This window comes from Rhamphochromis longiceps, linkage group LG22, assembly GCF_057381845.1.
Source record: "Rhamphochromis longiceps isolate RC_006_pf linkage group LG22, R_longiceps_female_GT1.1, whole genome shotgun sequence".
Taxonomy (NCBI): Eukaryota; Metazoa; Chordata; class Actinopteri; order Cichliformes; family Cichlidae; genus Rhamphochromis; species Rhamphochromis longiceps.
The window spans coordinates 27,273,144-27,345,232 of NC_140577.1; the positions used below are offsets into that span (position 1 = coordinate 27,273,144).

A 72,089-nucleotide genomic window follows, 5' to 3' on the forward strand; every position below is an offset into this window, starting at 1 on the left:
GGCGTGGCTCAGGGTCAGGTTAACGAGTCAGCACAGAGGGCTGACATCATGGGTGTCCCCTATCATCAAGTAGATAGCCATCAAGCTCTCCTGTATTTATAACTGGATACATTTTAAGATTGTTTTAAGAATGGAAAGAAAATATAATATATTGAATTTACATTTGCAAATCTGTTGCTCAAGCTACACTCCTGATACATTTGATCATCATGCACTAGGCCAGGCCAATTGGCTTCAATATTTGTGATTAGATCTGCTGCATAACAAACAATTTTAGCAGTACAGACAATAAGAGAAATTAGATGCATATTTAATGTCATGTATTTTAATATATTGTCTCTCACACTGTATGTTGCAAGTTAATTGTGCTTTTCACACCGACTGGCTTAAAAAGGATGGACACACCATGTCCAACCAGGCTCAACAGTCTGAGCACTCTGCCTTCTATTGTAGTTTTGGAAGCGCCATCAGGATAATAGGGTACTTTGAGGCAGCCTTTTTGAGATACAATAGGGATAGATCATTCAGGATTTTGGATGAGGGGAGAGGGCTTTGAAATTAAATTCTGGGGGCCAATATAGAGTAGCCAATATATTAAAGTTGTGATCTTTTTTTTCCCTCACTCTCATCTCGTTATACCACACCCATCAGTTTTACACTTTTTAGTGGAAAACTATGAATTCTTCACATATCTTTAGTCTTGTATAGCACCAATTTAAAACTCACTTTTACACTACATTGAGGGACAAGGTATGTGAGGTAGTGAATCTTCAATATCTCAAGTGAAATTTTTACAGTGTACACAGCCTTATATTAGCTTACAGAATTGCTACTACGCTGTTGACTTTGAGGTTTTATATTGATAAAATAAATATTACTGTTGGTAAAATGAGTCATTTATCACTCTTCCTAATTCAAAGGAAACTATTATACATCTCTAAACATAACCATTACAAATGTAAATGATGATCTAGTTGAGTTAGAGTGTATATTGTAGAGAAAAGATCCTTTATGTCCTCATGGACACACTTTTTAAAAAGGTCCCAGTTTATTATGTTATTATTTAAATAATAATTACTTATTTTAGCTGCCTAATATATTTCTCTCAAAACACAGTTACAGTGGTAATCATAAATAAACAGGATTGTTCATCAAGTTCAGGAGTCTTTATTCTGACAGTAGAATGGCAGAAGGCTATCCTGCATGTCAGAATACTCTTTTGAATACTTAGGTCAGGGATTTGAGCCGTCCCCTTGCTTGTTAAAGCGGTCAGCCCTTGGCTAATCACCAGGGAGGTGTCTCTGTTGTTGTGGGTAATTGATGAGTGGCTGCTACAGAAGGAAAAAGTCATCATTAAATTGAAACTCTTCAGCTCTTTCACTAGAGTATTCTTTGGCTGAGGTGACTGTCAGTCTCCATGGCAACTGCAAGCTGCTGACATGTATTTGCAAAGTTGGGTGTTTAATTTCCTGCTGGCGGTGAGCAGCACACTCTGGGACTCTGAAGAGCCTTGGGTCACCTCTTGTGTGTTTATCCATGCACCCGTGGAAATGCACTTTGCCACGACTGACCAAAGAGAAGCACTCTTAGCTGTTAACCTCAATCATGTTCATGCAAGATGGATTGTTCCATTATGAAACAAATCAGTTTAAAGGAAATATTATGCCCTCTCTTTTCCTCATTACCAGGAAACCAAAACAAAAAACAAACAAACAAAAAAAACCCCAAAAGGTCACAAAGTTCACTGAAAGCTTTATTTTGTTTTCTTCACTTTTGCCTACAATTGAAGTTACGGTAGAAACACAGTAGCTGCAAGATAAATGTTTTAAACAACATTTGCACCAAAAAGCCAAGAAATATGTTAACACTGCAAAAGAAGCAGTATAGTGTTAAATATGATTAGCCTTGCATTTGATATTGCAGTCAGTGGTTATCAACAGATTAGCATATAACACAAATCTACATCTATTAAATTCACAAAGGCTGCTTTAATATTCTGTTTACAGTGTTAAGCTGTAGTGTATCAATGTCAAAAGTGTCAAAGTAGCTAACAATACTGATACAATGTAAATGACAGGCGTGCAAAAAATTTATAGAACCTGACAGAAGAGTAAGAAATGAATCAGATGAACTGTTCTGAACAATAAATCAGTAATAGCATTTACTAATATTTCACATCTTACAAGGCTCCCTATTGATTATCTTCTGTATCAGGAGTGAACTGCTAATGCATTTAATTATGAGTTATTATTAATCTCTGGCTCTCTTCCACAGCGCATCTTTTATCCTGTCTTCCTCTCATCTCCCTCTCCCTCATCCTGCTTCTGCCAGAGGTTTCTTCCTGGTAAAAGGGAGTTTTTCTTTCCCACTGTTGCCAAATGCTTGCTCAAACGACGTTGTTTATTGTTTTTACAATATAAAGCGCCTTTAGGCTACTGTTGTTGTTGAACTGATCATTGCAATTTAACCAGTTAAGCTGGAATTATTAAATTGCCCATGATAAATTACTATGACAACATAGATCGTACTACCGAAAGTCACAGAAGTAACCGTGAAGCTTAAAAACTTTAGATTGCTGCATAGCCGTGATCATCATAGTGTATTTATGTATATATGTCTGTATCTCCTTAACACGGTGCCAATCTGAGCGAATCTTTGCATGGACTTTATCACACATATTGTGATCACTAACAGCAATATAATTTTACAAAAGATTGAAGATTAAATGGTGATTTAGATTGCATGTATTATGTTAATTTCATATTCCAACAGTGAAAGCACACTGCGTCACATTCTCAGTTTGCTTTAGTTTCATGTGTCACAACACTGTATGTAACTTAATGATTACTAAAATTTGTATTTGCAAGGGAATTTTGTTCGAGAATCAAACTTTAAAAAAAAAAAATGTTGGAGATGTGGAAATATCCATATGTAATGGGCATTTCCACGCAGTTTCCGTATAATACCAAAGTAAACCAATGGATCAAAGACAGTGCACTGAACATAAAAGTCTGACAAGTCTGTTTTCTGTGGTTAAAGTTCTGAAAGTTGATTAATCAATGTAAAAATACTCTTAGTGTAGTCTTTTTTGCTGATTTTAATCAGTAGCCCAGCAGGTTATATGAGAATAACTTAGAGGCAGGGATCGCTTACCCTTTTGTCATCTTTGAAATTACATCTTTGGCCACACAGCTTTTCTGTATTAAAATTTACATTTGGGAATACCAAATTCCACATACCAAAGAAGCTGTGTAGCCAACCCTATTTCATCTAACACAGGACACACTTCTGTGTAATTCCTCTCTGGAGAATTTAGGCTTCCTTTTGACTATTAACAGGATATTGTTTCAGTGCCTTCCATTACAAAAAAGACTCATAATTTTCTGGAATCATAGCCCGGCACGACCTATCATGTTCAAGTTTTGGAGTCCTGAAGCTCCAGGAGGCGTGGTTTAGGACAGAAATGTTTCTTTTTGTGCCAAAATAAGGATTTAATGTTTCTGACTTAATCTTCCAAAAATAAAAGTAGTATTTATTCTGAAAGGCAACAAATAATAAATATTGCTTTGCACCTAAAATAGACTAAGTTGATTGGTTTACAGGGCTAATGGCAAAGAGATTAATGGGTTAGCAAACCGTGTGGAGCTTGAGGTCAGTGTTTTCTGTGTTACAATGTTCCTATTATTCACAGCATATTGCTAGTGTTATATAGCTATACGATTCCAGCTGTAGCAATATGGTTTATATTTGTAACTTCTTGTATATATGCAGCTAAAACCCCTGAATGAAACCCTGCTGTTCCTCTTATTTTGCACATATTCTTCTTGTTTGTTATTTATTCCTGTTGTGTCACTACTTATATGTCCTGCACAGTTGATGTGGAGCACCCACAGTGCCATTGTACATGTACAATGACAATTCTATTCTATTCAAGATACAAACTGTGTCGTATTGTCAGTTGGTGATGCAAAAACTCTACAAAGGTTTTTATCCTTGGCTCTAATCTGCTGCTGTTTTATTTGACTTTTACACTGCTGGAGTTGTAGCTACTAAAACACAGATTAGAACATTAAAAAGAGCTTTTGTTATAACTAAGATGACCTATTAAATCAACAAAAGTAAATACTGTGAACTAAACCAAAGTAATTTCCATGTCTACTTATAGTAGGCTATGGAACAGTAACATTTAATGTTCAGATGTATCGATTTTAAAGAGCTCTAATGTGCAGTTGTGACATTAGAAATTACCTGCAGTGTAAACATAATTAACAAATACGCTACTACTCTTGAGCTAAACCCCAATATTTTTAATAATTTTAATAATTTTCAGCTGCATTAGAACTTGAGTTATATTTGGACTTGGGTTGCATTGTGCTGTTATATTTTGTATACTAATTAAGGAGTTTTATCACCATTTTATCATCATTATTTAATAATGTCTCTTACTGGAGTAAGTTGGGACTTTGTGCAGAAAAACAGTCACATGTTCTGTGATGGCCCTTTCACATAGAAAGCGCCATGCACTGCAGTGACTGTTGGTTGAGCGAATGACCCCAAATTTGCTCAGTAGACACAGGTCTCTGCGAATACCACGTCATTTTTTGCGACTGTGTATGCTTATGTGTACTATATGCTCCCAGTCTCTGTCATTCCACAATTCTACTGGTATGCCCTTGACACGCCCCTTTTTATGAGAGTGTGCACAGACCCTGAAGGTTGGCTTATCAAAGAAAGTTGATAGCCGCTTTTGTGATAGCCGGTATTTTAAGCTTTTAAAGGTATTTTTTCAGGCCAGCTAAGACAAAAAAAGCCTGGCTCTATGCCTTCATGGTTTATCAAAGTGGTCAGATGTTCAGCTCAACTGCCTGAGCACCATTTCCCTGGTAAAGCTTTAAGCCTCCACATCCATTGAAGCAATATTAGATGACTAGAATGGACAAATAAAGATGGTGGTAGTATATTACTTATTTTTCAGGTTTGGACTCACACAGAGAAAATACAATTCCTTTTGTAGCTCTCTGTATCGAGCTATGGAAAGTATCTGAGTGTAAAAGAATGACAAAGCCTCATAAGCAGGGCTAATCCTGGTTGTACAGTGTAAATCATGCACATACATTTTACTTATTCATACCCTGAATTCACATGATTCATGCTTTGCTTTTTGTAGTAATTGCTAATTTAGTCAAAAAAGAAATTTACACACTCTTGTCATCCTTTGGGATAGCTACGTCTGTACATTCCAGCCAGATATCGTTTGATTTTGCAAAGATAACAGCAGCTCAGATGTATTCTGCACACCTGACAGATTTGGCACTTAGAGCTAAGCAGAGCAGGTATATACACCACATTACACTTTATATCACACATTATCACTGTAAGAAAACATACACTACAAAAAGTATCAATATCCTGCTGCAAACAGATTTTTTGTTTGTATGTTTGTTTTTCTCTTCTGACCATATCTCTGTGGGGAAGTCCACAGCCAGTCCAAAGGGAAATTGCTGAATCTGTAAACGGAACACAAACTCATATCCAAACAAACTGTAAACACTTATTTTGCTTCTCTTTCTTTTTTGCTTTTTTTTCTTAAATATTTTAGAGCCACATAGATCAAAAGCAAGGTGATGAAATATCAAGAATTATCAAATGTCAATATAAGCAAAGCGTAAAGGAAAAATACAGAACCACAGACGTACCTTGTGGTCATTTTATCTGTGACTGAAGCCAAATGTGTTGTAATGTAAAAGCTAAACATTATGTACAAATTTACATTTTTGATTCATTTTCTACCATCTTTTCATTCACAGTCTGCTCCGATGTGTTTTTACTGCTACATTAACCTCATTTAGTCAACTATGCATTTCAGCACTCACCAGTGTGACCGTGACTGTCTCGGAAATATTTCCACATGAGAGCAAATTCATATAAACTCAGATTATTATCTCTAACACAACTCTTTGTGTATGCAAAGCTGAAATGATCATTACCTTCACACTGACGGAGTTTGATTCATGTCGAGTCCCGTCATAGCACATAAATCACCACGAATGATTTAGCTCTGGCTAATGCCATCTTACTTGTCTTAAATGTGCTACAGATATTCAGTGTAACAGTTTTCTAATTTAAAAATGATCAATAATCTTAATAACCCTTGGAGCAGTTAGTTTGACATCAGGATGGAAGTCTAGAAAATGAGATAAAGCCAGTCTCAGTCAGAACAATAGACCAATACAATGAGTGAAGTGTTGTGGCTGCCGACAGTGTTCTTCCACTGGCAGGTTTATCCTCCTTTAGTGATTCTGCTCAGAGGCTTTCTGTGCGCTTGACACCACTACAGAAAGTCAAGTAGGTAAGCAGAGAAGAAGCCCATGGAAATCCAAACACAAGTGGTTTGATGCTATTCTGTCTTTTTCTAAGCACAAACCCCATAGAGTGGGCTCCATTCTGATTCTACATCTGTTATGACAGACCTTTTTCAAATCCACTGAGTCCAAAATTGTCTTTCAGCACACACCACGTGTCTCTTTTTAAAACAAAGAAAAATACAAAAAAATACCCAAAGGGTGGTTGAATCACACGGAATACCAAACAAGAATTCCCTGCTTCTCCATGTAGAGAGTTGCTGCCATTGTGCAACAAACTACACTGTAATTCATCATCCAGCTGTCGGTGGGCAAGAGTTGTGTGATTCTCCTCTGTAAGGCTCACTTATTATGAGATGATGTTAAATGTACAAATGGAAAGAGTTAATCTCCAAAATTCTTACTTTTCAGTTTTTTAATCCACATCAGATGTCTCTGATGAAATGGCAAAGTCGGATTTGAAAAGGCCATTGTTTTAAACTTTTGGCTTTTTGTACATCAGTCATTCTCTGCTCGATTATAGTACCAAGATAAATGCCATATGAATGACATTTTTTGAGACAGACTCCTTCAGGGATTTCTTTGCCCTTTTTGCGTCATCAGAAAGTTCAGCTTTCGATCCCTAAATTATGAACTGTTTCATTATCTTGATAAAACATTTTAGGCCATCAATATCATTCTACTCTCAGTGCCTCTGTAAGGCATCACTTTGAGGGGGGACAGTAAGAACTTTAATAGAAAGTGGAACTTGTTTTCCATTACCTTTAATTATTCATTTGAATGTCTCGTTTGACAGCCAAATTAGAGAGAATAAAACAAGATTTGCCTATGTCAACTCTTCCTTTGAAAATATCTCTTAAAACTCTGTTGTGGAGATCTGGGTGACTTCTGATTGGAGATCTTGCTGGATCCTCCTTGAACGAGAGCAATGGGGGACCCGGTCCATGCCTAGTCATGCCGGCTTCTTTCCTGCTTCTGTTGGAGCACAGATGGACACTGGCTCCCTGGTGGTGTTGTGGCCTCTGGTCAGACTGTTTTGCTCCACACGGGTCCGACAGGGGAGGCAGAAATCCCTGAAGCATCGCTTGAAATTTTCATCCAAAAATGCATAGAGGACAGGATTGAGGCTACTGTTGGTATACCCCAAAGCGATGCACAGATGCCAGCTAGCTATCACAAAGGGATTCCTGCTGTCAATTTCTATCATGGTCTTCACAATGATGAATATGTGAATGGGGGTCCAGCAGATGATAAAGGCCGCCACCACCACCAGGACCATGCGGGTAATGCGGCGCATGTTGCGGTCTTTCTCCTTGGAGCCTGAGAGCAGACGAACACTCCTCAGACGCAGGATCATCAGACCATAGCATATGGTGATGACCATCACAGGCCCCACAAAAGCAAAGATGAAGACGCAGATCTTTGTCACCGTGTCCCAATACCAGTCAGGCTCAGGAAACTTTAACATGCAAGTGGTTTTACCTGAAAAAAAAAAAGAACAGTTACATTTTGATGGCGTTAGACAAAATAGGGCTGATGTTAATTAACATCTGTGAAAGATCAGAGCAAAAACCACAGGATTCAAATCCAAAAAACTGCAGTGAAGGCTGTGGTACAAGATCAAGAACCTTTCGTGTGTAGTGCAGACTTTTAAATTCAGACAGTCTGTCATGGAAGGTTTCATAATGTTGCACTCAACTGTTCACACAATAAGAGATAAAAAGTCCCCTAAAGTGCTGAAGAAGAGAGAATAAAGCAAAAGCTAATAACTTTTCAAAAGTTATAGAAGCAATTACACATGTAGTGACATGTAATTTACGTGTAACTTTAGGCACACACTTATAGAAAATAAGGTTAGGTAAACTTACAGCTGGATTTTACTTGTGCGGGCAACTCAAACTTTAATATCATCCCAGTACAGACCTGCATCACTGAATTTATACACACATTTTATGCATGTGCACCCAGTTATTTTTATAGTTTGTCTTTTCAACCATCACAATGAATACACTACTGTACAATCCCTTCACTCTTTATATTTAAATTTTTTGAAAGATTAGTCACTACTTGCACATTTCACGTTTCCTTGCTGTTAGGCTGATCACTGCACTTTTGCATCCCCGGAGAGGGAACAGGACTGAACATATCGATCGACTGACTGATTGAGTTGAAGTCTCTGTTCTCTCAGCCTCATGTTCACATTCTGCAGCATCTTCCTCTTTTTGTTCTTTTAACCCGTTTTTGTCTGAACAGAATAGAACATTGCACACACGAGGGAGACTGTGGCCAAAAACTCCTTATGTTTCTGCTCCACTGTTCAACAGTTTTTCAGTTTCTCCCTGGAGCAGGATGGAAAATAATCTGAAAGGGAGTTTAGTTGTAGTCTTGCAATCAGCGACCCTGCAAAGAGCCCCCATCTTTGAGAAATCTAATAGGTTATATCTGAAAACATTGACTGATAATAACATATTGTTTTTAGCTGTAAGAGGGTGGCAGACTTTCGCAATCTTTTCAAAGTTTTCTGGCATGGTAGTCTTCAGTTGATCTTTGTCAAGAGCAGTGTATAGAATAGGTTTTAAGTCAGGATCAACCAAATTTAAGCCTAGACTCAACTATTTCCAGTTTTATTCATTGGCATGCATGTCTGATTTGCAGCAACACTGAATCAAAATAAAAACAAAGGGGAATTTAAATTATATTAAATTATGAAAATCAATAAAGCTGTACCGTCAACACCTTCACGGTCAAGCAGTCTAATTATGTATTAACAAAGTGAAAAGAGGTCTTCAACAAAGCAAAGAAAGGTATTTCTTTGAAAATGAGAGCAATGCTCACGTTGCTAGGTTTTTTGTGAAGATTCAACTACTTTTAAATGATCTCGCCACTCGCGACGCTGACCATGGTAAACACAAACTGTACATCCAATGGCAGCGGTAGACATTTCCTCCTAATCAGAGACAAAATCTCCCAATCAACTCCTCACTGCTGTGTACGCTCAGCTGCTTGCAAAGCGTCTGCTCAATTTAAACCCTTTAAATGACACGAGACGCTGTCTTCAGCGTTAGAAGCTGTACAGGAATGTCCAAGTGAAACGAAGGCTTAAGCTGAAATGGCACAACTTTGTTACAGCTGGTGCATTTGTTACAATGTTTGTCTTTGTGCAGCACTAATAGCTATGTGTTGACTGTCTGCTGCGTGGTTTGAAGGATCAGCAGTGACTTTATATGACTTTAGCACACAACAAGGTGAGCCTTGAGCTGCTAACTCTGTAGCTACAGACTGTGAGAAACCCAATAACACATACAGGAGCCTAAATAAAATAAGATGTGAACCCAAGGATAAAGTCTGGATTTGCTGTAACTCTGTTTCACCCCTCTGAGTCTTTCACAGAAACATCAGCTAGGGTGCAGAGATACAGCAGTTTCTCCAAACTGTCTGATAAAAAGATCACCTCATTATCACTCTATTGCACATCATAGTGGGACATACCTCATAATGGCCAACAGCTATACTCTAACAATACAACTGATTGAGCTGTAATTTTATGTACTGATTTTCAGGCAGCTCGTTGCAAGACTGAGTGTTAGATGAGAGAGGAAGCGTCTCCTCCACCCACATTTTGTATTGACTTTATAGGGCTATAAAATGTGTTATGCTTCATCCCTAATTGTCCTTACTTTTTGGCACTGAGGACAATCTTTGGCAAAGCAGAGACTGATCTTCAGAGAATTCACAGACATTATCATATTGTCTATAAGCCATCAAGAGCGAACTGAACAAATACCAAATTAGCTTCAGACAGAAAAGAAAAATTCCAATTAATACTAGTATAATCAATTTAGCTGATTCTGTGGGAGAATAAACTGTTTTGGTGGTAATTATTAGATATTACAAAATCACAAGTTAGAATCATTAATGATATTTTCTATGCTTTTCTTGCTTTAGTTTGGGTTAGCAAGGTGCATATTTGGAGTAGCTCATTCACTCTATGTAAATGTAACTTCCTCATATGGAAAGTGGAAGTGTTTTATTTTTCAGTGCCAATTCTTAATGCTTGGTCAGGACCAGTGCTCTTCACTTTATATAAAATGGGCTCTGAACACCTCAGGAACACACTATTCGGTCTATAATTGATGAATCCTGCTTCAGGGCCCAAACTACTCTGCATTTAATAAGGCTGTTGTGTTTTTAACATGTTTTAATGATTTGTATCTTGTTCTATTTAATCTCAACAAGCCCCTAAAAACAGGCAGTGATCACTGTCGGCCTCTCTCGGTGTTTATTGTCACTGTTCATTTTAACGCTCAGTTTTTAAAATCTTACGATGTAACTACGGCCCAGCCCATGCAGCAGTATATTAATGACTAACCTCGTATTGTGGATGGATTATCTCAGTTGTTCTCCCACCCTCACGTTAACATTTATTGAGTGGAAAAAAGTTAGCATTCATCCTCCACCTTTACTGTTTATATTAAGCTAACATAGCTGTGTCGCTAGCGATCACGTAGCACATCGTTATATATCAGCTAGCCAAACTAAAGTAACCCTACAAACGCCACTGCTGTTTACTTTCCTGTCTTCATTTATGTCGGAAGTGATAGCAGAGCTGTACGTCTTAATTTGTTTTAGAAATTTCTCAGTCAGGACGGGCTATATTATATTTAGATGGAAATTAGTGACCTAACTCCTTGCTAACTTCTAACTCCGTTAAGTTTAATAAATTCCGTTTTCATGGATGTCTGGATGCTAAACTTAATTGTTACATCTGGTAGAGCAGCCACAATGATTATTTTATTACAGATGAAAGAATTTAAACAGTTTTTAACTCTCAGTGATGCCGCAGTGATCGTTTGGCTTATGGACCTGCAGCGGAGTTTGGGCCCAGACACGGCTAATGACGTCACACTTAAAACACCTTAAACTACCTTAAACTTATCACTTCAATGCATCCTGTCAGACACAACTTCTCAGCTGTCACTGCTAAATGTCTGTTAGATTACTTTTTAAAATTTTAATTGCCTTGGGCAGCAGATATGTGATTTTTGGAACACACTGTGAAGTCTCTAGTAGGATTACACAACTGAGGATTACACACTTTGCTAAATAAAGGGCACACTACCTCCTATACCGGCAACTATATTTCGGCAATAGTATTTCAGCGATACATAGTTGTTTTTTTTCTACATTATGTTCCTTCAAAGATTTGCTAAAGGTTATCAGAGAAGGCTGTGACTTCATTACCAAATACATTTATTTGGAAAAATGAGTAATCCTCATGCAATCTTGTACTTACTTTGTGGCACCAAACAAAAGAAGACATCTGGAAAAGCAGTTCAAAAGGACCTACCCTCAACTACAGAATCTGTCTCCTGGAACATATTACCTTAGGTTTCATTAGACAGTTTTTGTATCAAGTAGTGTAGATGCTTCAGAGGCTCTTCTCCTTGCTCTTAGAATACACAATGAACAGTTCAGAGTATTGATTCAGAATCAGTTGCCGCTATTGTTGCATTTCCTTGTGTACAGTTTCATTTCCAACTAAAGGACCACAAGGTTTGCCTGATAGATGCAAATTATTCAAATGAATGCAGAATTACCTTTGTTCTCCACTACGACAACCAGCACTCAGTAACCATACATATTCAGCCTTATTTTTGAAACAATATAATTAATTCAGAAATCATCTTAAAATATTACCAAGAGGTAAAGAACATGGACTTGCAGTCTTACCATTGTCTGCCACTTTGGTCACAGCCATGATCATGACAGGCACACCAATTGCCGAGGACAGGACCCAGATGAGTATGTTGATCAACTTGGCCTTGACAGGCGTCCGAAACTCCAGCGCCCTGACTGGGTGGCACACGGCGATGTAGCGATCTACACTCATCATTGTGAGGGTGAAGATACTTGTGAACATGTTGTAGTAGTCGATGGCAATAATGAGCTTGCAGAGGACATCCCCAAATGGCCAGGTGTTCATGAGGTATTTGGCGCTCTGGAAGGGCAGCGTGCTGGTGGCCAAGGCATCGGCAAGAGCTAGATTGAAGATGTAGATATTTGTGGCAGTGTTCATCTTGGTGTATCTGGTTGTGGTCACAAAGTAGACAGAAGGTGTAGTAAAAGTTAAAAAGAAACTGATATTTTTTAACGATTTTTTTCCCCAGTCAAAAACAGGTTATTTCAGATCATCTCACAGTTGCCTCCCTGGTCCAGTCTACTTGCAGCTGCTGTTGAACTGAAAATCATATAGTTATTTGGGTATAATTTATTAGCTTGTTGGAGAGAGAAATAGTGTATGTAGAGAATAGATGACATAAAGGCCCATGAATTGAGATTTGAATAGAAAAAAATTGTCATTTGTGTTACTGGTGCATTTTTGTCCTTTCTTAATAATAATAATAATAATAATAATAATAATAATAATAATAATAATAATGTATACTTTATTCATCCTCGTGGGGAAATTACTTTCTCTGCATTTGACCCATTCACTCAGTGAAGCAGTGGGCAGCCACTAAGCAGGCGCCCGGGGAGCAGTGTGTAGGGACGGTACCTTGCTCAGGGGTACCTCAGGGTAGCCGTTCAGTGGATTTGAACATCCAAACTTCCGATCATGGGGTGACCATTCTACCAACTGAGCTTCATCAGGGAAAACGGATATTTCAATTATTCTGTTACCTACTTTAGATCCATTTTACCTCTAGTCATTTTCATAAAGTTATTATAGAAATAATTAGATATAATTCCATGTTGGAATTGATTACAAACAAAGGCTTAGTTTAATTTATGACTGCACTGCCTTGCTAATTTCCAGATTACCAAATCCCAAAAATAAACTACAAGTTAATTGCTTTTCTCCTCAGATCCAAAGTTAAAATACAGTGGGGCAAAAAAGTATTTAGTCATCCACCGATTGTGCAAGTTCCCCCACCTAAAATGATGACAGAGGTCAGTAATTTGCACCAGAGGTACACTTCAACTGTGAGAGACAGAATATGAAAGAAAAATCCATGAATTCACATGGTAGGATTTGTAAAGAATTTATTCGTAAATTAGGGTGGAAAATAAGTATTTGGTCACCTCAAACAAAGAAAATCTCTGGCCCTCACAGACCTGTAACGTCTCCTGTAAGAAGCTTTTCTGTCCCCCACTCGTTACCTGTATGAATGGCACCTGTTTGAACTCATCATCTGTATAAAAGACACCTGTCCACAGCCTCAAACAGTCAGACTCCAAACTCCGCCATGGCCAAGACCAAAGAGCTTTCGAAGGACACCAGGAAAAGTATTGTAGACCTGCACCAGACTGGGAAGAGTGAATCTACAATAGGCAAGCAGCTTGGTGTGAAAAAATCAACTGTGGGAGCAATCATCAGAAAATGGAAGACATACAAGACCACTGATAATCTCCCTCCATCTGGGGCTCCACGCAAGATCTCATCCCGTGGGGTCAAAATGATCATGAGAACGGTGAGCAAAGATCCCAGAACCACACGGGGGGACCTGGTGAATGACCTGCAGAGAGCTGGGACCAAAGTAACAAAGGTCACCATCAGTAACACACTACAACGGCAGGGAATCAAATCCCGCAGTGCCAGACGTGTTCCGCTGCTGAAGCCAGTGCATGTCCAGGCCCGTCTGAAGTTTGCCAGAGAGCACATGGATGATACAGCAGAGGATTGGGAGAATGTCATGTGGTCAGATGAAACCAAAGTAGAACTTTTTGGTATAAACTCAACTCGTCGTGTTTGGAGGAAGAAGAATACTGAGTTGCATCCCAAGAACACCATACCTACTGTGAAGCATGGGGGTGGAAACATCATGCTATGGGGCTGTTTTTCTGCCAAGGGGACAGGACGACTGATCCGTGTTAAGGACAGAATGAATGGGGCCATGTATCGTGAGATTTTGAGCCAAAACCTCCTTCCATCAGTGAGAACTTTGAAGATGAAACGAGGCTGGGTCTTCCAACATGACAATGATCCAAAACACACCGCCCGGGCAACAAAGGAGTGGCTCCGTAAGAAGCATTTGAAAGTCCTGGAGTGGCCTAGCCAGTCTCCAGACCTCAACCCCATAGAAAATCTGTGGCGGGAGTTGAAAGTCCGTGTTGCTCGGCGACAGCCCCAAAACATCACTGCTCTCGAGAAGATCTGCATGGAGGAATGGACCAAAATACCAGCTACTGTGTGTGCAAACCTGGTAAAGACCTATAGTAAACGTTTGACCTCTGTTATTGCCAACAAAGGTTATGTTACAAAGTATTGAGTTGTATTTTTGTTATTGACCAAATACTTATTTTCCACCCTGATTTACGAATAAATTCTTTACAAATCCTACCATGTGAATTCATGGATTTTTCTTTCACATTCTGTCTCTCACAGTTGAAGTGTACCTCTGGTGCAAATTACTGACCTCTGTCATCATTTTAGGTGGGGGAACTTGCACAATCGGTGGCTGACTAAATACTTTTTTGCCCCACTGTAAGAACTGAAACCAAGGATTCAAAGCCAACACTAGAACAGCAACTCATTCAAACTCCATAAACCCAAAACAGTCACTGCAACTCAAACACAACAAGTAACAAGTGTCTGGAATATTAATGACATTTAATTAGGGGTCAAAACCTCATCATTAACAATAATTAAAGGCTAGGAGCGTAATTAATAATAATAATAATTAATAAGTTATTATTTCAGATCTCATAGAAACTCAAAGGTTTTGGGATTAAAATCCAGGACGGTGACAGTTTTATTAACCCAAATTCACACTGGCGTGCTCATAGTACAAAAGAGATTCAAGTCACATGCTTCATTTGTAGCTCATTTCCAGCATATTTTCTTTGTAGTCTATAATTTTAACAAGAAAAAAATGTTGCTTTTCCCCCCCCCATTTCTATCTTTAACTTTTTAACATTGGAGATATTGACATTTCATTTTATAGCAGAAAAAGATAACAATATTATTGTAAAGCCTAAACCATGCTCAAGCAGAACATCAGCTAGTGGAAGCCAACCTCATTTGTACCTGTCCATGATTCTATAGTGGAATCACTGTGGCTTTTTATTTGTGTTGATATGTAAAAAATGTAAAAATAAATGTATGAGAGGCTAAGCCATAAAAGGTTAACTAGAGACAATGCATCTCAGGACATGTTAAAGTCGTTTAAGTACTTTCTGCAGGGAGTAATTATTGTATTACTTTTTCAAAAGCTTATAGGTAATATGTAACAGATTACTTAATACAGATTACTTAATACACTGTTATTTCTGCATGAGGGTTCCCCTCATGCAGAAATAATTGTGTAGGAAATGCAGATCAATAGTGCAAAATATACTGTAGATACATTTAATGTGGGTTTCACTATTTGCACTATTTACAAGCTCCTACAGCTTGTAAATAGACTGCAAACTGCTGTTGTGACCCATTGTAGAGCCAAAGCAGTAGATAGGTCATCATACTCTCAAATGTTTTAGTGAGTCTTTTTTCAAGCCACAACATGTAGTGAGAGCTCAATAAATTAGAGGGGTTTGTATCCAATAACTCAATCACAGTCGTTTATATTTTAAAATCTAATTCTATTGAATCAATAGATCTTTTTTCTGTGTTCTTTTAGATACACTAACAACCATGACTGAATCACTTTGATACAAAAAAAAATCTACTTTAATGCCGGCATTTCATTTTTTTTTCATTAACTGGATCTAGATTATTATGAGATAAATCATAATTAGGCCATGTCATTTTTTTAAGTTGTAGAACAGTTGCAGCGTGTCATATTAGGTCAGGCCTTAAGAGTTAAATCATCTTTGGGAGTTTTTCCACTACAAGTATATTAATGAAAGAACTCTGTAGTCTGATAGAAAAGATTTCTTAAAGTAATAAATTAGTCTAAAGCGAATGTCGGCTTAATCAGGAATTTATAATTACAAATGCTGTCAAAACGTCTCAACAGCTGCTCTATTATTCACTCTCAGCATCAGCTTTAGTCTCTAAATGACATCAATGTTTCATTTCAATCTGTTTCTTTTTTTCAGCTGAAGGTAAAACTGACACAGACCATTAACAAATTAGTAATTATTTATAAGAGCAACGGGCTTTATCATAATTCATAAAAGGAAAACTACTGGTGTAATTAATTAGAGGCTGCATTTAAATCTTGTGTTCCATGTCAAAGAAGCTGCTAGTTTTTTTGTTCCATGCAAGTGGCTATCTTATCTTTTACACCTCTTACTAATTATGGAGGGAAAATTGCCATCAAATATGAAATGTTAATCATTCAGGAGGCTATGCAGAGACTGAATAACTAGCAGTAGCACACAGAAGATTTTGCAGAAATTACCTACAGTAATTCAGTGCAGCAACACAGAAAAGTCAAACTTATGATAGAGTTAGTTTTGAATTTCAAAAGGACAATGGTGGAATGGAAAGGCCAGAAATATAATGCATCCAAATGACTTTGCACACATCAGAGACATATTGAACACTGTGGGAGTGCCTGAAAAAACAGTTAGCTGTGAGGTACCACCAGTTAGAGCTACAGCATTCTTCTTCCCTGAATGTCTAATCATTCTGCAAACTTTCTAAAATGATATAACTGCACCTTGTCATCTATTTTTTTTTCCTGCTGCACCAATTTAATTCTCCTTCCTCATTCCTGCCTTTATCATCCCTCTTTCTCTTTCTTTTTCTTTGGCCATGAAGAGTCAACCAAACACTTATCCGCAGACTTTGCCAATTGCTCTCAGAAGAACTGAAGAAGCTTCTCGGATGAGAAGTGATACATCTTCAAGGAACCTTAAAGAAGTACAGACGCTTGTACTTGCAACTTGTAGGGGATTCTCAGTGATATAACACCCACTCTGATATGACATAATAGTGGAAATGACACGGTAGTAGGATTGTTCAAATTTGAGTATATAAATCAGCTTTTGGCTGTAGACTATTTCGCTGACATTTTAGTCCCTCAAACCATGTAATACAACAAGCCTCATTCACTCGTTCATACAAGCAGCTCATCTATACTTAAGTGCTTTTTATCTAGCATTCACACACACATTCCTACTCCGATGGATGCGGTCAGAGAACAACTTGGGGTTAGTTGACCCAAGGATATTTGGCATGCAGACTAGAGCAACCAGGGATTGAAACACCTGGTCAGAACAACCTTCTGATTAAGAGATGCCCTGCTGTAGCTCCTGAGGTATAGCCACTGCCAAGCTGTGTCAGATCCATGCTAGTATGCACTAGCTTGGCTGGATTGTAAGAAATCAAAAAACAAAATGTCACGAAGAAGGGAAAAGCGCCTGCATGGAAGGCTCTGTTTTAGTATTATTGCTTTGGTCTGGACTGCACAGTATGCATGCTCTCAGCAGGCAACAAGCAAAAGACACATTGACATTCAACATAAATTTTACACCAGACACTGACAGGTTGTTATGCAGAAGTATTTTTCTGATAGGCACTAATACAAGTGGTCCTGAGGTTCAGTCACAGTCAGCTTTCAGCATATAAAGGTGACAGGCGGAAAATCTTGTTCCTGTAGTTTAATCACATTTTTGTTTGTTTGCTTGTTTTGGGTTAAAACCACGGGCATCATGCTAAGTGGCTGTCACAGCTATCCAATCATTTCCTCTTCAACAGTAATGAAACACAGAATGAAAAAAGAAGTCTCAGAGCAGTGGGCTGCAGCGGGGGTCCCTGACCTTCACTTCTAAGCAAACGATGATGCACACTGAGAGTGTCTTAGTAATGCTATCCATCCTGTTTCCTGGGCTCTGAAGGTAATTTCTGCTTGTTCACCTTGTCAGCACACCAGTGATCCCAACAAGTGATCCCTTAGCTTACCTAGATCCCTTAATCAAATATTGACAGCTCAGAATTATATAAATCCCAACAAACCAGGAAGGATGTAGAAACACAGAGTCAGACACTGATAAAAATTAAATATCTTTTTTTTTGGATCATGAAGAATCCATTGCACACAGCCTTATACTTTTAACCATTAAAGAAAGACATGTTATGAAATAATTATCATGATTTCTTGGGCTTCTAATTTCTTTTTTTCACTTTTTTAAGATCTTTATACCATTTTTGCCTGCATATATCATTTTTTTTCTCATGCTTAGAAATGTATGATGATGACATCCCTACAAGCATGTACCTGTACAGGTGCCTATACTATGACTCAGTTTCAACATACCCTGGATATATTTACTTAATCTGCCTTCATTTATCTTAATATCAGCAATCAGGCTAAGTGGCATATGAAGGTTGTAATTAAGTTGAAAAGTCAACCCAGGGATTCCCAATCTGGGTACAAGCGTATTCATATGAAATTGGTGGGACTGGCAGCATCTGAACAGTCACAAGCATGGGTAGGTCTGCTTGCAGCAGAGCGAGCGATTTCACGAAGGCACGGTGTGTTGCTATTTGATTTCTTTTAGCCTATTTCACAGGTGCTGTTCAAGTAATTTTTTATTCAACAGCTTTGGCAATAATCAGGCCTTGGTGTGGGTAGTGAAATTGAGCTCAGCTTTAATAAAAGATGTGGTTAATCACATTTAATTCATGATTTAACAAGGTGGAAGGACAATTACTTTTTATTACTTTAGGGCCAAGTTGATTCGGATAGTTTTCTTTTTTTAAAAAAATAAATAAAACCCTTAAAAACTTTGTGTTTACTTTGTATTTACTACTTGTTTCTGCACTGTATTGTGATGCATAGAACACTAAAATTGTAGTTGTGGCCAGCTAACAGAAAAATAAGAAAAAAAGAAAATTAAGGAGTACAGTACTATTTTCTATATTCCTTACTGATGTACATCAGGGGATGACAAAGACTTACTAGCCAGTAAAAAACTGTGGAGCCTTGTACTATCTGTGTACTGATATCCTGGCAATCTTCCAGGGATGTTGACACTACAGGGAGTGCAGAATTATTAGGCAAATGAGTATTTTGTCCACATCATCCTCTTCATGCATGTTGTCTTACTCCAAGCTATATAGGCTCGAAAGCCTACTACCAATTAAGCATATTAGGTGATGTGCATCGCTGTAATGAGAAGGGGTGTGGTCTAATGACATCAACACCCTATATCAGGTGTGCATAATTATTAGGCAACGTCCTTTCCTTTGGCAAAATGGGTCAAAAGAAGGACTTGACAGGCTCAGAAAAGTCAAAAATAGTGAGATATCTTGCAGAGGGATGCAGCAGTCTCAAAACTGCAAAGCTTCTGAAGCGTGATCATCGAACAATCAAGCGTTTCATTCAAAATAGTCAACAGGGTCGCAAGAAGCGTGTGGAAAAACCAAGGCGCAAAATAACTGCCCATGAACTGAGAAAAGTCAAGCGTGCAGCTGCCAAGATGCCACTTGCCACCAGTTTGGCCATATTTCAGAGCTGCAACATCACTGGAGTGCCCAAAAGCACAAGGTGTGCAATACTCAGAGACATGGCCAAGGTAAGAAAGGCTGAAAGACGACCACCACTGAACAAGACACACAAGCTGAAACGTCAAGACTGGGACAAGAAATATCTCAAGACTGGTTTTTCTAAGGTTTTATGGACTGATGAAATGAGAGTGAGTCTTGATGGGCCAGATGGATGGGCCCGTGGCTGGATTGGTAAAGGGCAGAGAGCTCCAGTCCGACTCAGACGCCAGCAAGGTGGAGGTGGAGTACTGGTTTGGGCTGGTATCATCAAAGATGAGCTTGTGGGGCCTTTTCAGGTTGAGGATGGAGTCAAGCTCAACTCCCAGTCCTACTGCTAGTTTGTGGAAGACACCTTCTTCAAGCAGTGGTACAGGAAGAAGTCTGCATCCTTCAAGAAAAACATGATTTTCATGCAGGACAATGCTCCATCACACGCGTCCAAGTACTCCACAGCGTGGCTGGCAAGAAAGGGTATAAAAGAAGAAAAACTAATGACATGGCCACCTTGTTCACCTGATCTGAACCCCATTGAGAACCTGTGGTCCATCATCAAATGTGAGATTTACAAGGAGGGAAAACAGTACACCTCTCTGAACAGTGTCTGGGAGGCTGTGGTTGCTGCTGCACGCAATGTTGATGGTGAACAGATCAAAACACTGACAGAATCCATGGATGGCAGGCTTTTGAGAGTCCTTGCAAAGAAAGGTGGCTATATTGGTCGCTGATTTGTTTTTGTTTTGTTTTTGAATGTCAGAAATGTATATTTGTGAATGTGGAGATGTTATATTGGTTTCACTGGTAAAAATAAATAATTGTAATGGGTATATATTTGTTTTTTGTTAAGTTGCCTAATAATTATGCACAGTAATAGTCACCTGCACACACAGAAATCCCCCTAAAATAGCTAAAACTAAAAACCAACTAAAAACTACTTCCAAAAACATTCAGCTTTGATATTAATGAGTTTTTTGGGTTCATTGAGAACATGGTTGTTGTTCAATAATAAAATTATTCCTCAAAAATACAACTTGCCTAATAATTCTGCACTCCCTGTATTTTGTGGAGGACTGGTTGTTTAGTACATCCCATACCTCTTTAATTTGGAACAGAACCTGCTCCAGTGCTGGTTAGGCCTGCAGCATAAGTCACAATGGCAGTGTACCTTGGTACGATGTGAACCACCTTCACATCGTACCAAGGTACAACCTAAATCATATGAATGATGTCAACTGAAAGCACAACAGAACTAAGAAATTATAGTACCATAATTTCTTAGTTAATTTGCTTAAATTAAACTAAGAAATTATGCTTAAACTAAATGCTTAATTTAAGCATTTAATTAAATTAAATGCTAAAATTAAATTAAGCATTTAATTAAATTACAAGAAATGCTTGTAATTAAATTACAAGAAATGCTTAGAAAATTCTTAAAGGAAAACATAAGATTGTTTATTACCATTTGCGTTATAGCACACTGTTGTCACTGTTTGTGTTCTACCACAGGGTAAAAGTAAATATTCTGCATACACCTACTTTTTTATTTAGTATTGAGGATGCCCACTTCTTGAGCCCCTCTGGTTTGCATTGTTCAGCAGTGCAGTAGTGCACTCAGGAAAAGCTTTTTTGTTTTAGGCCGACTAGTGGGCTGCCTAAGGAGTCACCAGCTCAAGGGTTACCACAGAGATGGAATAAATATTAAGCAATTAATTTTATCTGCTCTTCAAAGTCTGCTGCTTGTGCTTGCTGCACCCTGCACACTGTTATAAAAACTTTCATTTCCAGTGCGCTCCATTGCCAGATGGAAGCAGTGCACAACCGGTATGTGGGCTACTCTTGCCAGTCCATCAGCCAGTCGCAGAGAAGAGCAAAGTCAAAGCACCCAAAGAGCTGAAGTATTTTCTTTGAGGTGTTTTTTACACTTCTCCCATTCCTGGTGCTCTCAGCCTTTATTCTGACCCACTTGTCAACCAGTCAACATTAACACTGACGCTTGTCATTTGGTTCTGCTGACCCACAGTCAGGATATTTAATAAAGACTGCGTGGGAGCCCATATGGGCAGTGTTGGGGAGTAACGGAATACATGTACCACCGTTACGTATTTAAAATACAAAATATGAGTAACTGTATTCCGTTACAGTTACCGTTTAAAATGGTGGTATTTAGAATACAGTTACTTTGTTGAAATAGATGGATTACACGGCGGTACTTCCCTGTTTCATATTGTGGCGGGTCAGCACTGTTTGGGTTTTGCTTGACAGCTACGTTCTGTTGTTCCAGGCGGCAGCGTTACGGTTGCCATGGTTACAGGGTGATGCTCTCTCTCTGCGTGTTTCCTGGGTGAGAGAGCGCCTTTTTGTTGTTGTTGTGCTAAGCTAATAGGCAGAATGCTACAGGTATAGCTCTAAAGAATGTAGCATCATAGGCAGTGTAGTCCGTGTTGCACGGAGAATGGACTGCCATACTCGTTATGTGTCTGTGAGCGAGGGAGGGGAGAAAAAGGAAAAGTACGAGTTGTCATCGAGCAAAAACGGGAGCTGGAAGCATGTAAATATAATAATAACCACTGCAGCCAAAAAGAGTGCCTGACGAGCCCAGTTGTAAGTAAGCTATTAAGACTCGACTGTACACTGTGTTCGTGTTTTCCTCCGAAACAATAAGTTCCGTTGGAGCAGTCTTTCAACGCCTCTCTCTGTCTCTCGCAAGTAAAGTTGACCCACACAACAAAGTAAAGCTATTTTTCAGCTACAAGCCCGACACGGAACCGCCGTATTAGTCAGAGGTCCCTTTACTACGGGTTCGGAGCCGCGAACCTTCAGTAACAGTAATAAATCACACAGCAATAGTACATTCACGTAGTTGTAAACAGCATGATAATATATTAAGTAATCCAAAGTATTCAGAATATGTTACTCTCATTGAGTAACGTAATGGAATACGTTACAGAATACATTTTGGGGCATGTATTCTGTAATCTGTAATGGAATACATTTTAAAACTAACCTTCCCAACACTGCATATGGGGCAGGTGAAAACCCCCTCTGTCCACAACACAAATCATGTACATGGAGACACATCTGTGTGATGATAAATTAAGAATTTGAGAATCATATATGAGTAAGCAGACTAATGAAAATATTAGAAGATTAGGATAACGTTACCCACGCTGCTATAAAATAATGATGCAGATAATACTGAAAGCCTGGGAGGATGAACAAGAATTGCGAAAAAGGAAAGATCATATTACTGATGTTCTGAGGAGCACATCCATTTTTGATACTGACAGCTTATGAACTAGAAATGTAGATATTTCCCCTAAAGTAAATGCAAAAGACACAGTTTATGTTCTTAAATTGCTGGGGGAGAAAAGAGCTGTGGAGGAGGTTAATAAAAAAAATTGAGAGCATGAGGGTGGGAATGGATGTTTGTATCTGTGTGTGCCTGTATGTCTGTGTCTATATGTCAGGTTGGGTATCAGGCGCCACCTCTCTGGGGACATCTCAGGCCCTCCAAGGTTTGGAGGCCTATCTCCCCCTACCACCACTTCCCCTGCCAGTGGCGGACCCCCTCAGACATCGGTGCGTTGGTGGTTCTTTGTGTCTGGGGATGGGCGTCCAGGTACACACCGGCTCACTCCTTGGCGGCCGCTTATCGGGGCCTGGAGCCTGGGGCTCGCTCGGGCCACTTCGGAGGTGGGGTGCCCCCGGCCTCTCGGCCTGGGGCTCGGTCACTCAGGCACGGCTGGCTGCCGGCGGAGCTCACGGGCGCGTCACTGCAACTCCCCCTGGCTTCTGCTCCACGGCTGCTGAGTGACCCCTCATCTGGGACTCTCCTCAGCTCTTTCTGGGACAGTGGCGCGGCTGCCCCTCTGTTGGTCTTCCTTGGTCTCTTGTGTTCTGGGGGCCTCTGGATGTCTGGAGTTTTGATCTCCTCCATACCTGCTTCATGCCCTGGAGGACGGGGCTGTGGCCCCCCCCCCCCACCCTCTAGCAGATCATTACATGAAGGAACCTTTTAAAAAAAACAAGCGCGTCCATGCTCACAGGTGTACACACGGGTGATCACACCCACAAACTACACCCTTTTTGGCTCCTACCTCAAAGCACACTGTGTTCTGTTGATCTTATGTGCTGCACAATAATGTTTAATATTTAGTATTTACTGTCATATTCCCATATATCATTGTGATGTTGTTTATTCTATTACTCTTGTTCTCTTCTGCTTGTTTTCTTTTTTCTTTCTCAGCAGGTGACCCAGGTGATCGATATATGCATTTTTTCTTCTCTTTTTTTTTCTGCCCGTTCTGTTGGTTTTTGTCTTTTGCCCTTCTCCCCCGTCCCTCTTCTCAGCTGTTTCTTTCCCTCTTTCTTTCTCCCCTTCTTTCCCCCAGTCAAGTCTGTCCCGTATTCAGCAAGTGAAAATAAAATAAACAATAAAAGGGGAATCAAATGGACCATTATGGCAAGGCTGGGATGGTCAATTTGGTAAAGTAAATCAGTTGGGCATCTTTCTTTGCCTTTAGACAATAATTCTGATGGCAAAAGAGCCAAACGAGACAGGCAAAAAAAAAAAAAAAAAATTTGTCATTCCAGGAAATGATGTTTGCTGTCTACTGAGTTCTACTCACTTTCCTGTGAGATTATTTAAAAAAAACACTAAAGGTTTATTTTAAATTTACCTACAGCGGAGTCTGTGAGATTTCTGAAAGCAAGTAAATTGCAACCCACAGATGTGGTTTTCATTATATCGGAGCGACAAGACCTATCAGAACCAAACCTTAACTCTCTGTCTGCACTTTTCTTCACCTCAGACAGGTGAGGCTTTACATACTGTGAGAGTTTTATAGTGAAAGGATCTGATACTCAGTAGCTGTCCAAAAGTTGAGATTTGAGCTCCATCACAGCTCAGACCTCAAACTTGGGACTAGTGCTGTCAGCGTTAATCTCGTTAAAATGACGAAACGCCATAAGCGCATTAACGCGGCAAATCTTTGTTAGCAAGGTAGCGTGCATGGGGCTGGATGGCGCTAACGTGTTAAAGAGCTAACCGCGCTAACGAGCTAACCGCGCTAACACGTTGACCCCGTGCAGGCCCGCGCACGCCAACTCGCTAACGGAGATTTGTGTTAATGCAGTTATGTCATTTTAACGAGATTAACACTGGTAGCACTACTTGGGACATTTTTATTTTATTGTTATTAAAGCTTTAATTATTCATCTATATATTATTGTATCGTCATTTTGTCCAAGTACAAAAACATGAAATATGGCACCCAGTTGTATAGTAACAATCAAACCATATGTGCCGCAAGTTGCTGAGAAGATTATTATTAAAACACCAAGGGTTAAACATTATTTTATGAACAACACAAACTCTGGATTTGGGCTCATAATTATTAAAGAAGTAATAAAATGATTATGCTTGTATGTTCCTCATTAGGCACCCGTTCATGTCAGAGTGAATGAATAGTGGCATTGTAAAGCGCTTTGGGTGCCTTGAAAAGTGCTATATAAATCCAATCCATTATTATTATTATTCAATCTTATGGCCCAAAATAACTGCTGTGTATTTATGCTTGGATAGATACAAATAATGAGTAATTGGTAATCCATTTATCTAACATACTAGTTAAGTTTATTATGATGCAAGAAAATATGGTCTATTACAGCTAAACATCTCTGCTTCTGTCTCATCTTTAAGGTTTTTAAAATTTTGTCCTTAAAGATAAATCTTGGAATTAAAAGCTTACTTTTTTTTTTTTTTTTACATAATTTCTATATGTAAAAGGGAAAAGGGACCATGTGTTTAAGGCAGCCATTACAAGACTGGTACACTGTTCTTTCAATGATCCTGGGTTTTACCTCAGGATTTTCTCTTTGGGACCTTTCATTTCTGTCTGCTGTGTTTCACATTTTAAGTTTGATCTAATACTATGCTTTGCCTTGGTTGCGCTCTCTTTCATATTTAGTATTTCAAGTTTTATCTGGCAGTGATAATGTGTGCTTTGTTCGCTGTTCTTACTATCATGATTACCTGGTTTATTTTCTTGACTTTCGTTGGCTTGTATTAGTTCCCTTATTTCAGTTATCAGCCCTTCCCTGTGTTCCCTGTTCCTTGTCAAGTCGTCATTGTCCCTGTTTGCGATTCCATAGTTTGGCATAGTTTGGTACTTCCTTTTTTATTTTATCTTCATCCTGTGTTTGCTTCTCGTGTCTAGTCTCCCTTGATTGTTGTCAGCTGTTTTCCCACCTGCTGCCCATCCTCTCGTTATCCTATGCATGTGTATATTGTTTCTGTCTCCCACTGTGCTTTGTTGAGTCATACTGTTTGGTCCTGCTGTGTATTCTCTTTTGGTTTGCTTTCAGTTTCCCTCTGTCATCTGGATTTGCTGGCTCACCTGAATAAGGGCTCATTTTCATTTATTCCAATCTGTTTTTCTAGTCTGCATTTTGGCTCCAAACTCCACACACATCATGACAATTATTAGCACAGGCTGGTGCGGCAATGCTGTGCTGATCCTCAGCTACTACCAATGGACCTAAAGTGTGCAAAGAAAATCTCCTCCACACTACTACATGACCATCAGCAGTTTGAAGTGCTTCTTGATACACTGAGCTACAGAGATTTAAGATTTGCATTTAGATAATTCCTTATCTTTCATCTCAGTGCAGCTTAAAGTTACAATACATTTTGTGACTACATCAGTCCTTTCAGTTTTGACACAAAAGTCAGCTTCGACTCTCCCCTGAAGGGTACACATGGACACAAACACAAGCGCACACTGACATCAATCCCTGCTGTGTGAGATGCAAGACAAGCCATGGGATGCAGTCGCCATGTTGACTCAGCCCAGGAAATGAACAGACTGACTGCCATCTCTCAGACACACACAGTCATGTTCCTACTGGCAACGAGCTACAATATTTCCAAGAAAATTTCAAATCCCAGTAATTAACTTTAAATTTTGTCATTACACAATATTCCCATTACAGAACGTCCAAAACATAAATTGTAAATGTTTTCAAAACCTACTGTCTCAGTAGAGATTGAACAATAATCCACAAGAAGAAGCTCAGTAAGAGTCTATTTTCACACAAACTGAGCCCAGCTTCCATTACCTGCATATCGATCTGATTTCAAATTTAGCCCACTTGACAGTATATTGCATGAGCACTGAACTGGTTCTTATCTAAACAGTGCAGCAGCAAGAAGGTGGAAAACCTGTGGAAGATAAAAAGGATCCTGCCCTGTGTAACTGAATGGACTATCGCTTGAAGCGTGTGTTTGCGTCTGCGTCATGCTCTCCATCAGAAAACAGGCTGTCAGGTCACGTCAGACCGGTGTGACATCCACAATGACGCTAGCATCCAGGGAGACTCTGCTATAAATGTGGAGCATGTTTGCGTGTGTGTGTTTCTATCGAAGGACCTAAGTGGAGGCACAAATTCAAAATTCATTATATTAAAAAAAAAATAGATGCTTTCAAATGGGCTTTTGGTTTATTATTATCAAAGCTGACACGTGGCAGTAAATAAACTAGTTCTAGTTATTGATTTATTCATCCATGCATGCAGGTCACCCCTTGGCAAAACACCCCCAGTACTGTTTGCCATTCTGTTCAGCCTGCATCGATCTCACCCCATGTATGGCAGAAAATTCTCAAATATTTCATTGCAATACTGCTACAGAAGGAACAGAGGCTACTGTTTACTTATTCATAAGAGGTTCTCACAGCCCCTGACACAACCCCAAAGGAAGTTGTGTCTCTTTCTAGTCTGGGACCAGGGACTTTCAGGTATTATGCTGAAACGTCACACGAAATGCTGTAGTAACACTGTACTGCACCACCAAGTCACTTTAACAGTGATGACAATATAACTGTTGAACTTGGCTGTAACTTTCTGCATGGATCATGAAAACAATGCATTCCTCCGAAACAGTCACTGTGCCCATCTTCAATTATCACAGCATTGAGTGTAATGGACACACTGGTTCACCATGTGGATCTCACCCCTTGCATCTTCTTAACCGTGAAATAGACACGCATGCTTAAGTTGTATTACCAGTAGGGGGAGATAATGTAATTAAAGCCAACACTTGGCTAGTGACCAAGGAAGGTATAAAGTACATTGCAGACTCCTTCTATGCCAGAAACAATGAAGCTTCTTGGCTAATATGTATTTACATGTAAATGTGTTCGGAATGTCTCTTTAACCATATTCATGTTGTCTTGTAATAAAATATCGCCCTCTGCTGGTACTGCAACTTAAACCAGCATGTCCAATAAACACTGCTGTGATATTTGGTTGTTCCATCAGAGTTCATCACTATTAAATAAATAAATATCAATTAAGCTCTTTTTCATTTATCTGAGATGGCAAAAAGAAAATCATTATACAGTATTATAAATTAAAAGTGGAATTCTGAATTTATAGCTAGTATTATTAGTATTTTGAGGCGAAAACTTAGAATTTTTGAGAAAAGACAATAAAATGACATTAACATTAACATGACATTAAAAACCTTTCATATAGTCGAACTGCCCTGCAACAAATTGTCCAGGAAGTATCCCACCTCTCACTCTGTGGTAGCTGGGATAGGCTCCAGCCCCCTGCAACCCTCAATTGGATAATCGGAAGAGGATGGATGGATGTTATCAAATTAGAGTTCCTCAAATGTTTACTTCAATTCTGCATTGTCCTGATTCCTGGGTCCACACCTTTGCAATTTTGGATATAAAAATACACAGTTTTCAGCTATATAAATGCACTGGCCCTACATTCGGAAAATACAGCAAAATATATACAACACAAAATCTACTCCAATACACCTTCGATAATAATAAAACAGTACTGTCGGTTATAACAGTTTTTACTCTCTAAATCGCTCCATTACTGTTGTTCTATAAAACAGATGGGATTCAAGCCTAACATTATGGAGAAATCCTACTTTTTCTAAATTTCTGAATTTTTTAGGAAAATTCTCCTGTGGCTTAACATCCGGTTATTATTTGTAGTACAGGTGGCATTAAGGCAGTGTGTGCAGTTATTCTTAACACAGTCAGCAGTCTTAAATCAATCAGGATGTTAGCCTCTTACGAACAGAATTCCTGAAAGAAAAATTAAAGGACATAACTGCCATATTATTAATGCTGTATTTTTTTAATTAAAATGTTGGTTGAATTGCAGCCAATTTATGTCAAATGGAAATTATACAAAATGTATTTGTTCCATAAAACAATGAGGAAAAGCACGCATTGATTGTCTATCAAGTAGAAGTGCACAAAGATGATATTTTGACCAGGGACGATCAGGCTGCAATCTGCCCTCCAGTGGATGGACTTACACAAGGTCCCTTTACTGTTTTCTTCAAGATTGTTTAACCGTATTTTGTGGATCTTTTTTGGGTTTTTTTTTTTTGAAAATGTAAGAAGAGTGAGATAAATTTAGAAGTCGTGGGTTCTTTACCCGAACATCGTGTTGATAAAAACAGTGCTTTAAAATGCAGCTTTAAAAAAGAAAAAAGGAAAATGTAATCTGTCAAATATTATAGTTCTGGAGACTCCCCTGCTTTTTTGCTATTCATGCCTCCAGTTTTTGCAAACACGAAGGCACTACAAAACAAATTCACCTAAAGCATTTTGTTATTTCGTGTATTAATGAGCTCATAAATCCATAGTACAGCTATTACAGAATGCCAAACTTTTCATTTGAAGGCAACTCTAAGATTTTGTTAATAAGATCATTACTTTCAGAGCTTACAGATGTTCCACAGGAGATGATACATTCTCACTGGGTTACTGTGCTCGAGCTTCCCGTCTCATGGAGGTGTGGGTGCTGTCTGAAATATGTGACGTCATTGTAAAGTAAATCGCTTCACAGTGTGACTCACTGACTTTGCTGACTCCTCAGACATCCCCTTTTTGTCTCCCTCCTTCCTCCCTTGCTCCCCTTTGTGTTTAGGTGGCTTATTTTTCCCCAATCTTTTCACGCCAACACCTGAATGGAAATACCTCAGAGCTCTGAATATGGATCAGTTTTGATTGCCACAGCATACATTCCAGATTTTCTGTTATTTCTCTGTTTGGATTCCCCCTGCTGCTGTCTTCTACTGTTCCCTCCATAGGCTGAAATATGACCAGCAGCTAGGATATAGCTAGGATATAGATAGATATATAACTGCATTATTTTTTGCTGATCTTGTCACATTTTTACAGCTGCTTTACCCCAAAGCTGGTGCCTCCTAAATTAATTTTACCTGCTTCTTCAATTTTCCAGCCAAGAGTCGTGATTAATACTTTGGCTGATATTGGGGATAAAGAGAATATCTGAGATTAGGAGGTATAAATGAGGATAAGAAGCAAGCAATATAAGCTCTTTTTTCTTGTCTATTTATTTGTTTATATTTTTTCCTCATCATGCAGGTTAGGGCTGGGAGGCTTTTCAGGGAAATAAGTGCGTACAGGGTTTATTTCTTTTTTTTTTTAGAGTCAGACCTTGGACTGACAATAATGCTGTCAACACCCACTAATGGAATGATAATAATAATAATAATAATAATAATAATAATAATAATAATAATAATAATAATAATAATAATAATTATTATTATTATTATTATTGTTATTATTATTATTATTCATTCGAATGAATGTGAGTGCGAATGGTTCTCTGTCCCTGTGTGTTGGCCCTGCGACAGACTGGCGACCTGTCCAGGGTGTACCCTGCCTCTCACCCTATGACAGCTGGGATAGGCTCCAGCGCCCACGGCAACCCTGAAAAGGATAAGCGGACGCGAATGGATGGATGGATGGATTATTATTATTATTATTATTATTATTATTACAATAATAATCTTAAAACTAGGGCATATAACCTACAGTTATATAAAGAGACCAAATGCTGTCTCCGTCGGTCCTTCTAGCTGCAGGATTTCCATTTCTACTCTGCTCCATCACACTCAGTGAAGAGGAGCGTGCAGCTGAAGGTCCACAGATCAGTTTGAGCTCATGAAGACTATTTGAGTAGCCCTCTCTCCCTGAGGCAAGGCTGAGTCAGTCATAACAACCATCTTTAGTATGAAACTGGTGCATGTTGTTGCTTCATGCAGAAATAATAAAAGACCAATCTCATGGTTTATGCAGGGAATCTTAAATCACTTGTTTGGCATGCGCATATTTCACCTACAAATGCAGGTGCAGTGCAAGTACACACTTGTGGCTCAACACAGACACAGACACTAAAAAAGTGCAGGAAAGGAGCAATCGATGGGTAATTAGCAAGCAACTTTCCGGTATATACATCACGTGTATTCTACAAGGGTCTGATTGGGATTTTTTTGTTAATTCGTGTGCATTTCCTCAGAAAACATAAATTTTATTTGTATTTAGAAAAGCTCTTGAGATAACTGAAGAAAACTTAAAGCAACACATTTGAATTGAATTGAATTTGATTTGAAATCAGCACGTATTTGGGGCCTGAAACCCCCAAATGAAGCTTTGCATTAGGCATAAAGTGGGTTTTGTTGCTCTCATCAACAGCCACAAACTCATTAAAGTAACTGTGCTAATAAAGCATGATAGTGTTTACCTGACCACTCCGTACATGACAAGGACGTTGCCGAGAAGTCCCACCACGCAAATAACGGAGTAGAGCGCCGTGATGGATATGGCTATGATTATACCCCCGGCGCTCCTCGCCGGATTCTGCTGCTCGGTGTAGTTCTGCAGCCTGTCGCTCATTAAGTCGCTCTCATCAGCCGGGAGGGTGACATTGAAGGGGATGACGGAGTAAAGGTCGGACAGGGAGAGCTGAGCTCCGGGGACCGTGTAAGGCTCCATGCTGCAGTGCTGCCCACTCTGTCCTCGGTGATGAAAACTTAACCGCGCAACAGTGAGAAGAAAGGCAAAGATTTAAACTGACACAGGAGGAAAAAGAACTAGTCAGACTGGAGGGAAGAAGTGGAAAAGGCGAGCAGGAGAGTTTCCAAAAAACGTGCAGATTAGAGCCTCTGAGTAAGAGTTTTCTATCCAAACGGACGAAGAGTAAGTGCCCCCCCGGAAGCGGGCAGCTGCATCTGTGCGCTCTAGCTGTGTGTACACCTCTTATACTCTCGGAGACCCCCACCTCACAGCCCGGCAGCTCTCTAATACCCGTGCGTCGACGTCAAACCTGCTCATTTATATGAAATCACACTGGAATAAACGGGAATGCAAGGTTTGGGGTTTCCTTCTTTTAAACAGAAATAAAACCTTAAAGTTGCGCAGAAAAGGAAACAGATTCAATCAAATTCCACTTATCTCGAGTAAACTGGGAACAGGGCACGTTAATGATACTGAAACTGCCTTTTAACCGCACTTTCAGTAAAGCCATTATAGAAGACATAAACACACGCTAAAGTTAGCAAGGTTGATGTGTCCACCTACAGGTATGGCGTTATTTTTGTGCCACTATTTTGAGCGCACGTAAAAAAAAAAATTTGAGCGCACGTAAAAAAACAAAAATAACGCCATAAAAGCCAGGGTGGGAACTGTCCTTGTCCTGATGTTTGCTGCTCTGCTGAGGCAGCGGGAGGAATAAATTATGCCTTCGGAAACATGGTACAGATAAAAATTAGAGATCAACTTTCAAATTCCCTGCTTTTTACATTGTAAAATGATACTAAAATTAAAAAGAGGCATCCATCCATTCACTGGGCTAACCAAGTGACTCAAACCCAACATGAAGGTCCTGGGTTTGAATCCCTGCGTCTGTGTGAGTTCTCTTTGGCCAATCTGACTTCTACTTACAGTCCAGAGAGATGCGTGGGTTACATTAGTTGGTGATTCTAAATTGACTGCAGGTGTGAAAGGTTGCCTATTGGCCTTGTGATAGATGCGTGACCTGCCCCTGGTGTACCCTGCCTATTGCTCCCTGACAGCTGTGATTGGCTCTCGCCCTCCCACAAGGTTTTTTCTTAAACCTTGATTTATCCAGAACAACTCTTGAAATTGTCTGTAAATACACTAGTTGTATTTATGCATACCAGTTTAAGACAATTTAAAATAGGCTTGAATTTACTATGCAGTTGATTATGGTGGTGGTTATAGGTTTACTTTGTCATACTGTTTTAAATGTAAATTTACTGGGTTTCCTACTATGCGTCTTCATTTATAACCTCTGTTTAGCTGACACTTTTTTGTCAGTTGAAATGACAGTATGAATGTACGCCCATCTGTCATAGCTTATTTCTTTCATGAAACACCAAAGTAAAGGGGGCCAAATGCCCCTCTGTCAGAGTTGGTTGCCTGTCCAGTCCTTATGCACTGGCGCTGACCCTAGTTTGGCCACTGCAGAGTGGATTTTCAGTCCAAATTCTTCCAGGTGGTGAGATACTTTATGCCAAGAAAAAGATTTGCCCCGTTCAGGAGAGAACTGGCAAGAAATTCAAACTAGAGTGTTCTCAATTACATGACATGTAATGTCTTAGATACTCTAACAATTATCCTCCTACAACTACTTCTCATATTTTCAGATTCTAAGAAATTAAAATGCATCCCTCTGACTGAATCATTTTAAACGGGAATAAATAGTGACTTTAATATTTAGAAAAAAAAATTCTAATTTTGATCTTGAGTGCCGTGTGTCTGGTTGGCAAACTGGAACCAAATGCAGAACCAAGAGACACTCAGAGAAATGTTTACAGTCTTTATTGATTTTGTTACTATGGAGCAAAGGTAAACACTGGGAATGTCAGGAGAAAGCCCTCCAGGTCCAGAAAAGGCAGGAAATACACACGACAAAGAGAAGAGTGTTTGAGCCAGTACAAAGAGCTTTTGGTGACAGAGATTAGTGTGGAGGTATGAACGCGCAGAGCTTACTTGTATTTCTATGAATGGTCCTCAGAGGGGTGAAGTGACAGCAGGGCTGCCTGTAACTCCTGACTTAGTGTTTCTGTCTGGCCGTTGGACTGAGGGTGGTATCATGAGCTGAAGCTTGCCTTGGTCTCCCAAAGCCATACAGAAAGTTTTCCAAACTTGTAAGACCACAATTGGACACAATATCTACAGCTGGAATGTCAGACTCATCTTACATTATGGGGCGATCGTGGCTCAAGAGTTGGGAGTTCGCCTTGTAATCGGAAGGTTGCCGGTTCGAGCCCCGGCTTGGACAGTCTCGGTCGTTGTGTCCTTGGGCAAGACACTTCACCCGTTGCCTACTGGTGGTGGTCAGAGGGCTCGGTGGCGCCAGTGTCCGGCAGCCTCGCCTCTGTCAGTGCGCCCCAGGGTGGCTGTGGCTACAATGTAGTTTGCCATCACCAGTGTGTGAATGGGTGGATGACTGGATATGTAAAGCGCTTTGGGGTCCTTAGGGACTAGTAAAGCACTATATAAATACAGGCCATTTACATCGCAGGCCACACACAATCCATTTAGCCTCTTTTCCACTAGTACCTGCTCAACTTGGCTCAGCTTTTTAGGGTTTTCCATAGAGATGGACCGATCCAATATTATGTATCGGTATCGGTCCGATACTGATCTAAATTACTGGATTGGATATCGGAGAGAAATAAAAAATGTAATCCAATCCAAAGTATCACAGAATCACCTCACAAAACGCGCTACTTGGCGAAACTCAGCTCGGCACATCGGAGCAGTATGTGTCACGTGATAGAGCGGCTGTTGTCTGCGAGACCTGTCGGCGGTCTGTTGGAGCATTTGGAGCCTCGCTGCATGCTTCCTAACCGCGGCATTTCATCTCGGCAAAAACTATCCCAGAGAAGTAAAGCAAGTGTGTAAGTTCATCCCTGAATGTTTGCATAGTATTTCCACGTTAAGCTTAACAACTGATATATTGAGCCACAGCTGGACTGGCCATCGGAGTTCCATATTGAGGTGGAAAGGAAGCGATTTGTCCTGTACTTCAGCTAGAATTAAAAAATAGACACAAAGCTGGCGTTATTCTGTCTTTGCTGCGCAGCTGCATCTACTTCTCTCATTCTCTCCCCCTTCCTCTCCTGTTATTACTTCAAACATGAAACTGATCAATGATCAGCTGATTGGCTTTTCTGTCGCAAGTCCCGTCTTTCTTGTTTGTTTATCGCTCACTTTGCGCTAGAAAGAGGAGACCAGCGGATAAACAACAGCAGCACGTTTAAGCATGATCAGCTGTTGTTAGAATGTATTTAATATTACTTTCTAGTATCAGCTGAGGTTTGCTGGAGGCATAGCTGTAAAAGCTGCTGGTCATGATATCCGTTTGGATATGTGGTGAGAGGGAAACATGAAGATGGAACCAGGAGATGTTCTTACTAAACGTCCTTACTAGAGCTGAGCAGGTGATGGATAAACAGGTTTACCTTTTAGGTGACATTAATGAGTTGAAGGGAAGTTATGAACTGTTTCTGAGAGACAAATAACACCAGGATCCTTTTTTATGTAGCTGACAGCTGGTAACTGTGCAGGGGTGGGTCTAGCAAAGTTTTGTCAGGGGCCAGGTAGGCAATTAACAGGGAGAGGGGGGCACAAAGAAATATTTTTCTTTGTTATGCCATTTAAAAACTTTGAATAAATAATTATCTGAATCTTACAACAAAAGTGGTCATCTGATTAAATGTATAGAAATCCATAGTACCTTTTTCCTTTGGGAAGGTACCATCTGTGCAGTCTGCAATTCTGTTGAAGAAAGATGAATCTATTTAATTAGTGTAGAAAAATAATTGATTTCTGTGCATTTGTTTTACATTTGCATGGTTCCCTAATATTTTTGCTGGGAGTTGGCAACCCTATTAGTTAGGTAGGTAAGTACACGGCTGGCCTGGGAACGCCTCGGTGTTCCCCTGGATAAGCTGGAGGAGGTGGCTGGGGAGAGGGAGGTCTGGGCCTCTTTGCTAAGGCTGCTGCACCCGCGACCCGGTCTCGGATGAAGATGGATGAATGGATGGACAGTGTTATATGTTTAAAAGTAACCTAGTCAGTTTTGAAGCTCTAAAGAATGTAGCATCATAGGCAGTGTAGTCCGTGCTGCAGGGAGAATGGACTGCCATACACGTTATGTGTCTGTGAGCGAGGGAGGGAGAAAAAGGAAAGGTACGAGCTGTCATCGAGCAAAAACGGGATCTGGAAGCATGTAAATATAATAATAACCACTGCAGCCAAGAAGAGTGCCTGACGAGCCCAGTTGTAAGTAAGCTATTAAGACTCGACTGTACACCGTGTTCGTGTTTTCCTCCAAAAACAATAAGTTCCGTTGGAGCAGCCTTTCAACGCCTCTCTTTGTCTCTCACAAGCAAAGTTGACCCACACAACAAAGTAAAGCTATTTTTTGGCTACGAGCCTGACACAGAACCCACCGTATTAGTCAGAGGTCCCTTTACTACGGTTCGGAGCCGCGGACCTTCAGTAACAGTAATAAATCACACAGCAATAGTACATTCACATAGTTGTAAACAGCATGATAATATATTAAGTAATCCAAAGTATTCAGAATACGATACTCTCATTGAGTAACGTAACAGAATACGGTACAGAATACATTTTGGGGCATGTATTCTGTAATCTGTAATGGAATACATTTTAAAACTAACCTTCCCAACACTGATTATATGGCACATAAAAGTGAGTAGAACTCCCAATACAACTGTGCAACAGCCAACATGTGCAGTGGGACATATTGATCATTTTTGATGTTCATTAAAAAAACCCATGATGGATGCACAGGAGTGTAGTTATTGATTCAAAAATAAATGACTGTTGGATTGTATTAGATGGATCTAGGATTCAAGCAGAACTGAAAATGCCATTTAACTTGGAATTAAAAGCTTCCCTGTTGGGTACTCATGTTCCACTTACATTCAGCATTACCCACCAAAAACACTGTGTTTATTGACCTTTTGTCAAACCAAGATCGATGTATCCTGGAGAGATAGTCTGAAAATGTGCAATTATCTCCGCTGTTAAACTATGTTGTCTATCGCCCTCCTTCAGTCTTGATGAATGCTGGCATAAACCCATTAGATCTGATTGAGCTATGTTTCATCATGCTAACATGCAAAGGTAGAATACAATACTGTAGGTATATGTACAAGTCTGTTTACATCTTTATTCATGTATCTGGCAGTAAGTGAGCTGGTAAATTGAATAACAAATCCAAATGATCTACATCATGCAATTATAGTTGTGTTATTGATGTCTCCAGGCAAGAAGTTAAGATATTTTGAAATACTCCAGCAAAATGAATCTGTGAATCCAGTTTCATTTATGCCTTCTAAAGGAAGGAAACTATAGGTAATAGACATGGTATATGCCGCACTTTTCCCTTGTAAAATTGATCTAAACTTTGCACTCTGAGTTCTGCAGTTATGAACAGCAGCAGCACAATTAATAATCAAGGTAGTGTATCATATTCAGTGTTTTTCTGTATGTTGTGTTCAAGTCTTGCAAGTTCTGCTCTGCTTTAACTACTCAGTGATACGTAGCCAATCATCTTACAAAAGTAGGTAGCTGCTGTCTGAGCACTTTCATGCTCTTCTGACAGCAATTTCACGTCCCGTTTCCTGGCAACATGACTTCCATAACTAAATGGTATATGGACCACTTATTATATACTGCTTTTCTACTCTAACTGAGTATAACATGTGATAGGTTTGTAGCTTAAACCTATTCGCTGGAACGTTCAAGACAATTCAACTACACAGCAAAAGCATTGAACACCAAGTAGGCAAAGTTCTTTGTGTTAACCATATATGAGGGAGAGAACCACGACAAGCGCCGTTCCTTCGCTTGACCCCACTCGCCCTCATCCGCTCCCCCGTAACACTGATCTTTTATTGAGGTTACATGAATATACATAGGTTCATTAACATATGACGTCTACATACAAACAAAGAGTACCTTGCCTGTGCGTTGTGTAAGTATCTGTGTGTGTGTGTGTGTCAGAACGTGAACCTGTGAATGGTAAATGGCCTGTATTTATATAGCGCTTTACTAGTCCCTAAGGACCCCAAAGCGCTTTACATATCCAGTCATCCACCCATTCACACACACATTCATACACTGGTGATGGCAAGCTACATTGTAGCCACAGCCACCCTGAGGCGCACTGACAGAGGCGAGGCTGCCGGACACTGGCGCCACCGGGCCCTCTGACCACCACCAGTAGGCAATGGGTGAAGTGTCGTGCCCAAGGACACAACGACTGAGACTGTCCGAGCCGGGGCTCGAACCGGCAACCTTCCGATTACAAGGCGAACTCTCAACTCTTGAGCCACGATCGCCCCGTCCCCTGTGAAGACCCCCCCAAAGCTGGTGCCAGGAGTCTAGCAGTCCATCTAAACAAAAGGCTCTTATACTTAACCAGATATAGAGTACACAGCAAAATCTCCAGTGTTAAATTAACACTAGAGAGTGTCTATATGGGTCCACACCTCTGAGTGTTAAATACAACACTGTTGAGTGTTAAATTAACACTTTTGACAGTGGAGGAGTTCAAGTATCTCGGGGTCTTGTTCGCGAGTGATGGGAGAAGGGAGCCGGAGATCGACAGATGGATTGGGGCTGCAGCTGCAGTAATGCGGACGCTGCACCGGTCCATCGTGGTGAAGAGGGAGCAGAGTGTAAAAGCGAAGCTCTCAATTTACCGGTCGATCTACGTCCCTACCCTCACCTATGGCCACGAGCTGTGGGTAGTGACCGAAAGAACGAGATCGCGGATACAAGCGGCAGAAATGAGCTTCCTCCGAAGGGTGGCTGGCCTCTCCCTTAGAGATAGGGTGAGAAGTTCGGCCATCCGGGAGGGGCTCAGAGTAGAGCAGCTGCTGCTCCACATCGAAAGGAGCCAGCTGAGGTGGTTCGGGCATCTGACAAGGATGCCCCCTGGGCGCCTCCTGGGTGAGGTGTTCCAGGCATGTCCCACCGGGAGGAGGCCCCGGGGCAGACCCAGGACACGCTGGAGAGATTATATCTCTCGGCTGGCCTGGGAACGCTTCGGTGTTCCCTTGGATAAGCTGGAGGAGGTGGCTGGGGAGAGGGAGGTCTGGGCCTCTTTGCTTAGGCTGCTGCCCCCGCGACCCGGTCTCGGATAAAGCGGATGAAGATGGATGGATGGATGAACAGTGTTATATGTTTAAAAGTAACCTAGTCAGTTTTGAAGATTAACAAAGACTAACACTGAGCAGTGCTGATTGTTTAACACTGGAAAATAACTCAAAATGTTAGAAATATTCCAGTGTTAGAAAATCAGCACTGCTCAGTGTTAGTCTTTGTTAATCTTCAAAACTGACTAGGTTACTTTTAAACATATAACACTGTCAAAAGTGTTAATTTAACACTCAACAGTGTTGTATTTAACACTCAGAGGTGTGGACCCATATAGACACTCTCTAGTGTTAATTTAACACTGGAGACTTTGCTGTGTACTCTTTAAAATACCAGAATAGGGAGGATGGTGTAGGTTTAAATTTATTAGATTGATCAGTGTTGCTGAACTATAAAATGTTTTGGGTGGAGTGTCTTTTTTGCATACAGGTATAACAGAATAGCTTCAGTCTCTTGTTTTTTAAAACTTGAGTATAAACTTATACAAAATGCAGCAAGATGCACAGCAAATCCAGCATGTCCAAATTAACACTGTCGGATTTGATTTCAACACTATTAAAGTGTCTATATGGGTCCACACCAGAGAGTGTTAATTTAACTCTTTTTGGAGAGTTGGTACGTTAACTCTGATTTAGTGTTAAACACCAAATCTGTCTGGAATTGATAATTTAACACATTGTGTTAAGAGTTTATATATTAACTCTCAAAGAGTATTTTAGTTTAACTACGTAAGAGTTATCTTCTAATTCATTCTAAAAAGCGGAAATTTTACTGTTCTGAACTTCTAGAAATTTCTTTTGGAAATAAACATTTACTAAAAAGATGCAATGGTTTTTGAAAAACATTTATTCTGAACTGTGCACCACAATTTTAAAACATTTTCTGAAAGATGTAACAGTGTACATGTTCTCACTTTCATTAGAATTTTGTTTATCAAAAGGTCTGACATGGTAAATGCAAATAACAGCGTTCTCATCACTTATTTCTTCAATACAATATGCATGTCCTTCATTCATCCCTTTGTGGAACTTCAACGCACTTCTGCTCTCCCCCATATTCCATCTTCACAAGCATATCCTGTGCGGAGATTGAATAAAAATTAGTTGACACTAATTAATGGCACAAATAATCCAGTAAACAATTGCAGCACAGAAAAATAAAAAAGGAATCCTCTTTGAGCCATTACTTGTGTAAAGTATTTTCCCAAAAGACAAAGACACAGGCAACAGGTAATACTGAACTAAATGTAAAACCTCAACCTTTTTCATTTTTACCTAAACCGTGTGCGCAAAACTCTGGAGGGATCTATGCTAACGTAGAATCCAGTCAGGACGTCAGCTACTGCTGTTTGCTCGTTTTTTTTGTTTTTTTTTATGGGCGATCATTTTCAGGCTTCAAGTAGCACCATTATACCAACATTTCACATTCTAGACATTGTTTTAGGTGTATTTGACCAAAAATGTGACTGAAAATTCACATGCAAGCTTTTTTTCAAGGCTGTGGTATTTGCCTGCAAACAATACCTTTCAGCTAGCTAAAACAGAATATTATGCTATCACCGAGCAACATGGCTAATGCCTTTCACACAGCTTTGTCTCAACTCCAAAGAGCCACAGAAGTAAAAGCTCATAATAATAATTGAAACAATCTTTGAAAAAATGACTTACCAAGCATGGCAAACAACTCAAATATGTAGAGCAAAATGTTCTGAAACGGCTTCACTTCAGCTTCGATTGGAGCCTATGGTGCTGGGGGCGGAGTCTGTGAATTTACTCTATTAGTGTCATAGCCCCTGTAGGAGTTCAGAGTTAAGAGGTCAAGAGTTAATGTTTCCATTGTAACACCTCCAGATTTGACAGAGAAACACTCATTTTTAACACTCGATTTTAACTACTATCATTTTACACCTCAGAGTTACATTAAAAGAATGTGACTCTGCTTAGAGTAAAATTAACTCTACTTTTGCAAGAAGACTATTAACACCAAAACATTTAACACTTTTGAATTTGCTGTGTGTTTATAAAAAAAAGTTTTATTGATTACAAAATACGCTATATCGGATTCATATCGGTATCGGCAGATATCCAAATTTATGATATCGGAATCGGTATCGGACATTAAAAAGTGGTATCGTGCCATCTCTAGTTTTCCATTTAGTAGTAGTACCTGGTACTTAGTAGATTTTTTAGCTCCTGTTTGGCCAGGGTTCTCGTGACTCATCGAGTTAGTCATGAAATCAACTCATTCACAAAAATCACAACCAACACGTTTGAAACCCGACAATGGGGAAAATGACTACTCACAAACCAACACCATGGTTCTGGATTCTGACAAAAAGCCCTAGACTGAGCAGTGGGTACACGATTGCCATGACGTACTCCATTGTTGTGTTATTTTTGTGTCACATGCAAATGATGTCACAGACTTTCAGATGCATTGCTATAAAGATCCCATCGACACTGAGGTGGTATCTGAATTGTAATGGAAAATGATTGAAACCGAGTAGAGCAGAGTTGAGCCAAATAGGTACAAGTGGAAAAGAGACATTTGATCTTTTGTGGGCCGGACCAAGAAAACTCCCTTTTCTGTGACTTTTCTTTGTCTGTGCAGAAAATTAACTGGACATTTAATCAATGAAATATCTTAATATAAGAAAAAAAATATCACAATTTCAATAGTGTGTCTCAGTTTTGCTACGTCATACAGAAATGAATGTCTAGTAAATATAATCTGTCAGCATGACTGAAGAAGCTAACAAGTTTCTTACAACATAGTGCCTGAAACGAAGCAGACGTATTGGTTACGGTGAAGGGCATGACTAGATATTCGAAGTTTTCCGGAGGCATGTTAAACACAGTTTTCCATTCGTTACCCTCATGGATGTGGATGAGGGGAAATGCATTACATTATGGAGGTCTATTTTAGTGAAAATAATTCCAACTGCGAAAGAGTCTTTGATATATTTTTCCATGTCCACCCTCTTAGGACAAGAGAAGTTAAATATTTTTTTGGTGGGTAGTGGAGCACCTAGGAGAAGGTCAATAGTCAATCGTATGAACAGTGTCTTGGGAATGAGAGTGGTTTGCCTTTATTGAAAACTTGTTGTATATCTGTATTGTTGTATTCCTGGGAAAATTAATGTGAGACCAGGAATGTAGGAGTTTGTAGACTCAGAGCTAGCTGGGGAGGTAGGCTTTGTGGATTTGAAACAGTTCGACAAACAAATTGGTCTCTTGGGCACAATTAAAGGGCGGTGAAAGGTTTTCTTAAATTCCTCAATAAGCAAATCATAAGAGCAGGTGGAGATTGGAGTACATTGGAAAAAGGTGTCTGCCTAAGCTAGGGCCTTAAGTCATAGATAACCTACGACATAGGAAAGTTTAGCTGCTTCAGTAAAACTGAGGTTTTTGAAGGTGAGGCAGGTGCTTATGTACCTGCAGGAGCCTCAGTGGGGGTGGGGGGGGGGGGGGTGGAGTTGGAACCAGGGAACCTGAGGAGGAAGTGGAAAATACCTCAGCATGAATTGCTTCAATTAATTCAATAAGCCAACCAAAGTGCTGGTTAGTGATTACATGTTAAGCTCTCCGGAAATGTGTAGCCACAGACTGATCTTTAATTATGGCCGCTTGTTTAGAGATGGCAATCTTAATTGGATATGCTTAGAATGCAAATACATCCTTGGCCAGATACATAGATCTGGAAAGAAAAGTGGGGAGAAAGAGAAGGGCAAAGACACAGCAAGTCAGAGGGACGCTGGTCAGACTTGAACTTGAACCATGCCTCTGCATTCCAGCCATCTGACATATGGCTGCCTGCTCACCCACTGAGCTCAATTGAAGCCTGCCATTTACTTCTTTTATACATGCACATCTTTTACAACTTTGTACCATACTAAATTTAAACACTAAGACTAAAAGCTTTATTTGTGGGAAATTGTCATTGAGTATTTTAGTTTTTGACTAGGCTTAATCAGTGAGTAGGATGGACGTTAAATGTACACTGATCATTGGGTGATGTTCATCTACCACTAAAAGTTTCTGTTTAACATGATGTTGCCATAACATAGGACATGGTAAGATGGAAGTTTTGAAGTTTTGAAATTCTTAACTCTACGTTTCAAAGAAATCGAAAAATGCGAAAAATGTGTTCAACATCTGCATTAATCTTCTCCTCAGTTTAATGTCGCATCTCCGAATGAAAATAATCTTTGTCCTGGCTGCCTAGATCTCTAATGCACACATCTATAAGATCGATCAGCTAGAAGTTCAGAAACACAGCAATTGCAGTGTGATCTTCTAGGAGAACTGGAGTTCATTGATCATGGATAGTTTCCAGTTGCTCATCTGATTGCTCTGTTACCCCTACTGGGAACAGAAATGCTTAGATCCTACCTGTTCTGGAATACACAGTAGATAGGTCATTAGATGCTTCAGATCAAGCTTTCATCTTAACCCCTGTATCCTGTCACACTGTTCTTCACTTTCCCAATCAATCTCTACTATAACCACAGAGATCATGAGTTAGCCTCCTTTGACAGCCTTTTCAGAACAGAATACATGTATAATGGTCATCACTTTCTCCTCCTCTGCAGACAGCCCCTGCTTTACCAAAGATTGAAACTGTCTATATCTCCAGTAAGCCTTTGTATCATTTACCTAGTATTGAGTTTTGCTATCTGTAGTACACTTTCCATTTGTTGAACAGAGCACAGCCCTTTGCAGTGACACCGTCTCAATTTTTAATTACCTTCAACAGAAAATAACTTTCCAACACAGATTCATTACCTTCTGTGCACATGCATTTCTTCTTCATGTCAGAAAATCTGTCTTCACCCCGTCGAAATAATTAAGCAGACACTGTGACACAGAATATCAGAATTTTTATCTCCACTTTTTCGTAATATCATACAGTCTCTGAACTGAACAGTCATTTGCTAAAACACCCAGACAGGATTGTTAAAATGGCCGGAAAAAAAACACTCTATTCACTCCATTTGGAACTGACCTACGGACTCTGGATGGATCCTAAAACAATAAGCTTAAAGCTCAATTTCACATTTAGACCAACATTATTATGTTGATGCAGAAACAACACCAACACAGGGGCATCAAAAGAAAACTCTACAAACAGCTAAGCAACAATCATATCAGCTCCTGTTAATGATTTGTCGCTTACAATTTTACGTTTAGCAATTATCTTCATAGTTGTCTTGAGTGCTATTACATCCAGTTTTTGATGAGCAAGAAAGTGAAGGCCAGTATAAACACAAATTACAACATTCTTCAAGCAGAAAGTTTAAAAGATAGATGAAGCTCACAGGTCTAAAAAGCGAAGGCGACATAGAAGGACCTTAAACCATTTCTTTTTTTAATTGCCCTCAGTGCCTTTGACCTGAGAAGTGAGTAATCAGTTTCCTCCACCGTGTGTTTGCTCCACATCCAAGTCATCTTCATTGTTATTATGCTAATCCAGTTGATGGATGCTGGTCTTCCAGGTGTTGTTCAATAAATTAGATTCATACAACAGAGTGATGTTGCAGTTTAGCTAACACCTTTGGGTGTTGCCAATAACAGTATTTTTCTGAGGTTACGCAGAACTTTTGCAACTTTATACTTAGGGGAACATGCAGATATTTAAATATTAAAAAAAAAAAAACAATATTTAAAAGAAAGAACAAGTGCAGCAGGCACTTTGAGTCCATGTCAGAGCTCAGTATATCACTTTCCCTTTTGCTCTTGAAACAGAGAGACATTGTGTTATACAGACTCAACAGCCTGCAGGCAAGTTCACTAAAAAAAAGGTAAACATTTCAAGTTACACCTTCATGCCAGGATAGCTCACATGCCTTGTGGCATTTAGTGTTTTTTGTTCTTTCATTTTTTCATTTCCTTTTTAACTTCTAAATTCTTGCCAGGTTGAGTTTGAGAGAAAACAGCTGAAGTATCCATTACAGACTGGTCTCAAATTTAGGACTGAGAGGAATATTTTTGGATGTGATTTTATAAAATCATGTTGCCAATAAATACATGCACAGTAAGACTGTATTCTTACTGTGCAAGTAAAAATATGTTGGAAAAAATACAAACGTATAAAGGTTTTTGGCATGAGGCACCAGCACGAGGATGTGAATCAGCAACCACTTGCAAAACTGAAAACAACTTAAATGTAAGTCAAAACATATGGGAGAAAGAGGGGGATGGGTGGTGGTTAAGGAGGTAGAGCAGATCATCTACTAACTGAAAGTTGGTGTTTTGATCCCTGGCTGCTCCTGTCTATAAAGTATCCGCGAGCAAGATACTTCACGCCGAGATAAGTACTGTTCAGACTTAAGAGACAAAGTGCTTGTGTGAATGGGTGTGTGAGCCATGTTGTTAGATTTGTATTGTTGATTGTCATTTATACTTAGAAATATTTACTCATATATGGTTAGAGTTTTATAATCAATGTCATGTTGGTAGAGGTTTGATCCTTAGTAGTCTCTGGAGACTCTGTGTGCCTCCCAGAGCACTTTGGCATGCATACAGAACTTAAGGTCAGAGGAGAGGTTATATCTGCTCTTACTGATTTATGGTATAGGAGGACACCTACTCTATATCTGGTTAAGTATAAGAGCCTTTTGTTTAGATGGACTGCTAGACTCCTGGCACCAGCTTTGGGGGGGCTTCACAGGTTCACGTTCTGACACACACACACACACACACACACACACACACACGGGTCTATGTGGTATGGAGGGACTATACTACGTCAATCCGCCCGGTGGTGGTTTAAGTGGACTACCATTTTCAAAGGACTTAGAGCCAAGGGAGCGAGGTTAAAGTGTTCGAAAAAATCTGAAAAAAATTTGGGTCACTTCAGACCTCATACACTCCCTATAGAAGTCTAGATACACTGATACACATCAACCAGACTCTATTGTGTTTTCTGGAGACATTGTCCACTTGACAACAATGTGTTTTATGAGGTCCAAAAAAAACAATATTGGGTCTTTAAAGGGACAATGATGTAATATTTAAATAGCTCATCATTACCATGAATACACATCTGACAGGACACAGGATTACTGGAACATCATTTTATTAGTGTTCTTGGATCTGAACATTAATTTTAACCATAAATAAAAAAAGAAATCTATGGACAAAAATGCCCACGCTTCCCACAGAAATATAAAAATATAGAAAACAGAAAAATTAAAAACATTTAAAATGAATTTTAATAGTCTAAAGGTAAATATTAAGGGGAGAAAATATGCATTTATAATTTTTTATTTTAAATATAACCTGTCAAAAAAAAAAACCCTAAATAAATTAAATGTAAAAATTATGAAATACAAACTACTTCTGTAATTAACAAGAACTTTTTTTTTCTTTAAACAGAACATCAGTGTTAACAACAATTGGCAATCTGACCAAGATGTAAAACCACATCTGGCTAAACAGTTATTTTAGTTCATTTTTTTCTGCCTTTTTGCAGTTAATCCTCTGTTTCTTACAAAATCTCGTATGTTTTGAACTGTTCTTCCTGCCAACACCGGATCTTCTACCAATTTGCAATGACTGCATTCATTTTTGGTGGCTAGTTTCCCTTCGTTTATGTGGTCTTTAAAATGCCTCATCACTGCAGCAACCTCAGCCTTGGACCACATGTTTTTGGGAGCTCTTCGGGAATTGTGGGATTGAGCAGCATTTTTCTCTGGAAGATATATAAAGTAGTAGTAGTTAAAACAAACAAAAAACCAAACAAAAAAAACAAAAAACATTTGGTGGTTAAAAGAATGGATGCTACCCTGTACTAACTTCTGAAATGTGTTGCTACCATCAATATCAAAACGAGCTAAAATTCTCTTTGAAAATTTATCAAATTTCTAAAATGAGACATTTAGTGTTCCGCTGTGAATAAAAGACTGAATAAAAAGTTGAATAAAAGTCTCTTGATGCATGCTCAATCATCCAGGTAAGTAAATCCCAAAACGTTGATTCTGTTAATCTGGACGTAGCGTTTTCAGTGGGAGAAACATTTTGTCACTCATCCAAGTGACTTTTTGCCACCACTCTGCAGTTTGCCATATGTTGCAAAGTGATGAAACAATAATAAGCTTAGAGAACCAACTGCACCCCTTACCTTCAGAGGGAGCAGCAGTCTCACTTGCTGCAGGCATTGTGAGTGGTCCTTCATCTGCTGATTACACAATTTGATTAAGTTTTAATATTTGTAACAAACATTTTATCCACAGAAACCAAGCTAGTGGTAACTTACCACAATCTACAGTGTCTTGGAGCTGCGCTGTGTTTGTGGAATCAGCTACTGCATGTACAGGCTCACTGGTGCCACATGCCAACATTGTGAGTGCTGTGTCATCATCATCTGATTCACTCTCACTGTCCTTTGTTTCAGCATCACTTAATGCAATTTCATCTGAGAAATTGTGGGAAAAACCCCCCAAAAAACCAAACACAAACCCCCCAAAAACCTCACATTAACAACGAGATATGACAAAATACAGAACAAATACTGGAAATTATAGTACATAGTTTTACTATTTAAGGCCACCACTCTGCAGTTTGCCAAATGTTGCAAAGTGATGAAACAATAGACTTCAAGAACCTTAAATCATGGACATTTAACAGAATGGTCTGTGCTTTTAGGTTTTAATTCTGTTGATAAAGCATAATATTCAACTACTGCCCTAATATTTGCTCCTTTCAATACAAACCTTCTATTTTGATCTCATCCAGTGATTTCCCCTGGATCTGGGAAAGTTGTCCTTTTTCCAGTGTTAAAAGCAGTTTGAAATCTTGGCCAGCTGTGTTGTGGGAACTGGTAATCTGTAGAATTCGCGGTGAACGCGGATATCATGACCCAGGAAATCTGCAACCTGATCAAGTTCGTTGTTTTTCAAATTAAGGACTTGTGAGAGTGTGGCAACATGTTTTCTGAGCTGTGTCGATCTTAGATACTCAGGCTGCTTTGCTCCACACTGGTGTGCATGAACACGCAAGGAGTCCATTCCTCTGTAATGACTCATTGATCGGGGTCTTGCAAAGAGGTAGATATTAGTGGCACAAATACCACAGTCAGGCCTCCTACTAACCAGTAGTGACAGAGCATCCAGCATGCTTGGTGTTAGCAGAACTGGAACATTTCTGTCCCTTTTTCCCATTATTTCTATTCTACAGAAATAGTTACAGAGTCTCTGTTCCATTTCTGAGAGCCCCATGGCAACATCTGTGTGGAGTGCTGTTTTGTCTCTTTCAAGAAAACTTTTGAGGCGCATCTTTGAAACCTCTCCAGAACGTCTTCGGTTGAACACAATGATTTGTGAGAGTGTAACTTGTGCAAGTTGGGCATAATTCTGAGCTGTGGCTTCGTTCTCCAAGCTGCAAAAGGCACTTTCTGCAGATTTTTGAAGGTAGTGATGGAGAATCTGAACATCTTCTGTAAAGGGCAATGTTGATGGCTTGTTAAACTTTGCCTCACTCAATGTGTTCAAGGCACGGTGAGACACCATCTCAGACCATTTGGAGACATACAACTTCTTGAACGCATCAGTGGACTTGATTAGGGCTTCATCCTCTGTCATGAGGGCACGACAATGGATAATGTCAGACATTTTATGCAGTGTATGTCCCAGTTTCAGCGCAAGGCTTGGAGTTTTGTATGACAGTGTCTCTTCATCAAAACCTGAAACTTTCTTTACTGCTTGCACAACTCTCTGGAAATTAGCAGGCTTAATAGCTTCTTCCATGTTATGCACTGAGAATTCTGTGCGCAGACACAACAACAAACGTCCCGCTTCACGAAGCTTCTGTCGTATATAATCATACTTTGTAGGGTCTTGTCCATGTTTATTGTAGAGGGACTGGGCAAACTGAATAACAGTAAAGTCATTTCGCACAGCTGAGGCAATCTCATCTTGTTTCATAACAGCAAGAACCTTCCAGACTCCACTTGACACCTGCGGATAACACTGAAACTCCAGAGTTAAAGCCAGGCCGAGTACTTTGGTTCTTCCAGGTTCTTTATCCGTGTCATCTTTTGGTTTGTTAGGACATCTGCGGACATGTCTCCAAAGATCCTTGCGAACATACATCCCTTGACAATAAAAGCAATGAGCAAACTTTCCCTCTACTGCTTTAATCTTGGGTCTTCTCTTCACTTTCAGTGGTCCCACTCCACCATGCAAAACTGCAGCATTATGCTTAAAATTTCCCTTATTTCTCAATTTCTCTAACAGACTTTTACGCTCGTTTGAGTCTCTAGGCAGGGAAAATGCATGCACAACATCAGGAGCCGTTTTGTGCGTTTTCAGGTGGCGGGAAATTTTAGCTTGTGGTTTGCCACAAAAATAGCAGTAATTTCTTTTACTTAAAGTCATTTTTTCTGATTCAGTTTCGCAAAGCTCACTTTTATCTTGTGGCTTGTCCTTTGTCAAGTTGTAGATTAAATTCGTTGAATCTGATTGTTCATGCGCTTTGGAGATGTCATCTTGGCATAGCAGACCTTTTGATGTGCTTGGCAATAATGAGATGTCTTCATCTGAATCTTCATCATATGACTCTGAATCTGGCACATATTCTTCTTCTGATATGCTGTGGTTGCCATCATCATCGCTTGATATTTGATCCAGAACTGAATGTGGCAATCCATCCTCCCCTGAATATTCAGAAATTTCTTCTTTCTGGAATGTAAGAACAAAAGTTTTTTTAATTGATCAATACTTTAGACAGGTAAAAAATAAACTGAAAAAAAGTCAAGCCAAATATGAATGGGATACACACCTGTGTTGACTGGTGGCAATTCTGATTTGCCAATTTTGCAAGGCAAGATTTGTGCCAGACCCCTAAACAAACTGAAACACATTTTGATAGACTTAATTTAGCTTTGCAGTTCTATTTAAGTGAAGTAGTTTTTTGTCAAAGCATTGCAGTAATGTCAAATGCTGAAAAAAAAAAAAAAAACTGTTCACATTAAGGATATTTTAATGACTACACATACACTGCTAATCCCCCCCCCCAAAAAAAGGACATCCCAGATGTGAATGAAGGAATTATTCTTATTAAATACTTTGTTCTTTAGGTAGTTGAGTGGCATGAAAGTGTGTAGTTGAATGTGTGTGGCCTCCAGATGCCTGTACGACTTCCCTACAATGCCTAGGCATGCTTGGGATGAGGTGGCGGATGGTCTCCTGAAGGATCTCCTCCAAGACCTGGACTAAAGCATCTGCCAACCCCTGGACAGTTTGTGGTGGATGGAGTGAGACATGATGTCCCAGATGTGCTCAATTGGATTCAGGTCTGGGGAACAGGCGGGCCAGTCCATAGCATCAATGCCTTTGTCATGGAGGAACTGCTGACATACTCCAGCCACATGAGGCCCAGTGTCGTCTCGCATTAGGTGGACCCCAGGGCCAAATGCACCAGCATGTGGTCTCACAAAGGGTCCGAGGACCTCATCTTGTTACCCAATGACAGTCAGGCTCTCTGGCAGGCACAGAAATGCCACCCCTCACCATTACTGACCCACTGCCAATATGATCATGCTGGAGGATGTTGCAGGCAGCAGAACGTTCCCCACGGCATCTCCAGACTGTCACGTGCTCAGTTTGAACCTCCTTTCAGCTGTGAGGAGCATAGGGTGCCCGTGCTGAAGTTGCCAAACTTTGTGTTTTCTGGCAAATGCCAAACATCCTGCATGGTGTTGGACTGCAAGATCAATCCCCACCTGTGGATGCTGGACCCTCAAGCCACCCTCATGAAGTCAGTTTCTGACCATTTGAGCAGACAGATGCACATTTGTGGCCTGTTTGAGGTCATTTTGCAGGGCTCCTCTTGTTCCTCCTTGCACAAAGGTGGAGGTAGCGGTCCTGCTGCTGGGTTGTTGCCCTCCTATGGCCTACTCCACATCCAGGTAGCACCTCCATGCTCTGGACACTACACTAACAGACACAGCAAACCTTCTTGCCACAGCTCACATTGATGTGCTACGCTAGATGAGCTGCACTACCTGAGCCCCTTGTGTGGGTTGTAGACTGTCTCATGCTACCACTAAAATGAAATCACCGCCAGCATTCAAAAGTGACCATAACATCAGCCAGAAAGCATAGGTGCTGAGAAGTGGTCTGTGGTCACCACCTGCAGAACCAGTCCTTTATTATGGTGAATTGACTATAATTTCCACTTGTTGTCTACTCTATTTGCAAAACAGCATGTGAAACTGGTTGTCAGTGTTACTTCCTAAGTGAACAGTTTGATTTCACAGAAGTGTGACTGACTTGGAGTAACATCGCATTGTTTAAGTGTTCCCTTTATTATTTTGAGCAGTTTATGTTATGGAATGGGGAATTGAGGACAATCCCAAGTATACCATTTTTACAAGGTCCTGCACCAATGAGGTAATACTGCATTTCTTTAATTAGACGTGACCACCCATTAATTAAAAAGGGAGCAGTGTTCATTTCAGCTAGTCTTAACTTGTTGAACTCTATTAATGCTTTTTACTATACACTGTACCTATTCACTAAATGTCTCACCTTTGCACTTATAGCCAAGCCACTTGAGGGAGGAAACCGGTCCCACACACTGAATGCACTTGTCCAAAGATGATATTGTTGTGCACACCAGACGATGATTGTGACACTGTTAGCAAAATATTGCAACATTTATTTGTTTTGGACAGTTGGAAAGGTGTGTTTTCAATTCAGTTGCAGATATCAACTAATAAACTTCGTCCATGTAAATCACATCACACCCAGGTGACTGCCAAACACACACACACACACACACAGCATCCATAAAGAATGATGATAGATTAAATTATTAGTTCATTAAGTGGTACACTGGATTATATTTACCCTTTCAGGCTCTGGATGTTTCAGGTCCAGATCATTGTTTGGAAAGCTGTTTGGTTGCGGCTTTAGGCAGCTCACAGTCTTCTGAATCTGGCTGGTCTCAGTCTTCGTGTGTAACAGATAGAGAATGAAGACAAAAGAACAGTAATCTGACAGTTACTAAAAATGCATCACTCAAGAGGATGAATAGACCATTTCACTATCGGCAAATAGCGTAAGGTACACATCGTGCATGAGAAACATTCATTAAAATCTGTCCTAGGTCAATGTTACCTCTTCAAAATCTTGCACTGAAGAAGAATGCATGGCTTCTGAGCCTTGCTGAGGCATTTCTTCATCAAGATCCTGCAACAAAGAAAAGATGGCACAAAGATTAGACCAAGTGCTCTTCTTGCAACTGTACTGGGCAGGCCTGTGCTTCTGTTTTTAATTTGCATGTGTGTGTGTGTGTGTGTGGGGGGGGGGGGGGGGGGGGGGGGCCTTTCCACTCAAGAAATGTTTTCTTCTGAAAAAAATACTGGCTACAATAATTAACAACTGATTCCTTTGCAATCATCCATCCTCTTCCACTTATCCTTATCAGGATTGTGGGGTAGCAGTTTTGGGGCCTATACCAGCTACCATAGGGCAGTACAACCTGGACAGATCACCAGTCTAACATGGAAGGACAAGCATTTGCATTCACACCAAAGGGCAGTTTTGAATCACCAGTTAACCTAACCCCATAAGCTACATCTTTGGACTGTGGGAAGAAGCCAGAGTACACAGCCAGAGAGAGCCCATGCACTAAAGCAGTAAAAAGTGCCTAAAACAAGTTAAGAAGTTGTATAGTACTGTCTATCTTAATGTTCAAGCCTGAGTTTCAAAAAATTTCAACATAGAAACAAAGCACATGCAGTCAGTTCTGCATGCTGTAGGTCAAACTGTCAAGACATACGAGAAGACCCCTCCTAAAACCAGAGTGATGTCACCATGAAGCAAACTTTGACGGAGTCCCCCAATAACAGTGTGGTCCTCCTAAGTCACATTTGGGTGGTTAACACACACACACACACACACACACACACACACACTCACACACACACACACTCAGATGTTATCCAGACTTGCACTTTGAAACAATGAAAAGGACCTACAAGCCACGGTCCATGTAAATCACATCACACCCAGGTGACTGCCAAACACACACACACACAGCATCCATAAAGAATGATGATAGATTAAATTATTAGTTCATTAAGTGGTACACTGGATTATATTTACCCTTTCAGGCTCTGGATGTTTCAGGTCCAGATCATTGTTTGGAAAGCTGTTTGGTTGCGGCTTTAGGCAGCTCACAGTCTTCTGAATCTGGCTGGTCTCCGTCTTCGTGTGTAACAGATAGAAAATGAATATACAGTGCATTTTTGAAGAGGCTTTTGAAACATTAAATAAACTGTATGAGAAAGATAAGTTTCAAGCTATTGTCTTTAAAATATTCACTGTCATGTATAGAGAATTTAAGGCCCTATGATTAAGAGACAAATAGTCAGTGTGATTTCTTTATTTTTTAAGCCATTGCTAAAGGAGTAAAACAATCACCTGTAGCAGCAACGAACTGTCACTAGGGCCCATTTATCTTCGAGGGACAAAATTTAAAATGAATCTAACTAAAGAGGCTACACAGCAAAATCTCCAGTGTTAAATTAACACTAGAGAGTGTCTATATGGGTCCACACAACACTGTTGAGTGTTGAATTAACACTTTTGACAGTGTTATATGTTTAAAAGTAACCTAGTCAGTTTTGAAGATTAACAAAGACTAACACTGAGCAGTGCTGATTTTCTAACACTGGAATATTTCTAACATTTTGAGTTATTTTCCAGTGTTAGAAAATCAGCACTGCTCAGTGTTAGCCATTGTTAATCTTCAAAACTGACTAGGTTACTTTTAAACATATAACACTGTCAAAAGTGTTAATTTAACACTCAACAGTGTTGTATTTAACACTCAGAGGTGTGGACCCTTATAGACACTCTCCAGTGTTAATTTAACACTGGAGATTTTGCTGTGTAGAATCACATTAAACATCAATCACTGTTAAAATTTAGAAACCGAAAGCCATTTTTTATTTCTGCATACCTGCTGATATTTTTTTAGTGCTTTTAGAGGGCTTTGATGTGGCAGCCATCACAATTGCCTGTTTTCCATTAGTACCTACCCCTGTTTTTCCAGTAGGTTATAGTACCATGTAGTTTTTCAGTAACTACTGCACCAAGGTTCCAAGTGATCCAAAGTGATCAGAAAATTTGACATAGACTGAATGCCACCAGGTGGCTGGTCAATGGTGTCACTCGATAAGTTATGAGTGCGCCTCCTTCGTGAAAATCCAAGCCATCATTTTTGAAACTCTGAAATGTTTGAAATAGCGACCAAAATTAACAGCGTGATCCCTGAATTGAACACTAAAGTATAGACTGAGCAGCAGGCATTTTGTCACCTTGACGTCCATGCTTGCTGTGGCATTTATATCACTGGATGCTCGGCTGCATTGCTATAGTTACCCCAGGCACAGTAGGTGATACTCAATTTCAGTGAAAAACTAGATGCCCTAAGTCACGTTAAGCCAATTTGAGTAGGTACAAATGTAAAAATGGCTTAGGGTATGCAATTTATCAGTTCCAAAAAGTACAATTGTAGAAATACCTTGCATCTCCAGAGCCAATCCGAGTCACCATAATTATAGTCTATTTCTTCACCTGGACTTATGTCTCTGCTTGCAAATAAGCATAGATGGGGCTTTCCATTGATATTTAATATTTTCATCTTAGCACTTGGACTGATGTGGTTGTCGTTGACAAGTCTGCCTAATGACCCATCTTCTTGAGATGCATCCACACTGTGGGGTTAGGCAAAAAAGTATTAGCTTAACTAGTTAGGAAGCTTTTTTTTCATAAATCAAAAGCAATGTGTAATTTAATCTTAATCAAACTACACTGATATAATACGCACCACCAGAGTTTTCCATCAAACTTGAATTCAAACATGAACACCTTCAGGCTGTCATGATAAACTCTGTGTCTCCGCTCACATTCTTCTTTTGTTATGAGTTTACCTCTGTATTCCAAAAGAAAGTCTCCTTTTTGGAATGGAACAGTCGTGAAAATGCCCCGACCTGAATTGCAGAGGCATACCAAGTGAGTGACAAAAGACAAAGTGACAAACTCCAAATCTAATCCAAACTAAAGACCAACTTACCTTTGAAGGCATTTATGTAGTGGATATCAAGTCCCAGTTTGTCCCTTCCAGCAGAAACATGACAGACTGCATCCTCCCGTGGAGGAATGCGTCTCCTTCGCATGTTCTCCTGTACGTTTTGATTGGCTGTATTACCAAAGCATATAAAGTATTACGATTATCGTCATCATTGTCATCATCATCAGTAGTAGCAGAACTAGCAGTAGTGTAGTTTACAGCATAAACACAGCTGACTTATTCATAGTGCTAATTTATGCCTTCTTTTAAAATGTTAAAGGCCTAGTACTCAAAATGGCGACATGTGACATTTCTGTAATGGCGACTGCAGAGAGTGATACAAGTACTGAGAAAGCTTAGGCATCAAAACTGTAAGAAGTTTTTTCTTCAGGCATATAAATAAATACACGACTAAATACACTTATACCCTTGCTTTTATTTTAGGGCTGTCAGCAGAATGGACAGACATTGGACAAACTGCCCGAAATTAGCTAACAGCGACATCAGGGATTTTGACTCAGACTGCGCTGGTTTAATTGTTAATCGCGTTAGTCGCGATGTCGGCATTAACACGTTTAAGCCACAATAATGCTTTAACACCGAGTAAATCCTAACACGGGTTAGCCCGCTTTATCGCGTTGACGCGGTTAGTCGTCAGCCCTATTTTATTTACTCAATGACAAACGCTGGGGCCGTTTTACTAACAGACTCACTAACAGTCCATAAAGCATAAATTAAACCAGTTTAATATAGGCCTGTGCACCTATAATTTCATATAGTATTAAAGTCATGGTGCATTTTACATTAAAAAAGGCTTACCTTTGTGTTTTTAATCCGTCTTCGTATTGCCGTCGACATACACTTGTTAAAGGGCACGCGCGCGAAAGTTGTGGCGCCGTTTCCTGTAGGTACCGCCTATATATATAGCCTACCAATCACAATGACTTCCGGCCGTGTGTATTGAAAATGTGTATTAAATTGCAGTACCTACACACATCCACTCTAACTCGAAACGTCGCTGTGCAATACACTGGAATACACAAAAATCAGGTGAGGGGTATAGGTGGACTTTTAAGAAAATCAGAAAATCTTTTAATTATAGTTTAATAAATGAATTTACACTACAGTTTAAGCAAATACAGGTCAAAAGATAAATAATGACCTCATAAGAAGTAGAAAAAATTATTATTTAGACACTTAAAAATGCATTTACAAGTCATGTTTTAGGGGGACACATGAATACACAGCAAAAAGTCGAAATGTCCCCGGAGCCCAGGTACAGCGCAGGTCAAATGTCAATCCATACCACATAGACGCACTCACACACACACACACACACACACACACACACACACACACACACACACACACACACACACACACACACACACACACACAGAGATACTTACACAACGCACAGGCAAGGTACTCTTTGTTTGTATGTAGACGTCATATGTTAATGAACCTATGTATATTCATGTAACCTCAATAAAAGATCAGTGTTACGGGGGAGCAGACGAGGGCGAGTGGGGTCAAGCGAAGGAACGGCGCTTGTCGTGGTTCTCTCCCTCATATATGGTTAACACAAAGAACTTTGCCTACTTGGTGTTCAATGCTTTTGCTGTGTAGTTGAATTGTCTTGAACGTTCCAGCGAATAGGTTTAAGCTACAAACCTATCACATGTTATACTCAGTTAGAGTAGAAAAGCAGTATATAATAAGTGGTCCATATATCATTTAGTTATGGAAGTCATGTTGCCAGGAAACGGGACGTGAAATTGCTGTCAGAAGAGCATGAAAGTGCTCAGACAGCAGCTACCTACTTTTGTAAGATGATTGGCTACGTATCACTGAGTAGTTAAAGCAGAGCAGAACTTGCAAGACTTGAACACAACATACAGAAAAACACTGAATATGATACACTACCTTGATTATTAATTGTGCTGCTGCTGTTCATAACTGCAGAACTCAGAGTGCAAAGTTTAGATCAATTTTACAAGGGAAAAGTGCGGCATATACCATGTCTATTACCTATAGTTTCCTTCCTTTAGAAGGCATAAATGAAACTGGATTCACAGATTCATTTTGCTGGAGTATTTCAAAATATCTTAACTTCTTGCCTGGAGACATCAATAACACAACTATAATTGCATGATGTAGATCATTTGGATTTGTTATTCAATTTACCAGCTCACTTACTGCCAGATACATGAATAAAGATGTAAACAGACTTGTACACATACCTACAGTATTGTATTCTACCTTTGCATGTTAGCATGATGAAACATAGCTCAATCAGATCTAATGGGTTTATGCCAGCATTCATCAAGACTGAAGGAGGGCGATAGACAACATAGTTTAACAGCGGAGATAATTGCACATTTTCAGACTATCTCTCCAGGATACATCGATCTTGGTTTGACAAAAGGTCAATAAACACAGTGTTTTTGGTGGGTAATGCTGAATGTAAGTGGAACATGAGTACCCAACAGGGAAGCTTTTAATTCCAAGTTAAATGGCATTTTCAGTTCTGCTTGAATCCTAGATCCATCTAATACAATCCAACAGTCATTTATTTTTGAATCAATAACTACACTCCTGTGCATCCATCATGGGTTTTTTTAATGAACATCAAAAATGATCAATATGTCCCACTGCACATGTTGGCTGTTGCACAGTTGTATTGGGAGTTCTACTCACTTTTATGTGCCATATAATCAGTGTTGGGAAGGTTAGTTTTAAAATGTATTCCATTACAGATTACAGAATACATGCCCCAAAATGTAGTCTGTAACGTATTCCGTTACGTTACTCAATGAGAGTAACATATTCTGAATACTTTGGATTACTTAATATATTATCATGCTGTTTACAACTACGTGAATGTACTATTGCTGTGATTTATTACTGTTACTGACCGCGGCTCCGAACCGTAGTAAAGGGACCTCTGGCTAATACGTCGGGTTCTGTGTCAGGCTCGTAGCCAAAAAATAGCTTTACTTTGTTGTGTGGGTCAACTTTGCTTGCGAGAGACAAAGAGAGGCGTTGAAAGACTGCTCCAACGGAACTTATTGTTTTCAGAGGAAAACATGAACACGGTGTACAGTCGAGTCTTAATAGCTTACTTACAACTGGGCTTGTCAGGCACTCTTCTTGGCTGCAGTGGTTATTATTATATTGTGGCGTGTTGGGGGAGCGGCTAGTTCTCTCCCATCATGCCTTGGGACTGCTGTTTGAATGTTCTTGTTTTGTTGTTTATGGTTACACTGCTTTTGGCTGTTGTCTTGAGTGTTGTGTTTGTACTGCGGTTCAAAGGCACTTACAGTGTTGTTTATAGAATGAATGCAACCATGGGTGAGTTCTGTTGTGCTGTTGATGACCCTCGAAGCACAGTGTAGCATCAGTGTGTGTTGTAATAAAGAGCTCCCCCTACCAGCTTGGGGTTGAATAACAATCTCTCTCTGTGAGCTTCTTTGTAAAGATTCCTCTGCATGCCACATTGGTGTCAGAAGTGGGATTCCAAGAGCATGGCCACTATTCTGAAGGAGGAAGAGGAGCTGAGGAAGATTGAGGAGCTTATCACTCACCTGGAAGCAGTGAATGGAGCACAATCGAAGAAGCGGGGAGAGCCCCGGGCAACAGCAAGCCAGCCAGGGGAAGATCTGTGGGGCTTACCAGATGGAGCCTCACACCCCCGCCCACTGGGGAGCTGTCGGAGCCGCCAAGGCATGCTGCAGGCTCCAAGACCACGAGCGACCGGCCAGCCTCCACTCATGGTGATGCCTGGGAGCAGCACACCCTCATCGTTGGCAGCCGAGGGGGACAACGCCAACTGTCTCCAGGACCAAGTGCAGCCGCCACTGCCATCAGGGGCTCCTGTCCGGGGGAGCATGAAGCTGCCACGCTATAATGGGGAGGCACCTCCAGAGACCTACCTTATCCAGGTACAGCTGGCTGCTCAGCTAAACGGTTGGTCAACAGAGGAGACAGCTGTCCAAGTTGCCCTCGCCTTGGAAGGCAGGGCCCTGCAGATCCTCACAGATCTTCAGCCAGAAGAGCGTTTAAGTTGGCCTGCTGTTGCCAGAGCAATGCAGAGCAGGTTTGGCCTCCGTACACATGCAGATGATGCCCGAGATAAACTTGCTAGCCGCCCACGGAGACAAGAGGAGAGTCTGGGTGCCTATGCTGCTGACCTACGTCTTTATGCACGTAGAGGGTACCCTGCTTTTGATGCTGCAGCACAAGAAGAGCTTGCTCTCCAGGCTTTTGTCCGGGGTCTCCAGCCAAAAAGACTACAAGAGCACATCCGTCTGCATGCACCAGAAACCCTGGCGGCAGCTCTAACTGAGGCCGAAAGAGTGGAACATGTGCTCAGCTCAGGTGCACGCAGCCCTGGCATAAGTCACCAAGTGCGCCAAACAGACTACGAAAGGAGCGACCAGGAGGAGGAGGCCCGCCAAACCACCAACACACCACCCTGGCGATCTCGGCGAGGGAATAGGCGAGCAGGAGGCCAATCCAGGGGTAACTGCCATCGGTGCGGAGAACCAGGCCACATCGCACGCTACTGTCCAGCACCAAGCCCACAAAGCTTGGCACCCCAGCTGCCGTTAAACTAAGGCGGGGTGGCACAACGGAGGAACTGCCCCCTGCCACCACTCTGTCCTCCGAATCACAATTGCGGGTTGGCCGGCTTGGCCAGACACGGGGACTGTATCTGGACTGTGACCTTGCCGGCACCACCTGTAGAGCCCTGATAGACACTGGGTCCACGCTCTCCTTGGTACAGGCTGGAGTCCTCCCTGGTTCTGATGGCCCAATACCGCAGGGTTGGCAGCCTACTCAGCTCCACATCACCACAGTCACGGGGGAGCGTGCCAAAGTTAAGGGGGGAAGATCCCTCCCGGTGACTGTTGCTAACTGCACCGTGGACCACCAGTTCTGGCTAGCCAGCATCCAGGACCAATGCATCATTGGCCTGGACCTGCTAGCCAAATGGGAGGCCACAGTGGACGTGTCCCGAGCAATCCTTTACCTGGGCACGGAGGCTGTGAAGCTCCACACCACAACGGAAGTCCCGCTGCCTGCCTCCACTTTTTCAGCCAGCGTCAGGAAGCCTGAGGACCTGTCGCCGCTGGCGGGGGAAGGGGCCTCCCCTTCACCAGCAGTACCGCAACTGTCTGCAGAGACCAAGCAAGCTGTCGAGGACCTATACCAGAGGAGCTGCGAGGGTCTCCAGGCTGATCAGCGACGGCAGCTGCGAGAGATACTAGACTTGTTTGCCGACATCTTTGCAGCCAAGGATGAGGACTGCATGCAAACCAGCCTGGTACAACACGACATTGACACTGGGGATGCACGGCCCATCCGCCTCCGCCCTCGTCGCCTTCCCCTTGCCAAGCGTGCCGCAGCAGAGCAGAAGATCAGGGAAATGGCAGAGGCGGGCATCATCGAACCCTCAAACAGCCCCTGGGCAGCCCCGGCTGTACTGGTTCGGAAAAAGGATGGTACCTGGCGGTTTTGTGTCGACTATCGTCTACTCAACAGCATCACACGCAAGGACTCCTACCCATTGCCCCGGATCGACGATGCCCTCGACGACATTGCTGGGTCCTGCTGGTTCAGTTCCCTCGATTTGCGCAGTGGCTACTGGCAGGTGGAGCTGACGCCAGAGGCCCGCCCAAAGACTGCTTTCTCCATTGGCCAGGGACTGTGGCAGTTTAAGGTGATGCCCTTCGGCCTCTGCAATGCCCCAGCCACATTCGAGCGCCTAATGGAGAGGGTTCTGGCTGACATCCCCCGCGACCGCTGTGTGGTCTACCTGGATGACCTCCTCGTCCACGCGACAGACTTCGAGAAAGCCTTGGCTAACCTGACTGCTGTTTTCCACGCTATCCGCCAGGCTGGCCTTCGCCTCCACCCCAAAAAGTGCCATCTCTTCCGAAAGGAGACAACCTTCTTGGGTCACGTTGTGAGCGGAGCCGGGGTTTCCACTGACCCCGCGAAGGTGGCCGCTGTGAAAGACTGGCCCATTCCGGGCAACACTGCTGAGTTGCGGAGTTTCCTTGGCCTGGCATCATACTACCGGCGTTTCGTCAAGGACTTTGCTACCATTGCAAGCCCCCTGCACTGGCTCACACAGAAGGGCCGGGAGTTCCATTGGAGTGAGGACAGTGCCGTGGCATTTGATTGGCTCCGATCTGCACTGGTTGAGGCACCGGTGCTAGCCTACCCAGACCTGCAGCTCCCTTTTGTCGTGGACACCGATGCCAGCAACACAGGGGTGGGGGCTGTACTGTCGCAGGAAGGCCCTGAGGGGGAGCGGGTCATCTCCTACTACAGCCATTCCCTCAGCAGACCGGAGAGGAACTATTGTGTCACCCGTCGAGAGCTGCTGGCCATCATCCTGGGTCTCCGCCATTTCAGACCCTACCTCTACGGGAAGAAGTTCCTCCTGCGCACAGACCATGCGTCCCTCACTTGGCTGCTCAGCTTTAAAGAACCAGAGGGACAGCTAGCCCGGTGGTTGGAGACGTTGCAAGATTACCACTTTGAGGTCCGTCACCGGACGGGACGTCTCCACACCAATGCAGATGCCCTCTCCCGACGCCCTTGTGAGGAAAAACAGTGCAGGTACTGCCAACGCTTGGAGGACCGGGAGGGCATGACTTCAGTGATCGCGTCACCACAGGGCGGCCCTGAGAATGACTCTGTTCCAGGTGGGCATTGTAGCAGTCTTCAGGTCCAGTCCGCCGCAGGGGATACTGAGGGTCTTGAAGCCATGGATCCCCAACAGCTGCAACACGACCAGAACCAGGACCCTGCCCTTTCCCAGGTTCAGTGTTGGATTGGAGCCGGTCAGAGACCATCATGGCCAGAGGTATCTGCACTGGACCTCGAGACCAAGGCTCTCTACTCCCAATGGGCCAACCTCACAAACCGAAACGGCCTCCTCTATCGCCGCTGGCAGGCTCCCGGGGGTCACCGTGAGGTCTTCCAGCTCGTGGTACCTCAACAGTTGCGGTCCAGGGTGCTCCAGCTGGTTCATGGTGCAGCGGGGGCAGGACACTTTGGAGTTACCAAGACTCTGCGGCGACTCCGGTCTCGGTTCTACTGGCCCGGGTGTCGCCAGGACGTAGAGCTCTATGTCCATCGGTGTGATGCCTGCACGGCTCAGAAAGGGCCTTCCCAACGCTCTCATGCCCCCTTGCAGCAGTATCAGGTGGGGGCTCCCATGGAGCGGGTTGGTGTGGACATCCTGGGACCCTTCCCCACCACTGACCAGGGGAACCGCTACGTCCTGGTTGCCATGGACTACTTCACTAAGTGGCCTGAGGCCTATGCAGTCCCTGACCAGAGTGCTGTTACCACTGCTGAGCGTCTGGTCAATGAGATGTTCTGCCGGTTCGGGGTACCAGAGGAACTGCACAGCGACCAGGGCCGGAATTTTGAGGCTGCGGTGTTCAAGGAGGTCTGTCAGCGGCTGGGTATCAGGAAGACCCGGACGACGCCACTGCACCCCCAAAGCGATGGGTTGGTGGAACGCTTCAACCGCACCCTGGCCACCCAGCTTGCTATCCTGACCTCCCACCAGCAGCGTGACTGGGACCAACACCTTCCCCTGGTCCTAATGGCCTACCGTTCTGCAGTCCAGGAGTCTACTAAGTGCACTCCAGCGGCCTTGATGTTCGGTCACGAGCTTCGTACCCCAGTGGACTTGGTGTTTGGATCTCCCCCCGGGCAGGAAGTGTGCGGGGACCCCGGGTTGGACTACCTCCACAACCTCCTCGCCCGGCTCCGAGAGGTGCATCAGTTGACCAGGCAGGCTCTCCGAGATGCAGGCTCCCGGCAAAAGCGAGCTTATGATACCCGCTGCAAGGGGGAAGGACTTTCGCCCGGTCAGCATGTGTGGGTCTACAGCCCGGAGAGGAAGAAAGGGCTTTCTCCCAAACTGATGAGCCAGTGGGTTGGACCCTGCACTGTTCTTGAGAGGCTGTCTGACGTGGTCTACAGGGTGCGGCTGGTCAAACGGAACAGGGTGGTCGTACTCCATCGCGATCGCCTGGCACCCTATCAGCCCTTGAGTCCGTCCAGGGAGACGTCAGGGTCCCAGCTTCAACTGCAGGCCCCCAACCTGGCCTCGGAGGCGGCTGGGGGACCCACGGAACGTCCTCAACGAAGCCGTCGCCTTCCCCAACACCTCAGAGACTTTGCTATGGACATGCCGGTTGCTGGGGACAGCTAACCACTCAGGTGGGGGCTGTGTGGCGTGTTGGGGGAGCGGCTAGTTCTCTCCCATCATGCCTTGGGACTGCTGTTTGAATGTTCTTGTTTTGTTGTTTATGGTTACACTGCTTTTGGCTGTTGTCTTGAGTGTTGTGTTTGTACTGCGGTTCAAAGGCACTTACAGTGTTGTTTATAGAATGAATGCAACCATGGGTGAGTTCTGTTGTGCTGTTGATGACCCTCGAAGCACAGTGTAGCATCAGTGTGTGTTGTAATAAAGAGCTCCCCCTACCAGCTTGGGGTTGAATAACAATCTCTCTCTGTGAGCTTCTTTGTAAAGATTCCTCTGCATGCCACAATATTTACATGCTTCCAGATCCCGTTTTTGCTCGATGACAGCTCGTACTTTTCCTTTTTCTCCCTCCCTCGCTCACAGACACATAACGTGTATGGCAGTCCATTCTCCCTGCAGCACGGACTACACTGCCTATGATGCTACATTCTTTAGAGCTATACTTGTAGCATTCTGCCTATTAGCTTAGCACAACAACAACAAAAAGTCGCTCTCTCACCCAGGAAACACGCAGAGAGAGAGCGTCACCCTGTAACCATGGCAACCGTAACGCTGCCGCCTGGAACAACAGAACGTAGCTGTCAAACAAAACCCAAACAGTCCTGATCCGCCACAATATGAAACAGGGAAGTACCGCCGTGTAATCCATTTATTTCAACAAAGTAACTGTATTCTAAATACCACCTTTTTAAACGGTAACTGTAACGGAATACAGTTACTCATATTTTGTATTTTAAATACGTAACGCAGGTACATGTATTCTGTTACTCCCCAACACTGCATATAATAAAAATGTATAAAAAGGAAAAAAATGGACTTACACTGACAAATAGCTAGAGGTCTGTTTTCAGACTCAGGCTCAATGACAAATGGGAACTTTCAGGTTACATTTGGAGCGCTAGGTGATCACTACCTTTTAATTCTCAAAACAAATAATACACATTAGCCTACTCTACACTGTGCCTAACAAAATCGGGGTGTAGGATTTAGAATTAAGATTGAGATTTTGAATTCCCTCTTATTATTTATTAAAACATATTTTGCAGTAGAAACTTTAACCTTTCATAATGAGTGTTACAATTCATGTTAGTTTTGGGTGTTATTAAAGTTAAATTAAGCTTTCAGTTTCATTTGTCTCCGTTGGTAAATTGGAAAAAATGAATAAGGGGCTGCACTGCTAGTTTTGCTTTTTCTCATTTAATAGGTGACGAATGTACCATTTTGAAAAAGCCACTAGAAATCATTTCATATTTCTCCTCAGTATCTCTGAGTATTCCTTTCAAATAAATATGACTTTTTATGAGGAAAACATTTTGAGCCACATAATTAAAGGAAAGCTGTGCTGATTGTTCTACACCATATGAAAAAAGTAGTTTCTATTATTGGAATGTTTGGGACAAAGACTAAAGTGATCTTAGAAGAAGTGCCTGAAGGAATTTAACCGAACTCTGTGGGTGAGTTTTACAAACAGTTCAGGGGGTGACATCTTTTTTGGCCTGGGCCTCATCTCTTCAGCAGGTTTGAGGTTAGAGACTAGATTAGCAGCTAGTAGAATAAAAACACCAGAATCGCGAGCTGATCATTTTGTGGTTGAGTTGCATTGTTGCAAATATAATTACGAGATTTGAATAGAAAGAGGAATGCTATCCGGCCCGCTGTAATTTTCCCTTCTCTCTCTTCCATCAAGGCCGGTCCATTTAATGTATATTCATATTTCCTCTTGAAACTCTGCTCAGGGTTATTGTGCTTCTCTGAGGGATTTTAAATGCACAGCATGGACTTATTAGTGCAGTCTCACATTATGGAACCAATTCCTAGCTTTTATATAACTTTGTTATAAATATATAGAGAAAACTGTCTTGAAGGTGGAACCTTTTCACATATAGCTATAAAAAATGAACGCTGGCTTAGTGTTGATTCAGAGGTGCTACTTAGATTGAAGTGCAGTTGTCTGACAGAGTAAAGAAGGTGACAAAGTATTTGAAGTTCCTGGTATGGTTTAATATGGTCAGTTTAAAGAAATATATTTAGTTAGCAGTTGGTTATCTAAAATTAGTACATGGGTTGTTTATGAACAAAAATTGTTGCCACAGGAAAACAAGGAACAGAGCAGCAGTTATTTGGAAGTTAGCCATTTACATACACACAAATAAAGAACCAAAAAAAAAAAACAATTGTAAAGGAAACTTTTGTAGACAAATTTCTAAATGATTGAATGGAACGGCTCATAAACCAAAGCGCTACCTCATCTGTCAGAAGCAGTGGTGCTTCTATTATGGCTTGAGCTGCCAGAAAGCTGGCCCTTTGTTGATAGTTTCAGTACTGATGGAAGTAACAGAAGTAATGCAGTAGTAAACTCAAATTCAGCCAAATGCATTAAAGCACACCGGACAGCAATTTATCATTCAGCAGGACAGCAATCCTATTGCCAAAGCAACCAAAGAACATTTCAGGTTGAAGTAGTGAAACTATCGACCTGCTGAATCAAAGACAAAAGGAGCCTGCTAGAGCTGATGCTGTTTGTAGTTCAGTACTATTTCAGTTCAATTCAACTCAATAAAACTTTATTGATCCTGAAGGTTCACCCCGAAGGTAAATTGGGTATTTGCACTCCTAACCAGGTGATATTTAATAGGCTGGAAAGTTAAAGATTAAATGTCCTAATTTCTGTTGGGGTCACATTTGATCCTTTGATAAACTTATCTGACTGTTTCATTTTTTTATTTGTTTATCAACGAGTGGACAGTTTTGTGTTATTCAGAAATAATGTGAGAATACTGAACAGTAAGTCCAAGGTAAAGAAGTTTTCAGTACATTTGTACAGTTTACAGAATGAACTTTGTAGGATTGGTGCAGGGCAGGTCTAAGATCTCTTGGTCAATGGTTGGTTTGTGAAGCAGTTATTAAAGTGAAATTAAGGTAATAATGCTCTTTAACACCATCTAACATGCTTTATAGTAGGAGCAGGCTTGATAGTTCATATAACATCTGCTTATATATCCTAGAGTGTAGCTGGTGAAATCCAGATTCAACAGTAAACCTCAGAGTAAAAAAGTCAACTGTTTACGCAAAGAAAAAAACCTAATTGATCTCACAGTACAAACTAAACTATTTCTTATCTTATTATATAAGTATTTTTAAAAAATATATATCAGGTTCTACCTTTTAGAATACAACTCTTGAACTTTGAATGGTATATTTTAAAGCAGTAATTTAATATGAAAAATGAGTTCAAAACTCAACTCCACAATACTGTAGTGCTTAAAATCATCAAAGACTTGCGTCAGACGTTTTACTTGTTTCATGCTTATTTTATTGTGTTGCTTAGGAAAACTCCACTGAGGTCCCTTTCTGTAAATCATAGCTAAGACCAGTTATACACAGTTATATACACCAGTTATATACAAATCAAGCATATTTTTTCATCAGTTTCTTTTTCATATTGCATATCTCTCACAGAGATTGGCACTCTAATGTTGGATACATGTACATTTATTTCAAATTCAAGTGCAGAAGAATGGAAAATCCAAACGTGTGCAACTTTTTTTTTTTCATTTTTTTTTCTGTTTTCTTGTCTCTGTAGAAAGTACATGGAGTTTTTTAAGACCCTGATCTTTGATTCTCTTACTGCTGTCGAACTTACATCCATGTTGTAAATGGTGATGTGTTGCGCCTTGTAATCCACAGTGCCATCCGACATAGAGCTGGGAGCTTTTCTGGAAGCCTCTTAATCAGTGGCACAGCAGATGGAGTGGTGGGGAGGGAAATGTCGAGATGCATTAGCTTCAGCCTTCTTTCCTTTCACACTCCTGAAAAATAGACGTTAGCGAGGTGGATCTGTTATGGAGCTGGGTTTTGGCCATAACATATGGTCAGTGCTTCTGGTCTCACATTTTTAAGCTAGGGCTTTCCAATTGGGCAGTTATGATTTGATGTAAATACAATTGTGGAAACTGAGTAGTTACAACTCAGCAATATTTTTCAGCATTTTACAAAATCAGTGGCAATGTTTTTAGTTTGGTCAGGAAACTTGACTCTACAGAGAAACTACTGTCTTCCTTTTGCTTCATTGCTCTGCTTCTCTGGGGTTCAGAGGGGTCAAAGTCTATTTTGTTGTTATTACTTTACTTTAGTCTGGCTGTATAGGACTTTTTGCAGGATACATCTCTTCCTTTGCCTTCACAGTTTGTTCCTCTGTGCTATTTCTGGGTCAGTCATTACATGTCTTACTTAATGTAAAAGGCTAATCAGAGGCTAGATGGCCATTAGAGTAACACTGGAGGTGTTAAAAGTGGCAGAGGAAATCACATCATCTACTTGCAACATCATTAAGCAACATATTTCACCAGACTGCAGCTGGCACGATGGCTGTCCCGCTGATCTTAGTTTTAATGTCAAAGCATTGTGCTGGTTGTGCTTGCTTGGTTAGACGGACACATGGTCATTTGGCAGCACCACTTTACTGATGATTGTGGTGTCAAGACAGCATCTGCTCTCAAAACTGTTTGGCTTCAAAAGTGACAGACATATTAAAGGCCTGTTGTTAGTTTTTTACTATGCCTCCATGGGCGGTCATAGACCTAAAATGGTGAAAATAGAGTGAATTAGAGTGGTGGTTTTACTTATCCTTTAGAAATCCAAGATAATTTTTTTTTAAGTTTAGTTGTTTAGCTCAAGGAAACGTATAAATGGAAATCACTAGCAGCTTCATATTAGGGTGGGCGATATAAACGATATACGATAGAAACGATATAAATTTGGCCAACGAGAGAGATTTTGACTATATCGCTCTATCGCTATAGCGCATGTTGATGATGTCATCAAGCTGCGCCTGTTTTGGTCAAAAGCATCGCAGCGGCTAAAACCATTATCATCTGCAAATTATGGCGGGTGACAGTCATAGCAAAGAGATGAAGCACTTTTGAAATATGGGGAAAGCCAAAAACTGCGCTTCCTCCACTTCCGTAACATTAATTGATTCATTAATGTTGAATTCTCTCGCAGCTGTTCTATTCCTATGTTGTTGCAGTATATTAATAACTAACTTCGTATTGTGGATGAATAATCTCAGTTGTTCTCCTGACTGAAGTTTGGCCCGTGTATAGCATCCTGCTATGCGATTGAATTTGTCCCTAACCATCAGAATCCCTCACATTAACTTTTATTGAGTGGAAAAAAGTTGGCGTTCATCCTCCAGCTTCACTGTGCTAATGTTATGCTAACATAGCTGTGTCACTAGCAATCACGTAGCACAACATTATATACCAGGTAGTCCAACTTCAGTAACCCTGCAAACGCCACTGCTGTTTAGTTTTCTGTCTTCATTTATGTTGGAAGTGGTAGCAGAGCTGTACGTTTGAATTAGTTTCAAAAATCTCTCAGTCAGAACATGGTATGAAATGTTTAGGTGTAAACTAGCGAGCTAACTTCCTGTTAACTTCTAACTCGGTTAAATTAAATAAATTCTATTTTCATGGATGCATGGATTTTTACATCCATGCATCCATGAAAACAGAATTTATTTAATTGTTACACCTGATAAAGCAGCAACGCTGATGATTTAATTACAGATGAAAGAATTTAGACCGTTTTTAACTCTTAGTGTTTGTTTGACTTTGGGACCTAAAGGGACGGAGTTTTGGACCCAGATTACTCCGCGAAGCTCCTCACTACAGCAGCCGTAATGCTCTGACAATCAATCAAGCAGTGCAGCTTACCAAAGTTGTACTAAAACATTTTTTAACAGATTTCTGCACGCCAAAATCAGTTCGAGGTCAGTAAGCACAACCAGAATTCATACATAAGGCACACTCTCGATTTTTGAGAAAATTAAAGGATTTTAAGTGTGCCTTATAGTGTGGAAAATACGTTATACAGAAGAAAATAATATATCGTGATATATATCGTTACCGCACATGCTTCAAATTATATCGCGATATGAATTTTAGGCCATATTGCCCAGCCCTACTTCATATACAATTTTATCTTCATTAAAATCCACATTTAAGTGACAGATCTAGAACATGTTCCTTCTCCAATATTAAAGCAAGTCTCTATAATCAGTGGTTTAAATTAACAGAGTGTTATGATGTCTTTTAGGTTATAGTTTTCTAACGTCAGAACTCCGTCAAGGTCAGAACTCCGTCAAGGTCAGTCCTAAGCCCAATTGCAAAAGGAAGAGGTCGCCCTCCCTAAGTGACCAGAACCCGGAGACCGTGGAAAACAGACATGAAACCAATATGCCGAATGCGATGGTTTGGCCATGTGTGTTGAATGGACACGAGCCAACTACCACACCAACTCCTCTGGCGTAAACAACCTACCCAGTGGAGAATCCAACGAACGGCACCGAACAGAACATGGCTAAAACAGGTCTAAGATGACATCAGAAATCGCAGAATAAATCTCGACGAGGCCAGGACAATCACCAGTGATCGTCATGAATGGAAACCATTTGCGAATGAAAATTTGACCACCATAGGCACCCACAACGCCGTATGGGCTTAGGAGTCAATCCAGGCCTAACTCCAGCTAGGGATCAAGGAGACAAGAAGGAGAGTTTTCTAGCAAACAGCTGTTTTGGGAAGCAGCTGCTTGTATGTCTAGAACTTTAGAACTTTAAGTCCTAAGGAACCTTTGCCCTGTTGTTTTCACACTGGAGGGTTTATTCCAACTACAGGGGAATCACACTCCTCAGCCTCCCTGGGAAAGTCTATGCCAGAGTGCTGGAGAGGAGATTTCATCCGTTAGTCGTACCTCGGATACAGGAGGAACAATGGGTTTTTTAGTCCTGGTCGTGGAACACTGGATCAGCTCTTTATCCTCTCAGGGATACTTGAGGGTGCATGGGAGTTTGCCCAACCAGTCTAGATGTGTTTTGTAGATTGTGAGAAAGCATTTGACCGTGCCCCCTGGGGGGTCCTGTGGGGGATGCTCCAGGAGTATGGGGTGTCTGGCCCATTCCTACGGGCCATTCAGTCCTTATACAACCGTTGCAAGAGCTTGGTCCGCATAGCCGGCAAAAAGTCAGACTTGTTCCTGGTGGGTGATGGGCTCCACCAGGGCTGCCCTTTGTCACCGATTCTGTTCATAATTTTTATGGACAGAATTTCTAGGCGTAGCCTAGTGGCGGAAGATTTCATTTGGGTGGTCTCAGGATCTCATCTCTGCTTTTTGTAGATGATGTGGTTCTGTTGGCTTCATCGGGTGATGGCCTCCAGCTCGCCTTGAAACAGTTCGCAGCCGAGTGTGAAGCGGTGGGAATGAGAATCAGCACCTCCAAATCTGAGGCCATGGTCCTCAGCCAGAAAAGGGTGGCATGCCCACTCCGGGTCAGGGACGAGTTCCTGCCCCAAGTGGAGGAGTTTAAGTATTTTGGGGTCTTGTTCACGAGTGGCGGGAGAAGGGAGCAGGAGATCGACAGATGGATTGGTGCAGCGGCCGCAGCAATGTGGCCCTGGGGCAGACCCAGGACACGCTGAAGAGATTATATCTCTCAGCTGGCCTGGGAACACCTTGGTGTTCCCCCGGACAAGCTGGAGGAGGTGGTTGGGAGAGGGAGGTCTGGGCTTCTCTGCTTGGGCTGCTGCTCCCTCGACCCGGCCCCGGATAAGCGGAAGAAAATGGATGCATGGAACCTTTGCCCTATTATTTTCAGCCACCTACAGCAGTGTCTTCCATCGGAAGTTAGGGACGTCTAATTCCATATGCAGCATAGATGTTCCTGTACACTATCTGAGCCATTTGGTTGCAGATTCAGCTTATATATTACTTCCTACTACTATGGGCTAAATAGTCTCTTGTTTGTCAGCACCTGTCATACCTTTTGGAGGTATTTAGCTCTTTCTAACTTTCTTGTTTGGCTTAACAAAATCTGGGTCAGGTCTTTGAGAACTAGGACATACTTATGAGTAGTTGGTTACTGAAACAAGACATACATGGTCAAGACTGAGAATATGGGCTAGATGGAATTTTATGGTTTTAAATAGAAGACCTCTATTGAACAAGAAGAACTTGGTAACTCAGTGCTATAATATCACTAGAAGAAAGCTACTAATAATGCTGAAGATCTAGAGACTACAGCACAATGTTAGCAGTAGTGAATAATATGGTTATTATGAGCTGATCCCGTGCAAGACGGCAGTGTAACTGAACTAGACGGCCAACCACCTGCAATAACAAATGTTACTGAGCTGGAGATGAAGATTGTGGCCAGATTCAGGTCAGCCACATGATTCCCCTGGCTCACTGACAAAGCCTCATCAAAGCAGATGCTTGCAGATGTGAACATAGCTCTACTCACCATTAACCATTATAACCAAAACCATTCATTCATTCTGGTGATTTGCTGTTGTATGACCACCTTTGTAATGTTGATCGGTTCTTATTATTTGAGGTTGCTGTGGCCTCCTAGAATGGTTAACACGAGACACAACAATCCTGATCATGAAAGATTCATAATGGTGGCAAAGAGCAGGAAGGTGATTTGGAATGAAGATGTGGAAGCCAGAATAGCAGACCTAGAGGACAGCTACAACTACCTATCTCACAGGCCAATATCTTCATGGTGAAAACCTTAGAAAGCCAGCTAGAGCCAATTACCTCTGAAGACTGATGCTTTAAAGAAATCAATGATTTAAAAAGGTAATACTCCTTCTTACTTCCCAGTGTATTTCTTCACATTGCTAGACATACTGTAGATGCCGTTCATATATCATAATATCATACATTTTCCCTCAGAACTCTGTTGATTGATCATATGTGAATTTTGAAAGCTAACAATTTTACATACTCTACCTTTTTAGAATATTTAAAGCAAGGGCGTAGATCTGGTTTTGACAT

At 41.1% G+C, this 72,089-nt stretch overlaps 2 protein-coding genes, 1 long non-coding RNA gene and 1 pseudogene across 3 annotated transcripts; all 4 read right to left on the reverse strand.

The window, feature by feature from the left end:
* Positions 1-4,829: 4,829 nt before the first annotated feature.
* On the reverse strand, positions 4,830-31,634 carry oprd1a (opioid receptor, delta 1a). The gene is made up of 3 exons (XM_085395411.1): positions 31,384-31,634; positions 12,093-12,448; positions 4,830-7,844 (listed from the first exon to the last, which is right to left on the reverse strand). The coding sequence occupies exons 1-3, from the start codon at positions 31,632-31,634 to the stop codon at positions 7,315-7,317; spliced, it is 1,137 nt and encodes a 378-aa protein (XP_085251537.1). The 3' UTR covers positions 4,830-7,314.
* Positions 31,635-46,115: 14,481 nt separating this feature from the next.
* LOC146644233 (uncharacterized) lies at positions 46,116-47,258 on the reverse strand. The gene is made up of 3 exons (XR_014909389.1): positions 47,124-47,258; positions 46,989-47,045; positions 46,116-46,559 (listed from the first exon to the last, which is right to left on the reverse strand). It is a non-coding gene; the product is annotated as an uncharacterized LOC146644233 (long non-coding RNA).
* An 85-nt stretch (positions 47,259-47,343) lies between these two features.
* LOC146644234 (uncharacterized) lies at positions 47,344-49,310 on the reverse strand (annotated as a pseudogene).
* Positions 49,276-55,644, reverse strand: LOC146644235 (uncharacterized; the record flags this gene model as incomplete). The annotated part of the gene is made up of 9 exons (XM_085395412.1): positions 54,953-55,644; positions 54,707-54,869; positions 54,401-54,593; positions 52,978-53,079; positions 51,988-52,059; positions 51,718-51,819; positions 51,397-51,502; positions 49,646-49,716; positions 49,276-49,545 (listed from the first exon to the last, which is right to left on the reverse strand). Coding segments are annotated over exons 1-9 (1,182 nt in total), but the record flags the coding sequence as incomplete, so codon positions are not given.
* Positions 55,645-72,089: the final 16,445 nt, after the last annotated feature.

Bases quoted from the DNA above. Each gene is read 5' to 3' on its own strand.
- oprd1a (XM_085395411.1), bottom strand. From the start codon at position 31,634: ATGGAGCCTTACACGGTCCCCGGAGCTCAGCTCTCCCTGTCCGACCTT. The intron at 12,449-31,383 runs GTAAACACTATC...GACCACAACCAG, and splicing joins GTCATGTACGGAGTGGTCAG to ATACACCAAGATGAACACTG. The intron at 7,845-12,092 runs GTAAGACTGCAA...TTTTTTTTTCAG, and splicing joins GACCAAAGTGGCAGACAATG to GTAAAACCACTTGCATGTTA.